The sequence below is a fragment of the Equus przewalskii genome, chromosome 11 (assembly GCF_037783145.1).
Source record: "Equus przewalskii isolate Varuska chromosome 11, EquPr2, whole genome shotgun sequence".
Classification (NCBI taxonomy): domain Eukaryota; kingdom Metazoa; phylum Chordata; class Mammalia; order Perissodactyla; family Equidae; genus Equus; species Equus przewalskii.
In genome coordinates, this window is record NC_091841.1 from 21,626,666 (window position 1) to 21,694,842 (window position 68,177).

A 68,177-nucleotide genomic window follows, 5' to 3' on the forward strand; every position below is an offset into this window, starting at 1 on the left:
AATTCTATAAGAAGTGGAATTAGCAGGAGCAATATTTCCCAGCTCTGTAACTAACCTAGGAGCAGAAGGGAACACAGGCCTAGATATTATGATGTGAATATTACTAAGGAGCTTGCCCCCTGGTTCAAATGCTTCACTTAATGAAATTACAAAATCACTGGATTTGCTGAGAAACTCTAGCTTCTAGGGTCTTATAACTCAAGAGTCCACTAATAAAGTCAATGTGATTTAGTCAATCTCTCTTCTGTGGGGAAGGGCTCTGGGGGTGGGGGATGTGGCGTAGCATGACAGCCCCAAAACAAAGTAAAAAGGAAGAAAATGGGGGGAAAGAGCACAAAAAAAATAATCTTATCGAACTACTGTTATTTTGTGATTTGGGTTTAGCCTTTGTTTGACCAGACCTTTGAGTAATGAAACTAATGAGCATCTCCTGGGCTTTAATATCTATTTTCTTACCCTGCAACCCTCAACTGTTGGAAGATATCCTTGTTCTATTCTTCCTAGTGCCTCTGGGTCTCTTGTGTCCTCTCACTTCCCAATCCCCTCCAGGTGTCATCCTTTCTGCTCAGCAGCCAGGAGGATCTGCAGGTCTCAGGGTGAGAGGATGGGCAGGTGTGCACACACTCACAGAGAAGAGTGAAACCCTGACTTTTTTCATCAGCCCATGGAAGACTGCAATCATAGGATAATAGAGTAACATCTGGCACTCCTTGAGGACCTCTCCATTGTGAAGCATACTCTGCTCTAGACTAAGCGAGGAGGCCCTTTGAGGGGTTAAGGATGAAGAAAAGTACTTTTCTTTATCCATTGTGATAGGCAGAATTCTAAGACAACACGTGGTCACACATGTGCATGTATGATTCCCTTGCCTGCAGTATGGCTGGGACCTTTGTTTATGATGGGATATCAAAACCGTGAATAGGTTGCTACTCAGTTGACCTTGAGTTTATCCAAATGGAAATTATTGTAGATGGACTTGATCCAATCATGTGAATCATTTAAAAGAGGCTTAAATTACCAAAAACGTTTTCTTTCCTGTAGGCCTCAATGTAGAAATAAGTTGTCATGAGTTCCACAGCTGAGAGGGAATGAATTCTGCCATGTGAGCATGGAAGAGGACCAGAGGCCTCAGCTGAGACCACAGCCCTAGCCAAGTCCTTAATTACAGCCTTATAAATCCTGAGCAGAGAACCCAGCCAAGCTGTGCCCAGACTCTTGACCCATGGAAGCTCAGAGATAATTAATGAGTGTTGTTTTATGCCTCTATGTTTGTGTAATCCATTACACAGCAATAGGAAATGAATTCAGATATCTTCAAGGTAAATCCAATACTCACCCTCTCACGATTACAGCAGGTGACATTGCTTCCAAAGACAGAGAGGGACACAGCAATGCAGAACTCCAGCACACTTAAAATGAGCACTATACCCTCCATACCCTAAGAGCAAATTCATAACAAAGGAACATGAGGAATAGAGATGACAAGTTCAAATCATTGACCACTGATTACAATACCGAAAGAGAAGAACAATTGGCCAGAGGTCAGAGAAACTGGCTCTTAATTGCAGCCATACTCTTATCAAGTTCATAGCCTGTTGAATGTCACTTATCCTGTCACTTTTATCAGTACTGAATTGGGCATTTTTCCCCACCCTCTACTTTCCAGTGCTATTGTAGGTACAGAATGTGAAATGCTGTAAAATGGGGGAAGAGATCATCAAGATGATAATCAACTTAGTTCTTTCAGACATTATGGATTCCTTATAGTTGACACAATAACGTGATCTCATATCTTAGTAATTGAAAGCAGAGTAATAATTGTAGGAAGGATAATAAGAGACCAAAGAGGTCCACATCCTAATCCACAGAAACTGTAAATATGTGAAGTTACATGGCAAAGGTGAATTAAGTTTGTAGATGGAATTAAGCTTAATAGCTGACCATGAGATGGAGGAGTTATCTTGGATTATCCAGTGAGCCCTAAACAATTACAGAATGCTTATAAGTGGAAACAGGACGCAGAAGAGTCAAAGTCCTAGAGAGATTTGAAGATGTTCTACTGCTTGCTTTGAAGATGGTGGATGGAATGACAAGCCCAGGAATGTAGGCAGCCTCTAAAAGCCAGAAAAGGCAGAGTTACTGATTCTCCCTTACAACCTCCAGAGAGAAATACAGCCTTGACAACAAGTTGATTTTAGCCCAGTGAGACTCATTCCAAACTTTTGGCCTTCAGAACTGTAAAATAATAATTTTACGTTGTCTTAAGTCACTAAGTTTGTAGTAGTTTGTTACAGCAACAATAAGAAACTAATGCAACAATGAACACCAAGTTAGTTGGTCTTTAATCCATCTTCTCAGAGAATTGACTTTAGGTCTAATCTTTAGCCAAAAATGGTCTGATTTGAGAAACATTGGGCAGTACTCTTCTTCCTAAAAACTTGAATTAGATGCCTGCATTGATTCCTGGGATTCTTTGGTCTAAATATTCTTCCTTTTTCTCCACAGATAGGAATGGTGCTTCTGCTGTGGAAGAGGCAATAGATCAAGAGCCCAGGACATGAGTGACACTGACTCAAGTGAACCTTGAGAATATTTGCATTCATCGTTTCTTTATCTATTTACTCATGTCTTCAACATATTCAGCAGCCGCTGTGTTTCAGAAATTGTAGGTACAGATAATAGAGCAGCAAATAAAACAGCTAATTTCCCCAACCTCAGGGATTTTTCCATCTAGTGAGGTAGAACAGGAGTTAACAAACTTTCTATCAGGGGCCTGCTGGCATATACTTCAGGTGTGGGAGGACATTTGGTCACTAACCATCAACTCTGCTGCAGCACAAAAGCAGCCGTGGACAAAACGTAACAAATGGATGTGGCTATGTTCCAATAAAACTTTATTTACAAAATCAAGTGTCAGGCTGGATTTCCAACAATAAGTAGAAAAATACATGTAATACATATAATTTGAGCCATGTGAAATCATTGTATCTTTAGATCAAGTACAGTTGATCATTGGCAGTTTCATCTGATTCTCCTAATGATTCCATGCAGTCTACGCTGTACCTTTCTTACAAAGAGCTCACCTTTTTCTAACCTCCCTTTATAATTATATTCAAAAGTAAGCCCTTGGGCCTTTGTCAATCTCTAACTGCTTTCCAACATTTCTACTTTTCTCCCAGGAGGAGTGGAGCTTCCTAAAGGTAAAGACTGCTCTCCTTCTTATGTCTCCCACTGTGCCCAACCCAGGACTGAACATAAAGTGTAGGCTCATAGACCTGTTTACTGACTGTGCAGGTGCCCAGGTAGGAACAAATTTGGTGCTTCAGATCTCAAGAAGCCATTATGGATGTGTCTGATATAAGTGCAGGCAGAAAAAAGGTTCACACAATAAGAATTGGTGACAGCCTCTGGGAGATGGTGATTGAGATAGAGGCAGGAAAGGCTACATCACCTACAGGACCTCTTGTTAAAACCGTATTAAGAATTTAAGGCAGCAACAGCAGAGCGGTAAACCAAGGATACAAAACTTCTATCTACAAAGCCCTGTGTGACCTCACAGGTCCCGTGTCCAGGAGCCAGCCCTATGAAGCTGGTCCATTGTGGATTTTGTCCCTATCATTGTGCCCTTAAAGTCTATGAGTGGAGAGAACGTCCGACACTGGAAGTAAGATTCTTTTTCAGCATAACTACATAAAAAACATTAAAGAATAGGAGGATTAGAGGCAGGAAGTTCCAGGATCCAATCTTGCTTTTGCCAATTTCTAATGGTGTCATCCTGGAAAATCTTTTAAGTTCTTTACAAACTTTGTTTTTATTTTGAAGGAGTGGTAAGAAATAAAATTGCTTACTGTATGAACAGTTAGAAATCTCAAGGGGAGTGAATCATATTAGGAAAGACACTGAAGTGACTATTTGGAATGAATATATAGCACTCGAGACTCACCTAGGATTAGCTAGGAATGAAGAAAAGTTAATGCAATTGATCTGCTTAAGAAATTAGGAAGAATGTTGAATTTCCAAATTTGGGTTTGCAAAAGAGACAATGGAAGAAAAAACTAAGCAGCACAGTGAAAGGCTGGAAGCTCAAAGGGAAGGGAGGTAACAGAAAACTCAGTGGTGTTGAGAATGGCTAATAGACTTTTTAGTAATAAAGATTCCATTGCATTTTAGTCTGCTACGGGTGCAGCAATAACTCTTCCTTTCCGCACTTATCCAAAACTTCTAGATGTTTCATCACCTACAAAATCTTGTGTAAGTGGTAATTTGGAGAATAAAGTGATTAAGATAATATTTTGGATGAAGGCAAGTGCTACAGAAAAGTAGTGAAATATGCAACAGAGATTGAGAGTTTTCCAAGAGCTGGATGTTGAGGCCAAAAGTGCTTAATCTTGTAAGAACATCCAGAGATGTTGGGAGGGATACTGGTTATTCACCATTTCTAAGCTAATGTTCAAGATAATTTTCCTTTATTGTTAGAGAACCAGGCAACTGCATCAGGCTCCAACAGAATGCCCTGGGGGATATAGAGACTGACATCTGGCTGCAGTTTTAGAGTAGGTAACAGTACAGACTTACAGGTATTTTGAAATTAAACAGGAAAAATTATGCAAAATGCTTAACACGCTATTACAGAGTGTATGTCCCATAGCTACAAGGGCTTTCTTCCTACTTCTCCTCATCACATTTAGAGAAGGAACAAAGAGAAAGATGAGATGAGATGTGGTCCTGACTCCTAAATAAAAGATTGCCCTATGTCTCAATCACTTCCAACTTTCGAAAGTGATTCATCAATAAGGGAATACTGATTGTTATCTTTGCCAGAACCCAGGCTCCTGTGGCTTGCTTCCACCGCAGTATCCCATGAAAAAAGGAAGCACTAACCATTGAAATATGTTTGAGCTTGTAATAATTCTCCAACCCCTCTCTATAGTTCCAGTTATAGGAACTGGATGCAAGAGCAATCATGCTGATCATAGTGATTATGATCCCTGATGCGGCAAAGACAGAGCTGGTGATGTTCACTCCTAGGCTACCTTGGACCTAGAAAGGAAGGAAAATCAATTAAACAATCCAACAACACCCTCAGATATGTCTCTATCAATCACTTTACACCCACCACTTCTTGTCCAACCCATTTCATCTTCTCTGTCTTGATTAGTGCAATAGTCTCCCAACTTGTCTCTTTCCTTATGGAAGCTTCAACTCTAATCTCCTGCCAAAACTCAAATATGATCTAGTTATTCCCATGCTTAAATCCTTCAGATGACTCCCATGGGACAATGAGATTAATTCCAATCTCCTTAGCAAGGCTTTCAATCCCTTTACACTTTAGTCGGATAGTTTTGTCTGTGTCCATCTCCTACCATATTCTCTGTCGGTGCCTAACTTCTCATTATTTTCTAAATGCCACTTGCCTCTCATGCCTCCATGCCTTTTGTGTAATATCTCCTTTTGCTGTGTATTCCTTTTCCTATATTCTCTTCTCTCAGTGAAGTTTTGAGGCTTTTTACAAGACTTAAAATTCCTGAAGAAAGTATGAGACGTTTAGAGTAGCTATAGCACAAGGTAGATTTTAATGGTTATAACTGGAGGACATCCTAGGGAGACAGATTGAGGTCAGATCTGGAGAAGCCGTATTGATCATCTCCATGGTTTGATATTTGTCCTTTGAGGGAAGAAAACTCAAATATCGCTTTAGGTAGAAAAACATTTATTGAGATCTGGGCTTTTGCCTCTTATTGTCTTTGGGAAAGACATATTGGCACGAAAGCTGTGTTTTAAATTTGCTTCTTCTTTTTTAACAGCCTTGCTGTGAATTTCTTTCCCTGCAAACTGAATCAAAATCCTTTCTGCATAGACTTGGAATAAATATTTTCATCAATAAGTCAATAAATATGATGTCACACCAATACTTGGTGCCACGGTCATGGGGACCTGGATCTCAAGTTGTAGGGTTTGTATGATGAATCCATTTGATGGTTTTTCTTAGGGATTCTCTGTATTTCCAAAACGATTCTCTCAGCGACTACTGTCCCAAACTCTTCATTCTCATGTCCGTAATTCTATTGTCAGACATCTTGTATTACAAGTTTCGAAAGACCCTTTCAACTAGGTAAAACTTACCATCTCTCCTAGTTATTAAGAATAAACAAAATTTGTTTTCTATTCTGTCAGAACATTTTCACAGTTAATCTTCCTTTTGGAACAAAAACGAGGAAATATTACTAACCAGACCTCTTGTAGTTCTAGTTCCTGCTGCAACTGACAAGGAACCTGAAATAAGAAACTAAAAACAAAAATGAAAATACAGGTAAAAAGCTTTAAATAAATATTTGAAGTCATAACTTATTCAAACGTATCCCAAAATCTGAGAACTATGTTAAACAAACTATATTGAAACAAACACAGAAGTTTGTAAATAAATGGCCCTTTTCCCAGAAACAACAAAGAAATTCTACCAGACGGATTCACAGGAGAATTTATCAAGCCTTTCAGAAGTGTGTAATTGTGATGATATTTAAACTGTTTGAGGGGATTGAAATATAAAGAAAGCTTCTCAATTCCCGATATGCCTAACCCTAATATGGTATCAAAATTTACTAAGGTTTTGCAAAAGAAAAAAACCTAATGATTATTTTTATTTAAAATGACTATTAAAAGTTGTACATAAAATTATAGCAAAGAAAATGTTTAAATTCTGTACAGATGATGATTAGTTTGTACTACTTCATTTGACTCCATCTTTTGGGTAATTATTTTACATTTAGAACAAATGACTAGAGTGAAGTCGATTGGACTCCCTGCCTTACAGTATTTAACAGTTTCAGTTTCTGGGTTTGCTTGTTGTATTCGACTGCAGAAGTTTCAAAACTTCTGTCTTAATACCAAAAACGCCTGATCTAATGAACCACCTTGATAAATTTCCTCAACGAATTTCTAATTACCAAGACACAGAGATGATTAACATAAACGAAGTCTCCTCAGGAAAAGAAACAGCAGGGAGAATCATCCATCATATTATGTGAAATAAATCATGAACATCTGGAGTATTTCTTCACATGTCTAGATTTTTTAATCTTGAAATATTCATATAATTTATGAAATTAATGGATTCAGGGAGAAAACTCATATGCTAACTGCTATTCATGTTTACAATCTTGATAAGACATTTAATAGACTTCCACGTTATTACTGACAAACATTATTTATAAAATGTAGAGTTGCATTTTACATTACATGGTAGAACATCAGTCACAGTCTAAAAGCCTTTATCATGTTGAATGGGGAAACAAAGGCCGTCTTGTTAAAGTGAAAATCCACATAAACTTATAAGACTATTGTGTGTTACTATTCCTAGTATGTTAACCAAAATGATTATATAAGAAAAATATATGAAGAAAATGGTTAAAATTACTGTTATTTAAATACGAGCATGTTATACTGCAAAAATCCAAGATTATCAACTAAAAACTTCTATACACTCTACGCAAATTCAGTAAGGCACAGGGGAACATCATTATACACAGAAACAATATGTACATATTATAAATAGGTGTGTGTTTGTGTTTGAAGATAAGATTTAATGAGAATTTCATTTACCGTAGCAAAAATTCATAAAGTTCTGATAGAAAAACACTTAACAAGGAATGAGAAAGATATATCAAAATAAAACTTTACAGTGTTGCAAAAGTACACAAAAGAAAACTTGAATAAATAGACTAATGTGGGGAGAATTTTATATAATTCCGATAAAGGACATTTAGCTCTGCTGGAGACTAAAGGGCCAAATAGAACAGAGATTTGCGACTGGTTCTTGGTATCGGTTCTTGTCTACATAAGGGAGAGAAGGAGGCACATCACAGATGAGGTTTCTGAAAGAAGGCTGAAAGAATACCTGAAGGTAGCAGCAAAAAATGTCCCCCTAGTTAACAAAGGTTCCTCTAGTGGGATACCTACAAGAGTCTGAGCCATGTCTCAATTGATAAACACAGCTCTTGCAGTTCCTGGTAATCTAGTGAACATGTGTAAAAGTGTAAATTATGAAAACTGGTTTCCAATGTGGTCTTGAAAAAGAAATGAAAGGGAAAGCAGAAAACTAGAGTGGTCAGATGTATGAAATCCTGGAATCGGACTGGCCCTATTTGAGCCCTGATTCACAGACCATAAAATTGTGTGATCTTGGGAAAGTCACTTGATCTAAGTTCCAATTTCTTCATCAGTAACATGAGGGCAATGATAAATCCTTTCTCAGAAGTTTGGGATGATTGTTCGAAATGGAATTACCCATATAAAGCACTCAGCAGAATGTCTAGATCCTAGTAAGAGTTTAATAAAGGCTACTACTGACATCAGTGTGATCAGATACCAGAAGCATTACACAACTGACCCGAAGGAGAATAGCATTTGCTGTTCTTTAAACATTTTTTCTACAAACAGACAAGAAGGCACAAAAAGCCAGCTCATTATAGACTTTAAACTCTAAACGATCTCATTCTGAATTTTGTAGATAAATGGAAACTCTGCAGACTTCAGTCGGTTCCCTGATTCTTACACAAACCCGATTACAAATGTATTTTCCTCTCGTCGGTAGGTAAAACTTGTTACTTTATACTCTATTTACGCTTTCAATGTACAGAGAAATTCTCTTGTATTTTGTTGTGGGGTGAAATTTTTACTCTTTCTTAAATTTTTATTCAACTTTAATAATAGTTATTGTTGCTAAACTTAGGAAGAAAATTTATGCAACAGCAGTTGCATTTGCTAAGCTAACAATATGCTAAGATTTGATAATTGACTATAAAATCCTGCATACCAGCCGTGTCTCCTCTTCTTCCTTGCTAACAAAATCCTCATTTTGTTCAGCCTCTCATGAGATTCAATCAACCCTTCCCAGCCATAGACAAGAATCTTGAGTAGTTCAAGCCAACACTGGCAAGTCCATGACCTTTGCCCATAGCTGGCTTGGGAACAGAAAACATGTATGCACTACATAACATTTACGAACAATGAGATATGCCAACAAGTCTGCCATGGTCTGCCTGCAGTCCTCATTGAGGTTGCCTCATTGAGGTAACTCCTGAATGAATGAACTCTGGAAATGACTAGCTCTTGGCTTCCTGTTGTGAAATAATCAATGCTTTCAATCTTTAATCCACTCTGGTTTGGCGTTGTTGCTACATGCTGCTGTAATATATCCTAACTGACATACATTAAATATTTGATCTTTTTAGCTGTCTATGAGTTTTATATGACCATTCCTCCTTTAAATATGAGAAAATTGAATCAAAAACAGGTCAGAGATCTTTCTCAAAGTTAGAGAACTACAAGACAGGGTTAAGATATGATTCCAAAGCTCAGGATATGATCAACTATGTTATAGTGTCTCCAACTGTATCAAACGGTATTCTGCTCACCATCACCGACCCCCAAATTGTGTACCCTGAGTACATGGAAATGGGAGTGCCCCTATAACTTGCACCAAATTTCTCCGTGACAGTAATCATTATTATTCCCAAGCTGAAGTTCATCAGGGAAATCAGGATCTGCATAACCTGGAAAGGATGAACAAAGTAAAAACTGAATATTTACCACAAAATTGAACCCATGCCACCCCCTTTCTAACCACTAAATTACCCTCATTCTCTATCTTTTGAAATAGTCAGATGATCTCGATGATATTGTCCTGTCACATTTCTTACATACAAAGTACTGTGGACCTACTAACTTACTAAAATTATCTCTTCATCTGTCTATCCCAATTGCCTCATTAATTTCAAGATAAAAACGAGTGTACCAGGACCTCCTCAGAGGTGTTTTATGGTACGTACTTATGACGCTACTCCTACCACAAGTGTTGCTCTTCTACGCACATGCTCAAATAGGAGTGATCCAGAAATCAGGAAACAAAGATTCTCACTTGGAGAATTAATCTAAGGAAGGAGAGGATGTACAAGGGAAGACAAAAAGAAGAGCAATATGCCATTTTCCTGGGGTTTGGTGCCTGAAGACATGAATGAGTACAGGGTTCTAAAATAGAGAAGTTGGAGTACGTTATGCCATGGCATTCAAAAAGATCCAAAGTGTCATCGTGACTTTGTCCCATTGGTTTAAAGCTTGGGCTAGAGATAAACCTCTGTATTCACGGTCCTTCCACTTGCACTCAACTATCTTTCTTTAAACCATCATTTCTTTTAGGCATATCAGCTTGAGACTCCAGACAGAAATGCACAGAAGATAGAAGAAGGCTAAGAAAATTACCCACAGGGAGATAGTAGCAATACGGGGCCATCAGCTATCAGGAAGTTCTGCAGATGCAACACTAGCTGGTGCACGTGTCCTTTTATTTTGTTGGTTTCCATGCTGAGGTTAAATATATTTATCTTGGATGACCCACAACCTTAGAGTAGACCGGAATTCACTATGTTTTAAATACAACTTAATCAGAAGCATGATGTAATAGAATATTGTGTCATTTTCAGGTGATAAGGCCTGAACACAAAACACTGATCTTCCTAGGTCTGGCTGATGTATTATGCAGTAGTGGGATAGAGTATCTGGTGTTATATCTCATCCATGTGATTCTACAACATGATTAGTCTTCTCCCAGGTCCACAGCTGACTTACCCCAAGGACTTTGGGTTCCCCCTTCAAGAACTTCTCTGGCATCCCTTTCCACAGATACGTATTTAGAGAAGCATGATCTCCCGGCTGGTATACACCAGGGTCAGCCCCTGGTGTGCTCTCTTCCCCTCCTTGCATAGTTGTCATGGCAGCAGAAAAGGTGCTACAATAAGAAATATAAATTAGGATGAGGTTCTGGAAATGGTAGAGCAACCTCTGGTCTACATGCCCTTCCTCTATTATAATGGCTATTAGAACCTCTTTGAAAATGTCATTATTTCCTAGTCCAGCCAGGAAAATAGAGCAAGGAGAGAGAGAGAAAGAGAGAGAAAGACAGAGACTGAGAAATGCCATGTGACATCGAGGTGCTAGAAAGTATTGGAAAGATAGAAATATGTATAGAATTGAGGTAAATATGCAGTGCCCCACAAATTAGGGAAATGTCTTCAAGTGTATATATCAAGAGTGCACTCAGATATTATCTCTATCCCTATTATTGTGTATTGCCTTGATTACAACCATTTCCCCTTTGAAAGAAAACTTGTTCTTCTTTTTAAGTCTTTTTTCTTTTGTTATTTGACAGGGAAAGATTTGCCCTGAGCTAACATCTGTTGCCAACCTTCCTCTTTTATCCTCGCTCTCCAAACCCCCAGTATATAGTTGTACATCCTAGTTGTAAGTAGTTCCAGTTCTGCTATGTGAGCAGCTGCCAAAACATGGCAACTGACAGATGGGTGATGTGGTTCCACAACTGGGAAGCGAACCTGGGCTGCTGAAGTGGTGAGAGTTAACTTTAACCACTCGGTCATCAGAGTTGGCTCAAAAGATAACTTTTATAATAGTAATAAATTGCACAGAATCATCTGCAATCCAATTACCTGCATCTTGTAGTCTTCCTTTTTAATCAGAGCACAGTGACAATCTCAGAGCTAGAAACTTTCCCCAGGTTCATCTTTACTAAATACAATATGTGTAATCTTGGATTTTACCCTATAAACTCTGGACTTTGGGGATGGAATTTATGATCTTGAGTCATATCCCTGACACTAAGAATTTAAATCTCTTGTCACATTAGAATGCTTTAAATCCTGACTTGCCAATGAATAGCAAGGACATATAAAATTATCTTTCTGAGACAGAAAGCACAAACATAATGCTCTTATGCCATTTTCTCTCCCCAATATAGTAACCCAATCAGGTTATCTGGGGATAGGTTTAAGTCATATGAACATTATTATCTACTCATTAGAATCCATATTCAGATATTGTATGGCTCACTTATGGACAGACAGAAAACTATAGAAAATAGTTTTCAAACAAATGTAGACCTAGAATTTGTTCTGCACCAAAACTGTACTTCAGGATCAAGGGTACAGGGGCTGGCCTTATGGCTGGGTAGTTAAGTTTGTGCACTCTACTTTGGTGGCCCAGGGTTCACTGGTTTGTAACCTGGGTGTGGACCTGCACACTGCACATCAAGCCATGCTGTGGCAGCATCTCACATAGAAGAACTGGAATGACTTGCAACTAGGATATACAACTATGTGATGGGGTATTGGGGAGAAAAAAAAGGAGGAAGATTGGCAACGGCTGACAGCTCAAGGCCAATCTTAAAAAAGATCAAGGGTAAAATAAAGACATTTTCAGATAAGTAAACACCTGATAGAGTATATTAACACAGATATTTACTAAATAGAACTTCTAAATGATGTGCTTCAAAAGTAAGGCATGGGGCTGGCCTGTGGCCTAGTGGTTAAGTTCAGCACACTCTGTTTGGTGGCCCAGGTTCAGTTCCTGTGTGCAGACCTACACCACTCATCGGTAGCCATACTGTGGCAGCAACTCACATACAAACTAGAGGAAGATTGGTAAAGATGTAAGCTCAGGGTGAATCTTCCTCAGGAAGAAAATAATAATAATAAGGCATATAAAACCCAGAAGGATGTTGCATGTTACAAGAAGGAATGGTGAGCAAAGCAACTGGTAAACATGCATGTGCATACAATGTTTGTACAAAATAATAACAACAGTATCTAACTTATTAGGTTAAACATGAGGACAAAATATAAAATACTAGATCCACAAAAAGCAAAATTTGACATTGGAATGATGAGAATTGGTCTTGTAATGTCCTTGTGCTCTTTGGGAGATGGGTGAAGAGAGTAACTTTAGATTTCAAGTAATAACAAGGAAAATCAAGAGTTACCAATAAAGATAAGAAGTGGATTGTGTAATTTTCAGGGAAGAGAGGAAAATACTATGAGAAAACAAATGAATTATAATTAAAAAAATTAATGTAGGGGCCAAGCTGGTGGCATAGTGGTTCAGATCCTGATCAGGGACCTACACACAACTCATCAAGCCATGCTGTGGCGGCACCCCACAAGCAAAATGGAGAAAGGTTGGCACAGATTATAGCTCAGGACCAATCTTCCTCACAAATAAATAAATAAATAAACTCTTTGAAAAAGGAGAAGAGAAAGGACACTTCCCAATTCGTTGTAAAAAAATGTAAAAGAACAAAGTTACACTCTTCTTCACACTAAAAAAAATAACTCAAAATGGATCAAAGACCTAAATACAAGCACTAAAAGCACTAAAAATATAGAACTCTTACAAGAAAAGATAGGAGCTAGTCTTTGTGAAATTGGGTTAGGCAATGGTTCCCTAGCTATAAAAACAAAAGCTCAAGCAACTATAAAAAGATAAATTAAATTTATTCAAAATTAGAAATTTTCCTACTGCAAAGGTCACCATGAAGAAAGTGGAAAGAAAACACACAGAATGGCAGTAGATATTTGTAAATCCTATATCTGATATGGGACTTGTATCCAGAATACATAAAGAACACTTAAAATTCAACTATTAAAAAAAACCTTAAAAATGGCCAAAGAATTTGAATAGGCATTTCTCAAAGGAAAATATGCAAATGACTGATGAGCACATGAAAAATGTCAACATCATTTGTCATTAAAGAAATATAAATCAAAACCACAATGAGATAGCACGTCACACCTACTAGGATGGAAAAAATAAAAATAGACCGTAACAAGTGGTGATGAGAATGTGGAGAAAGTGGAAGTATCAAACATTGATGTTGAGATTGAAAATTGGAGCAGCCACTTTGGAAAACAGTTCGGGAGTACCTCAAAATGTAAAGGGGAGACTTACCACATGACCCAACCATTCCACTCTCAGGTATATGCCCAAGAGAAATAAAAATGTATGTCCACACGAAAACTTGTATACACATTTTGTTAGCGGAATTAACCAGAATGGCCAAAAGATGGAAACATACCAAATGTCCGTTAACTGATGAGTGGACAAATGTACAAACAAAATAGTTCTTCCATTCACCAGACTAGAATAGTGGATCTTCTTAAGCAAAGAGGATCTGGAATTATACTACCTTGATTTAAATTCCAGCTCTGGTCCTCTTTACTCAAGTTACTTTATCTTGTGTCTCTATTCCTCTATATTATACTAATACTATACCAATACTATACTATACTAATAGTGCCAACCTACTGTGGAAATTTAATAATGAGATAGTGCATTCAAACCAGTGCATGTCACATAATGAATACTAAATACATATGAACTAGTAATATTGTTGTTACTGCTGTTATTTACACATTTTTTAGCTTTGCATATAATACACAAACTTCCTCTTACACTGCCTGCCATTCAAGGACATGCTAGAGAGGGACTCTATTCAGGTCAGCATCCTGCTCCAAAAGCTCCTGTCTTAAGGGATGTGGAGAGACAGAGGAGACGAGCTTATATGATTTATTAGAGCATGTTATTCATTGTACCATGTGGTCAGTGGTTGAGGTTTCCACTCCTTTGCAGTTTGTCTCAAAGATTGCTCAGAAAGGCCAGGGGTGTCATCTGTTTTCTGCTGTCATGGAATAAGCTATTGTCAAGACTACGTAGAGGCAGGCCAGGAGACTCTCCTCTTTATCTTGTAGTCTGTCTCAGTGATAACTGGGTTAGCAAGATAGGTTACCTATTACATGTTGTTGAGTAGGCATGTTCAGACTTTTCTGGATACTTGTGTATCCTCTGAGCAGAACCCAAGATCTTAATTTACAGAAAAGAACATAAAATAGGTAGCTTTCTTTTTGGCCTTCAATCTAACCCACATCCTTTAATCCAGCTTTTGCTGGAAGATCTGCCCCTCTGAGCTCAATTTAAAGTCATTACAATAAACTCCGTAGTTTGATTTTCATTTAGTAACTTTTCCTAGAGAGGGAGAGGGAGAATTTTCACTTCAAACCTCAGAAGAAATAGAGAGAAGATATCGAGTCTTCTTCAACTTTTTCCTTTCAAAAAATTAATGGTGCAATGAAAAGTATATGGAGGACATTATTTCAGGGTCATACAGTTGGTTCCTAATATAGAATAGTAAAAGCTAAAGGTAACAAGAACCATGAGAGGATTATGAGATTCTACGTGTTTTTGTTTTTTTGTGAGGAAGATTGGTCCCGAGCTAACCTCTGTTCCCCATCTTCCTTTTTTTTATTTGAGGGAGATTGTTCCTGAGCTAATAGCCATGCTAATTTTCCTCTATTTTGTATGTGGGATGCCACCACAGAATGGCTTGCTGAGCAATGTGTAGGTCCACGCCTGGGATCTGAAGCTGTGAACCCCAGGTCACCAAAGCAGAGTGTGTGAACCTAACCACTATGCCACAGGACTGGCCCCAGCAAGTGTTTTTTGTAATGGAAGGTCTAATGATTAGCTCAGCTGTCCATGTGAAACATTCTGGTAATTTGTCATTGATGCCTTCTCTTACTCATCCTTGACATCAAAAATCAATCATCTTCCGATCCTGGGCAACCATTTCAACTCTGGCCACTTCTCCCACATCCTCTGACCAAGCTATCATTCAATTTTTATCAGGAGTATCTTCATGGCATCTTAACGAAATCCTGTGTACACTTTTGACCATGTGTGTCCATTTCATTCCCCACTTTGAAGCCAGAATCATCATATTAAAGCGCAAAAACAACTCTGGCACTCTCCTCTCTAAAATTCCTTATTTGGCATCCCAGTACCCTCACCCTCAAGTTAAAATGGGTAATGCAGTTGATAGGAGCAGCTCCGCTCCTTCAGCCCATATCTATTACCCTAACCCTACCTTGAATCTCTCTCTTTTTATTTTTGAAGCCACTAATATACTTGACTTATTTTAATACTGCAGAGCAGCAATTTCATTCCTACATGGTGGCATTTTCACATGTTGAACCCATTGCCAAGAATGTTCTGTTATTCCCAAGGCCACCATGCAACAACAACATCCACACACACACACACACACACACACACACACACACCCTCCCCCCCAGGATTTGATCTCCTCACACACTGACAATACTGCAGTCTCTGCCTTCTCTCAGGTACAACTCTTCACCTCCTCCATTCCCTACACAGGGCTTACTCAATCGATGATACTAAGGAGGGGTTTAAGAAATCTTAGTTATTTCTTATGTCCTAGAGACCAAAAGTGATGTAAAGGTAAGGACTAATGATTCTTAATCAAACTGAACGTGTACTTGAGTTTACTTCTTGTTAAGGCCAAGGAACCTCTGCATTGATCTCTCAGACATGCCTTCAGACTGAGGATTCAGGAAATGTAGGTTCAGTCTTTTCAAACATCACTTGTGGTTCTCCCTCTAAATTTAATAAGGCTGTGAGTTTCCCCAGAGCAGACACCATATTAAAATAATGCTTTCAAATAACTCTTATGTTCTTGTAGTTCAGTGGTAACACACATCAGGTCTTGGTCACTCAGGTCTGGTGCTCTTTCTAAAAACCCTGACTGTAAGTTCATATAACTGCTTCTACTTTCATACCATAGAAATCCATGTGTTAATTACCTCCAGAATGTAAATTCCTCAAGGACAAAAATTTGTGTTTATTCTCCAGGACTTCAGTTTCCTATATTCATAGATCCTGGAGACCAAAACAACAGAGAATACTGTGTCGAGGTGAGGGACATTTCTTCCACATTCGGGAAGATGCTGAATCCTAGTCTTGTCCCATCATCTGTCACATACATTGGGACGTTGTCAACTGCGATGTCCTTTTTTTGTTGTTGTTCCTGTTACAGGCATGGAGAAACCTAGAAAACGTCCCTCTTCTTCTACTGGCTCCAATCTCCTTGTAGATCAGCACCAACATCAATCTGTTGTTTCATTATTTTTATGTCACCATCCCCCTCATGGGTCACAATTGCCAAGAATACCAAGGATGGTCTGAAGGGGATGCATCTCCTTCCTTGTCAAACTTATGAAATAGAATAGAGGCCCAAAATGAGGCTGAACTTGGATGGTTTAAAGAAGGCTAATGATGGTAATGTAGAGATGGTGAGTTGGGCAGGGAAAACATCTGTACTAGGAATCAAGAAGTCTGGGTTCTATTCCTAGCTCTTTTACTGACTAGTGTGACTCTGGATAAGTTAGTTCCCTTCTCCGGGTTTAATTTACCTCATCCAAGTAAAGAATTCATTGAGTACAATTGCCTTCAAGATTCTCTCAGATCCCAAGAATGCTAAAAATCTACAAAGTCTCTTTCATTAGCAAACTTCCTATAAGCAGCCTCACTTTATGCCTTGAGTTCTCATGAATGATGCCAAAGATAGTTGGGGAACCAGGTCAGGCCCCAGACTATCCCAGGGCCTGCATAAGACTGGGGACCGCACCTTTGCCCTACAACATCTCCAACAATTTCTGCATGTGGCGGATATTTTTCTTAAATGTTGAATATAAAAATAACATGTCAGAGACAGAGAATAAGACCATGGAAGAAGGAGCATGAAGACTACATGAAGTAATTAGTCAAAAGTGTAAAATATTGCTCTCCGTTTTCTCATAGCCTGGGGGGTTAGAGAAAAAAGTAACTAATACAAGATAATCCAGCATCATCTGTCAGGTGCCTGTCCTTATCTCCATCTTCTGCAGCAAAGATTGGCTCCTTGAACCTCCCAAACATGCATTTAAAGTTGCGCTCGACCCACCCCAACCTGGAATATCACCTTGTACCATGGGAGGTGACCTCCTCTTCTCTCCCTCTCCCAGGGATCTTAGAATCAATGGATGAGGAAGTCATCAACCCAAAAGCCTAGGAAAGCATGTCCCTGGACCTACCTTTCTTCAAGCTTGGAAGGTCTCAGTTGTGTCTTATGAGTGCCAGAGACTCTGGGCAAGTGCCTTCAGTCCAGATACAACCACTTGCCCATGCTCCACGCCTCACTCAGTTTTAATCTGCCCTCCTCCTCTCCTGGCACTTTTTCTAAACCCCAAAGGCAGTGCTATGAATTTCTCACATGCACAGTTACTTCCTTTTTCATGTTGGAAGTGCTGCCTGAGTGTGTGCTCCTAATATGTGTGCAGATGTCTACTGCAAAATATACTGAACAAGTAGTGACTGCCTCATACAATCTTTTTAGGAAAATAATGGTGGTTATTACCACTATTAGTGGTATATCAGGTACATAGTGTGAGATCAAGTACATACTGTAGAGATCAGTAGTTGAGGATTTCCTCTATTTCAGGCTCTGCTCAAAGGTGTTTATATACACAAACTAATGCAATGACATTTAAAATCATTTGAGAGGCTTTTAACAATTTTAAACGTTCCCCTTGTCTCCCTAGAGAACCGTGTGTGGCCATTCTATACACAATTTAAATGTATTTTTTAAAAGAAACTCCACCATTAGAGATGAATGTCTGCAAAATTTCAAAAAGTTGATTGCATACCTGTAATTACTACGGCACTTTCCATCTGAAAGAGGAAGATAGTATTACACAAAGAGTCTGGACTATGACTAAGACAAACCCAATACCAATCATTTATTGCATGACTTTGTTATTTCTCTGAAACTAAGATTCCCCATTCGTAAGATAAAATCAATATTTACTGTATATGTAGGAGGAAAGCAAAGTTGTGTTCAGTTCTTTTTCATTCAACATCTTCTTAAATAAAATTTGCTATGAGCCAAGCAGTGTGCTATGTGCTGCAGACAAAATGGGGGAAAATGATATAGATCCTGCCCTCAATGAGCTTATAGATTATGGGGCATACAGACCATCGTGATTCAGGATAATCAGTTCTCTGCAAGGTAAAGAAGAGTACTCTAAGAGAGATTATAGGAGGATGAATTAATTCAACAGTTTTGATGCAGAGGAGACTTCCTAGAGAAGGGGACATCTAATTGGAGACTTGTTGAATGAGTATGAGACAGACAAATAAAAGGGGATTTATACAAATGGGAATAAGGGGTTTCCAGACAGGGTCAACAGAATAAAGAAAAGTCATCTCTGCTTATAAGCATCCTTTTAAAGTTAAAGCACCATTCTCCCAGTCGTACTGGAACCAGATGTACTTTATTGGGAATATAAATTGGTAAGGCCATTATGGAAAAGAGTATGTAGCTTTCTCAAAAAATTAAAAATAGAACTACTATGTGATCCAGTATTCCCTCTTCTGAGTATATATTCAATGGAAATGTAATTACTAACTAAAAGAGATATCTGTATTTCCATATTCATTGTATCATTATTCGCAATAGCCAGGATATGGAAACAACCTAAGTGTTCATTAATGGATAAATGGATGAAGAAAATGTGATATATACACACAGAAATATTTTCAGCCTTAAAAAAGAAGGAAATCCTGCCATTCACAACTACATGGTTGAAACTGGGAGACATTATGCTCAGTAAAATAATCCAGACACTGAAAGACAAATACTGTATGATCTCACTAATGTGTGGAATCTAAATAAGTCAAACTCATAAAAGAGAGAGTAGAATGGCAGTTGCCAGGGGCTGGGGTGTGAGGGAAATGGGAAGATGTTGGTCAGAGGGTACGAAGTTTCAGCAAAGAGGGATAAATAAGTTCTGGAGATTTAATGTACATCATGGTGACTATAGTTAATAATACTGTATTGTATACTTTGCTAAAAGAGTTTAAGTGCTCTCACTAAAATAAATAAAGATAACTATGTGAGGTAATGGACATGTGGTAAACATTTCACAATGTATATCTACATCCAAACATCACATTGTACATCATAAATATATACAATTTTTATTGGTCTATTATACCTCAATAAAGCTGGAAAAATTGACACTTTAAGAAAGGACAAAATGTCTGTAAAACTGCAATGATTATTTTTCTCCTACTATAATGAAACTATCACATCCTCAGAAAGAACTTTCCTGGGTATTGTTTCTAATGTCCCACACTCCCCCACCACTACCAACAGCCATTCTTTAGCCCTTTAAATTGCACATAGCTTCCATATGGCCTCTAAGAACATATGAAAGGTTGACTGATTGTTAATATGTTCAGTTATGTCCTTCCCTATGAGTTCAACCTACATGAGAGGAAGGACGTCATCTCTCTTGTTCACCACTGTATTCTCATATCCCTAAACCAACACCTGCCCATCATGGGCACTTTATAGATATGTGTTGAATAAAATGATAATGAATTGGTATTATACATATACAAATGAATGCACATGCACATATACTCATGCACATGTGTAAATTAATAGTCTTAAGGCTCAGTATGCGCCAGTTGGAGTAGTGGTTGCTCTACCTGTGTTGTATCAAGTAATTATCATGGGTCTACCAGCCACGTGATATTATCACTATTTTACTGTACAGAAATATGAAGTACAGAGAAATTTTGTGGCATGTCCATGGTCATACAGGTAACAATTGAGAGAAATGGAAATTTGGAGATGAAAATTCAGGGTTGCCTGATTTAAAAACCCACATTCTTCTCTACTATACTATATTTTCTGATATCAACACTTAGTCTCTCCCCAGCATATCACCTCTTGATGAGAAGTAGGCAGTACATGAAATTATTGTTTCTAACTTCATTTCAACAGTGACTTTTTCCCTTCATCTGCCAAATCGTATTTACCACCTTCATGTCTTTTTATAAGAGTCCCGAGGCCGGACGAAAAACTTTCAAGAGCTATTGACTCATTAAAAGCATGATGCATTTATTTAACTTCTGCTATTGTTGATAAAGAGCCAGCAAAATGGGATTTTGACTTCTTAGGGGAAATGAGAACATAGCTCTGAATTTTGTATATATATACATATATAAATCAAAGTTGGATTTGGTACTTTCCCAAGTGGGATTCTTGCATAACTGTCAAGATAGATTTTCTGGAACATTTTCCTATTGATACATCGGTGGCATCAAATCTCCTGTAACTGTTACAGGAGCTGCTGTTTCTGTCATGTGAGGATTTGGCGGCACCAGGAACACAACCTGTGAAATCAATCAGAATGCCACAGATGAGTCAAGCAAATAACCTCAGGTTTACCTTTCCTGCCCACACAATGTCATCATTATCACAGTCTATCCTTTCTTCTATAAATTCAGTCTCAACATCAGTTTGATGAGGTTTCTCAGGCATTCTTTAGATCAGGCTGGATCTATGAAAAACACTCATTGATAGCTCTTGGCATGACATGCTGATAGCTGTTTGCTGTGGTGTTGCAAATGGATGGATCTTACGTGTGGATGATGGTGCCCAGCCATTTGGGTAAACCAAGGGGTCATGGAAAATATAGAGCTCTTCTTCCACACTTGCTTGTTCAGGCTGATGGCAACAGCCTATTGAAATCATAGATTTGCTGGACCTGAATGAAGCCTTGCAAAAACCACCCTGACCCAAAATAACAAGAATCATTAGGAAACTAAGGAAAATGCCTGTGCTTCTTCCACAAACTCAATGTGAAATGGAGTGTGTGGCAGGGTGGGGAAGGTGAGGAGATCCAGGAAGAGATAGAGACTTAAGCATTATATACCCCAAAGTCATTTCTTTTCTCGATTCACACTTCCCAGCTCTGTAACCAGTGGAATTAGGGGGAGCACGTTTCTCAGCTCTGCAGCTACTCTAGGAGCAGAAGGGAACACTGGCCTAGATATTACATGTGAACGTTACTATTGAGTTTGCTCCCTTGTTCGAATGCTTCACTTAATGAGAAAAGGCTCCACTTAATAAAATTACAAAGTCACTGGGAATTGCTGAGAAACTCTAACTTCTAGGGTCTTATAATGTAAGAGTCTACTAATAAAGTTAATGTAATTTAGTCAACCTCTCTTCTGTGCTCAAGGGTGGTGGGGTGGGGGATGTGGCGTAGCCTGGGAGCACCAAAAGAAAGTAAAGAGGCACAAAAGAGGGGAGAAGGGCAGCAGAAAAATAATCTTCTCCGACTATTATTATTTTACGATTTGGTTTTGGCCTTTGTCTGACCTGGGCCTTTGGGTAAAGAAACTAATGAGCATCTCTTGGGCTTTTAATGTTCATTTCTCACCCAAGAACCTTTAATTCTTGGAAGATATCCTTGTTTTATTCTTCCTAAAGCCTCTTGGTCTCTTGTGTCCTCCCATTTCCCAATCCTTTCCAGGTGACATTCTTTCTGCTCAGCAGCCAAGAAGATCTGCTGCAGGTCCCAGGGTGAGAGAATGGGTAGGTGTGCACAAACGAACAGAAAAGTGTGAAACCCTGACTTTCTTCATCAGCCCAGGGAAGACTGCAAAGAGGGCAATGGATTAGAATCTGGCACTGTCTAGGGACCTCTCCATTGTGAAGTATACTGATCTGGAATAAGAGTGGAGTCCCTTTGAGGGATAAAGATGAAGGAAAATAGCTTTTCTTTCTCCATTGTGGTAGGCAGAATTCTAAAATGACACCTGGTCACCCATGCCCCTGTATGATTCTCTCCCTTAGAGTGTGGGTGGGACCTATGTATATGATGGGATATCAATCCTGTGAATTAGGTTACTAATCAGTTGACCTTGGGTTCCCCAAAAAGGACATTATTCTGGAGAGACTTGACCTAATCATGTGAATCCTGTAAAAGAGGCTTCAAGCACCAAAGACTTTTACTCTCCTTTAGGCCTCAATGTAGAAGTAACTTGTCGTGAGTTCCACACCTAAGAAGAAATAAATTCTGCAATGTGAGCATAGAAGATGACCAGAGGCCTCAGCTGAGACCATAGCCCCAGCCAACTTCTTGATTCCAGCCTTATAAATCCTGAGTAGAGAATTCAGCTAAGCTGTGCCCAGATTCTTGATCCGTGGAAACTGAGAGATAATAAATGTGTGTTGTTTTATGCCTCTAGCTTTGCATAATCTATTACACAGCAATAGGAAATGAATGCATATCTTCCAAAGAAACCCAATACTCACCTGACCAGGATCACAACAGGTTACTTTGCATCCAAAGACAGAGAGGGAGATAGCAATGCAGAACTCCGGCATACTTAAAATGAGCACCACACCATCTATACTCTAAGAAAAAATTCATAAAAAGAAAATATGAGGAATAGAGATGACAAGTCCAATCATTGACCACTGACTACAATACCAAAAGAGATGAAGCATGAGCCAGAGGTCAGAAAAACTGGCTCCTAATTGCAGCCATACCCTTATCTAGTTATTAGCATGCTGAATGTCACTTCTCCAGCTAATTGTTTTCACTCATAAAATAACCATTTTTCCCAACCCTCTACTTTCCAATGCTTGTAGATATAGACTATGAAAATACTGTAAAAGGGGGGAAGAAATCATCAAGACAATACTCGACTAGCTTCTTTCAAACACTAGCAATTCCATATAGTTGACACAATAATATGATCTCGTATCTTAGTAATTGAAAGTAGAGTAATAATTTTAGACAGGGTGATAACAGGCCAAAAGTGTCCACATCCTAAACCCCAGAAACTGTGAATATGTCAAGTTACATGGCAAAGGAGAATTAAGTTTGCAGCTGGAATTAACGTTAATAGCTGACCACGAGATGGAAGGGTTATCTTGGATTATCCAGTGAGCCCACAAGAATTACAGAACCCTCACAGGTGGAAGCAGGAGGTAAAAGAGTCAAAGTCTAAGAGAGATTTGAAGATGTTGCACTGCTTGCTTTGAAGACGGAGGATGGCACAACAGAAGCAGGAATGTAGGCAGCCTTGCGAAGCCAGAGAAGGTAAAGAAACTGATTTTCCTTTACGGTCTCCAGAGAGGGATACAGCCCTAAAAACTCTTTATTTTAGCCCTATGGGACTCTTTCGAACTTTTGACCTTCAGAACTGTAAAATAATGAATGTATGCTATCGTAAGTCACTAGGTTTATAGTAACTTGTTAAAGCAACAATAATAAACTAATGCAACAAGGAACACCAAGTCACTTGGTCTTTAATCCATCTCTCCAGAGAACAGGCTTTAGGTCTAACCGTTAGCCAAAACACATGGTCAGATGTGAGAAATACTTGGCAGTGCTCTTATTCTTAAATATTTGAATTGATTGCCTGAATTGATGCCTAGGATTCTTTAGTCTAAATATTCTCTTTTTCTCTCCAAGGATAGGGATAGTACCTCTGCTATGGAAAAACCAGTACATCAATATCCCAGGACATGAGTGACAATGACTCAACTGAATCTTGAGAATATTTGCATTCATCATTTCTTCATCCATTTACTCATATCTTTAACATATTCAGCAGCCTCTATGTTTCAGGAATAGGAGGCATTGATGACAGGGCAGCTAACAAAACAGATAATTTCCCTGACCTCAAGGATTTTTCCATCTAGTAAGATAGACCAGGAGTTAACACACTTTCTATCAGGGCCAGCTACCATATATTTTTGGTTTTGCAGGCCATATGGGTCACAAATTCTCAACTCTACTGTTATAGCACAAAAGCAGCCATGGACAATATGTAGACAAATGAGTGTGGCTTTGTTTCAATAAAAATTTATTTATGAAAACAGGTATCAGGCTGGATTTCCAACAAAAAGTAGAAAAAAAATACATGTAATATATATACTTTGAGCCAGATGAAACCACTGTATTTCTAGATCAAACAGAGTTGATCTTTAGCAATTTCATCTGGTTTTGCCTAATGATTCCAGGTATTGTGCTCTCTTTCTTTCCTACAAAGAGCTCACCTCTTTCTAACCACTTTTTATAATTATACTCAAAAGTAAGTCCATGGCCTTTGTCAACCTCTAACTGCTTTCCTATATTTCTACCTTTTCCTCTCAGGAGGACTGGAGCTTCCTGAAGGTGGGGGCCAGGTCTCCTTATGTCTTCTAGAGTGTCAACCCTGGGACCGGGCATAAGGTGTGGGCTTAGAGACCTCTGGACTGACTGTGCAGGTGCCCAGGTAGAAATAGACCTGATGCTCCAGATCCCAGGAAGCCCTTATGGATGTGCCCTGCTATAAGGGCAGGCAGAAAAAATGTGCACAGAATAGGAATTTGTGACGGTCTCTGGGAGAAGGTGATTAAGATGAAGGTAAGACTTCAAATGGTACAAAATGGCTGCACCATTTACAGGACCTCTTGTGAAAAGGTATTAAGAACTTCAAGACAGCAACAGCAGAGCAGTAAACCAAGTGTAGGGCTCTTCTACCTAAAAACCCTGTGTGACCCCACAGGTCCTGCGCCCACCAGCCAGCCCTATGAAGCTGGTCTGTTGTAGATTGTGTCCCTATCATTGTGAACTTAAAGTCTATGAGTGGAGAGAACTTCTGACACTGGAAGTAAAATTCTTCTTCAGCATAACTACATGAAAACTATTAAAGAATAGGAGGATTAGAGGTGGGAATTTACAGGATCTAATCCTGCTTTTGCCAATCTCTAACTGTGTGAACCTGAAAAAAGTTTTAAGTTCTCTGAAGAAACTCTCCCACAATTTTCAGGGTGTGGTAAGAAATAAAATTACTTACTGTAAGACCTGTTGGAAATGTCAAGGGTAATAGATCATTAGCAAAGACACTAAAGGGGTTATTTTAGGGTGAATATATAGCACTCAAGACTCACCTGGATTAGCAGGAAAGAAGAAAAGTTAATGCAATTGATCTGCATAAGAAGTTAGGAACAATGCTGACTTTCTAAATTTAGGTGAAGAAAGGTGACAATGAGAGAAAGAACTAAGCAGCACAGTGAAAGGCTGGAAGCTCATATGGAGGAGAGGTAACAGGAAACTCAGTGGTATTGAGAATGGCTAATAGACTTTTTAATAATAAAGATTTCATTGCATTTTAGTCTGCTACGGGTACAGCAATGTGTCTTCCTTCCCACACTTACTCAAAACTTTAAGAAGTTTTACTACCTGCAAAGTCTTGAGTAAGTTGTAATTTGGAGAACAAAACAATATGTATAGCAGGTAGATGAGGGCAAGTGGTACAGAAAAGTAGTAAAAATACACATTAGAGATTAAGAATTTGCCAGGAGCTGGGTGTTGAGGCCAAAAGTGCTTAATCTTGCAAGAACACCCAGAGATGTGGTGAGGGATACTGGGTTATTCAACTTTTGTAGGATAATATTCGATACAATTTTAATTCATATTTGGAGAACTAGGTAATTGCATCAGGCTCCAACAGAATGCCCTGGGACCTATAGAGATTGACATCTGGGCTCCCGTTTTAGAGTGGATAACAGAAAATACTTATTGGTGATTTGAAATTAAACGGGAAAAATTATGCAAAATTCTTAGCACACTCATTATTACAGAGTGGTTTTTCCATAATCATGAGCTTTCTTCCCACTTTCCCTCATCACATTTAGAGAAGGAACAAAGAGAGAGATGAGACATGGGCCTGACTCCTAAATAAAAGATTGCCCTAATTCTCAATCACTTCTAACTTCCCAAGTAATCCATCAACTAGGGAATACTGATTGTTACTTTTGCCAGAGCCCGGGCTCCTGTGACTTGCTTCCAGCAAAGTATCCCACGAAAAGAGGAAGCACTAACCATTAAAACATTTACAATGATGGAACAATTCTCCGACCTCTGAAAAACGGTAACAGAGATGGGAATTGCCTGAAAGAATAATTATGTTGATCACAGTGATTATGATCCCTGATGCAGCAAAGACAGAGCTGGTGATGTTCACTCCTAGGCTACCTTGGACCTAGAAAGGAAGGAAAATCAATTAAACAATCCAACATCATCCTCATATATGTCCCTATCAATCACTTTACACCCACCACTTCTTGTCCAACCCATTTCATCTTCTCTGTCTTGATTACTGCAATAGTCTCCTAACTTGTCTCTTTCCTTATAGTAGTTTCAACTCTAATCACCTGCCAAAATACAAATATCATCCTGTTATTCCCACCCTTAAATCCTTCAGATGACTCCCATGGGCACATGAGATCAGCTCCAATTTCCTCGGCAGGGCTTTCAGTATCCTTTACGCTTTAGCTGGACAGTCCTTTCTGTGTCCATCTCCTACCATGTACTGTTTCAGGTGCCTGACTTCTCCTTATTTTCTAAATTCCAGTTGCCTCTCATGTCTCCATGCCTTTTGCATGTTATCTCCATTTGCAGTGTATTTCTTTTCCTATTTCTCTCCCTTAGAGAAGTTTTGAAGGCTTTTAATAAGAACTAAAATTCCTCAAGAAAGTATGAGAGGTTTAGTGTGGCTGTAGCACGAGGTAAATTTTAATGTTTATAGCTGGAGAAGATCCTAGGGAGGCAAATAGAGATCAGATTTAGAAAAGCCATAGTGATCATCTCCATAGTTTGATATTTATCCTTTGAGTGAAGAAAACTCAATACAGTTTTAGCTAGAAAAAACATTTGTTGAGATCTGGGCTTTTGCCATTTATTGGCTTTTATTGTTTTAAATTGCTTTTTCTGACTTAGTAGCCTTATTGTGAATTTCTTTCTTTGCAAACTGAATCAAAATCCTTTCTGCACAGAGGTGAAATACATATTTCCATGCAAGTCAGTAAATATGATGCCACACCAACAATTGGTGTCACTGTCATAGGGGGCTGGATCTCAAGTTGTAGGGTTTGTATGACCCATCCATTTGATGCCTCTTTCTGAAATTCTCTGTATTTCCATAAAGATTCTCTCAGCAGCTACTTTCCCAAACTATTATTTCTCATGTGAGTAATTCTATTATCAGACAATATTTTATTCCAACTGTTGAAAGACAAATCTAACTAGGTAAAACTTACAATCTCTCTAATTTTTAAAAAACTAATAAAATTTATTTTCTATTCTGGCAGAATACATAGGTAGTCAGTCTTTCTTCCTTTGGACCAAAAAAGAGGAAATATTACTCACCAGACATCTTGTAGTTCTAGTTCCTGCTACAATTGACAAGGACCCTGAAATAATAAACTAATAACAAGGAAAAAAATACAGGAAAAATCTTTAAACAATTATTTGAAGTCATAACTTACTAAAACTTGTCCCAAAATGTGATAAACATGCTAAACGGGCTAATTATATTGGAAGAGACACAAAAGTTTGTAAATTATGGTCCCCTTTGCCCCGAAACACCAGCGAAATTCTACCAGATGGAATCACAGGAGAGTTTGTCAAGGCTTTCAGAAAGTGTCCAACTGTGATCGTATTTAATCTGAGGTGGGGGCCGGCCCTGTGGCCGAGTGGTTAAGTTTGCGTGCTCCGCTTTGGCGGCCCAGGGTTTCACCGGTTCAGATCCTGAGTGCAGACGGGGCATCACTCATTAGGCCATTTTGAGGCGGCGTCCCACATGCCACAACCAGAGGGACCCACAACTGGAATATACAGCTGTGTGCTGGGGTAGTGGTGTGGGGATTTAGAGAGCAGAGACAGGAAAAAAAAAGATTGGTAACAGTTGTTAGCTCAGGTGCAAATCTTAGAAAAATAAAGCATAAAAATAAACAAACTGAGGTAATTGAAATATAAAGAAAGATTCTCACTTCTTGATATGAAGTAACTCTAATATGGTGCCAAAATTTAACAACGTATTACAAGAGAAAAAATCCCAGTGATTATTTTCGTTTTAAATTGACTATTCAAAGTTGGAAAGAAAATTGCAGCACAGAAAATTTTAAATTTTATTTTAGATGATGATTATAATATACAGTTTCATTTGACTCAAAATGACTGGAGTCAAGTCGATTGGTCTCCCTGCCTTAAACTTTTTTAACGGTTTGAGTTTCTGGGTTTGCTCTCCAAATTTAATTTCGGAAGTTTCAAAACTTCTATCTTAATACAAAAAAGGATTGATCTAATGAAACAGCTTGATAAATTTCTTCAATAGATTTCTAAATACCAAGACATAGAGATGATTAACGTAAACTGTCTCCCCTTGAAAAAAAAACAAAACAGGGAGAATAATCCATCATATTATATGAACTGAATCATGAACATATGGAGTATTCTTCAAATGACCAGATGTTTTCATATTGAAATATTATTATAATTTATGAAATTAATGGATTTAAGGAGAAAACTCACAGGCTAATTCCTATTTACGCTTATAATCTTTTTTTTTTTTTGAGGAAGACTGGCCCTGAGCTAACATCCATGCCCATCTTCCTCTACTTTATATGTGGAATGCCTCCCACAGCATGGCGTGCCAAGCAGTGCCATGTCTGAACCCGCAATCTGAACCTGCAAACCCTGGGCCACCGAGAAGCCGAATGTGCGAACTTAACCACTGCGCCACCAGGCGGGCCCCTATGTTTATAATCTTGATAAAACATTTAATAGTGTTCAACCTTGTTATTGACTTAAACATTATTTATGAAATCTGAAGAGTTGCATTTTACATAACATGATAGAACATCTGTCTCAGTCTAAAAGTCGTTACCATGTTTAATGGGAAACACTGGGGCCATCTCATAAAGTCAAATCAAGATAAAGATGGAGACTATTACGTATTACCGTTCTTAGTATATTAACCAAAACGATTATGTAACAAAAATATTTGAAGCCAATGGTTAAAATTACTGTTAGTTAAATATGAATATCTTACACTGCGAACATCCAAGATTATCAACTAAAAACTACCATAAATAGGAAAATTCAGAAAGGCATATGGGAACACAATTATATGCAGAAATGATGTATACACATTATAAATATATGTGTGTTTGTGTGTTTGAAGATAGGATTTCATAAGAGAACTTCATTTACTATAGCAAAAAATATATAAGGTTTCTGAGAGAAAAAACTTAACAAGGAATGTGAAAGATACATAGAAATAAAATTTTACAGTGTTCCAAAAGTACACAAAACAAAACTTGAATAAATAGACTAATGTGGGGGTAATTTTATAAGATTCCAATAAAGGACATTTAGCTCTACTGGAGACTAAAGGGCCAAATAGGAGAGAGATTTGTGACTGGTTCTTGCTGTCGGTTCTTGTCTATATAAGGGAGAGAAGGAGGCACACCACAGGTGAGGTTTCTGAAAGGAGGTTGAAAGAATATTTGAAGGTAGCAGCAAAACATGTTCCCCCAGTTAACAAAGGCTCCTCTAGTGGGATACCTACAAGAGTCTGAGCGATGTCTCAATTGACAAACACAGCTCCCGCAGCTCCTGGTAATCTACTGAACATGTGTAAATGTGTAAATTATGAAAACTGGTTTCCAAGGTGGTCTTGAAAAAGAAATGAAAGGGGAAGCAGAAAACTAGAGTGGTCAGATGTATGAAATCCTGGAATTGGACGGGCCCTATTTGAGCCCTGATTCCCAGACCATAAATTTGTGTGCTCTTGGGCAAGTCACTTGATCTAAGTTCCAATGTCTTCATCCTTAAAATGAGGACAATGGTAAATCCTTTCTCAGAAGTTTGGGATGATTGTTTGAAATGGAATTGCATGTATAAAGCACTTAGCAGAGTGCAGAGTGCCCAGATCATAGTAAGAGTTTAATAAAAAGCTATTAATGACATCAGTATGATTAGATAAATAAAGCATCTCACAACTGCCCAGAAGGAGAACAGTATTTACTGTTCTTCAAAGATTGCAGTTTTCCAAAAACAGGTGAGGAGGCCCCAAAGGCAGCTCATCATAGATTTTAAACTCTAAACGATCTCCTTCTCAACTTAGTGAATAAATGGAAACTCTGCGGACTTAAATTGGCTCCCTGATTCTAACACAAACCCAGTTTATAAATGTATTTTCCTCTTGTCAGTAGGTAAAACTTAATACTTTATACTCTATTTACACTCTCAATTTGCAGAGAAACTCTTTGCATTTTGTTCAAGGGGGAATTTTTAATATTTCTCAAATTTTAGTTCAATTTTAATTGTAGTTATTGATATTAAAGTTATGAGGAAAAAATTAGCTAATAGCACTTGCATTTGCTAAAGTAACAATTTGCCAAGGTCTGATAGTTGGCTACAAACCACCTGCACACCAGCCATGCCCCCTTTTCTTCCTTGCTAACAAAATCCTCATTTTGTTCAGTCTCCCAAGAGCTTCAATGAACCCTTCCCAGCCATAGAGGTGAATCTCAATTAATCCAAGCAAATAGTGGGAAATCGATGACCTTTGCCCATAGTTGGCTTGGGAATAGAAAACATTTAAGCATTACAAAACATTTATGAACAATGACATGTGCCAACATGTCTGATATGATATGCCAGCAGTCCTCAACAAGGTTACCTCAATGAGGTAACTCCTGAATTAACCAACCCTGGACATGACTAGCCACCATGCATCTTGTTGTGAAATAATCAATACTTTCAATGTTTACTCCATACAGTTTGGACTTTTTGGTACATGTTGCTGTAATATATCCTAACTGATACACATTAAATATTTAGTCTACCTAGCTTTCTATGAGTTTTATATTATTAATCCCACTTTAAACATGAGAATATTGAGTCAAAGGAGGTTAGAGATCTTTCTCAAAGTTTTAGAACTACAAGAGATGGTTAGGATATGACTCCAAATCAGAGGGTATTAACAACTATGTTATACTGTCTCCAACTATATCCAGTGGTATTCTGCTCACCATCACCGACCCCCAAATTGTGTACCCTGAGTACACTGATACGGGACCGATATAATAAACTTCAGGAAATGAGACTGCAACTCTAATCATTGTTATTCCCAAGCTGAGGTTCACCAGGGCAATCACGATCTGCACAACCTAGAAACAAAGAAGAAAGTAAAAACTGATTATCTACCACAAAAACAGAGGCCAAGCCATCCCTTTTCCAACCACTAAGTTACCCTTATTCTCTAACATTTGAAATAGTCAGATGGTCTTATTGATATTCTCTTGTCACTTTTTTCATATAGGGAATTGTGGATACATTAATTTACTAAAACTATCTCTTGGTATATTTATCCCAATTGCCTCAGGAATTTGAAAATTAAAAAAAAGAGTGTACCAGGACCTACTCAGAGGTGCTTTATGATACCTACCTATGATACTACTCCTACCAAAACTGTTGCTCTTCTTTGCACATGCTCAGACTGGAGAGATCCAAAAATTAGGAAGCACATATTCTAGCGAGGAGAAGTAAGGTAAGGAAGGAGAGTAAGTACAAGGGAAGCCAAAGAGAAGAGCAATATGCCATTTTCTTGGGGTCTGGGGCTGGAGGATATGCTTGATTCAGGGGTCTAAAATAAAGTTGTAATATAGTACCCTATGACATTCAAAAGGATCCAAAGTGTTATAATGACTTTCTCCCATTCGTTTAAAGCTTGGGCTAGAGATAAACCTCTATATTCACTGTCCTCCCACCTTCACTAACCTGTCTTTCTTTAAATGGTCTATTTCCTCTAGGCACATCCACCTGAGACTCCAGACAGAAATGCAAAGAGGATATAAGAAGACTAATAAAATTACACAGAGAGATACAGTAACAATATGGGGCCATCAGCTGTAAGGAATGTCTGTGGATGGGACACCAGCTAATGCACATGTGTCCTTTTCTTTCTCTACTCTTCCGTGCTGAAGTTAAGTATAGTTATCATGGATGACCCACTACCCTAGAGTAGATCTGAAGTCATTGTATTTTAAGCCAACTAAATCAGAAGCATGATGTAATAGAATATTGTATCATTTTTCAAATGACAGGGCCTGAACACCAAATACTGATGTTTTGAGGGCTGGCTGATGTATTTTGAGGCTAGTGGGACAGAGTATTTGTTTTGTGTATGACCTATTGTGTTTCTATAAAATGATTTGTCTTCTCCCAGATCCTCAACTGACTTACCCCAAGGACTTTGGGTTTCCCCTTCAAGAACTTCTCTGGCATCCCTTTTCACACATACGCATTTAGATCAGCATTCTGTCCCAGCTGGTACACACCAGGGCCAGCCCCTGGTGTGGTCTGTTCCATCCTTTGCATGAGTGTCATGGCAGCAGAAAAGGGGCTACAATAACAAATGCAACTTAGGGTGAGGTCATGGAAATGATAGAACAACCTCTGGTCTACATGCCCTTCCTCTATTATAACAGCTATTAGAACATCTTCGCAAAATTTCATCATTTGGTAGTTCAGCCGAGAAAGTAGAACAAGGAGAGAGAGAGAGAGAGAAAGACAGAGAGTGAGAAATGCCATGTGACATCAAGATGCTAGAAAGCATTGAAGAGATAGAAATATGGGTAGAATTGAGTGGATATACTGGGCCCCACAAATTTGGGAAATGTCTTCCAGTTCACACATTAAGTCTGCATTCAGATTTCATTTCTGTCCCTATTGCTGCATATTCCCTTGATTACAGACATTTCCCCTTTGAATGATAACTTTTATAATAGCAATGAACTGTACAGAATCATCTGCATTCCAATTTAATGTATTTTATAGTCCTCATTTTCTAATCAGAGCACTGTGACTCAGAGCACTCTCAGAGTTGGAAACTTTCTCCATGTTCATCTTGATTAAATACAATTTATATAATCTTGGATTATACCCTATAAACTCTGGACTTTGGGGATGGAAATTATGATTTTGAATCATATCTCTGGTATCAGGAATTTAAATCTCTTGTCACATTAAAATGCTTTAAATCTCAACTTGCCAATGTAAGGACATATAAAATTATCCTTTTGAGACTCAAAGCACAACCATGATACTCTCATGCCACTTTCTCTCCTCAATACAGTAATCTCAATCAGGGTAGAGGACAATACTTCAAGCTAATAGCAAGCAAAAGAAAGCAGGTGTTGCAATTCTTATATCACACAAAACGGATTTCAAAATAAGGCAGGTAAAGAGAGACACAGAGGGACAATATCTAAAGATCAAAGGGACAGATCATCAAGAAGAAATAACGCTTATAAATATCTATGCACCCAACATAGGAGCACCAAGATTCATAAAGCAACTATTATCAGACCTAAAGGAAGATGTTAAAAACAACACAGTAATAGTAGGGGACCTCAACACCCCACTCACATCAATGGACAGATCATCCACACAGAAAATCAACAAGGAAATAGTGGAGATAAACGAAAAACTAAAACAATTGGACTTAATAGACATATATAGATCACTTCACCCTAAAACAGCAGAATACGCATTCTTCTCAAGTGCACATGAAACACTCTCAAGGATAGACCATATGTTTGGAAACAAGTCAAGCCTCTACAAATTTAAAAAAATTGAAATAATAACAAGCATCTTCTCCGATCATAATGCTATAAGGCTAGAAATTAATTACAAGAAAAAAGCTGAGAAAGGCACAAAGATGTGGAGAATAAACAATACGCTACTGAACAAGCAATGGATCATTGAAGAAATTAAAGAAGAAATCAAAAATACCTGGAAACAAATGAAAATGATAACATGCCATACCAACTCATATGGGATACAGCAAAAGCTGTATTAAGAGGAAAATTCACCACAATACAGGCACATCTTAACAAACAAGAAAAATCCCAAATAAGCAATCTTAAAATACACCGAACTGAACTAGAGAAAGAAGAACAAATAAAGCCCAAAGTCAGCAGAAGGAGAGAAATAATAAAAATCAGAGCAAAAATAAATACTATTGAAATGAAAAGGCAGTAGAAAGGATCAACAAAACAAAGAGCTGGTTCTTTGAGAAGATAAATAAAATTGACAAACCCCTAGCCAGACTTACAAAGAAAAAAGGGAGAAAGCTCAAACAAACAAAATCAGAAATGAAAGAGGAGAAATAACAACAGACTCTGCAGAAATACAACGGATTATAAGAGAATACTATGAAAAACTATATGCCAACAAAATAGATAACCTAGAGGAAATGGATAAATTCTTGGACTCCTACAATCTCCCAAAGCTCACTCAAGAAGAAGAAGACAATTTGAACAAACCAATCACAAGGAAAGAGATTGAAACAGTAATCAAAAACATCCCAAAGAATAAAACCCCAGGACCAGATGGCTTTCCTGGGGAATTCTACCAAACTTTCAGAGAGGATTTAATACCCATCCTTTTCAAGCTATTCCAAAAAATTAAGGAGGATGGAACACTTCCTAACACATTCTATGAGGCCAAAATCATGCTGATACCAAAGCCTGACAAGGACACCACCAAAAAAGAGAACTACAGGCCAATATTACTGATGAAAATAGATGCAAAAATTCTAAACAAAATTTTGGCAACCAGAATTCAGCAATTCATCAAAAGGGTCATACGTCATGACCAGGTGGGATTCATACCAGGGACACAGGGATGGTTCAACATCTGCAAATCAATCAACGTGATACACCACATCAACAAACTGAGGAATAAAAACCACATGATCATCTCAATAGATGCAGAGAAAGCATTTGACAAGATCCAACAGCCATTTATGTTAAAACTCTGAACAAAATGGGCATAGAAGGAAACTACCTCAACATAATAAAGGCCATATATGACAAACCCACAGCCGACATCATACTCAATGGGCAAAAACTGAGCACCATCCCCCTGAAAACAGGAATGAGACAAGGATGCCCTCTATCACCACTCTTATTTAACATAGTACTGGAGGTCCTGGCCAGAGAAATCAGGCAAGTAAAAGGAATAAAAGGAATCCAAATAGGGGGGAAGAAGTGAAACTCTCACTGTTTGCAGATGACATGATCTTATACATAGAAAACCCCAAAGCATCCATTGGAAAACTTTTAGAAGTTATCAACAACTACAGCAAAGTTGCAGGGTATAAAATCAATTTGTGTAAATCAGCAGCATTTCTATATTCTAATAACGAACTAACAGAAAAAGAACTCAAGAACACAATACCATTCACAATCACAACAAAGAGAATAAAATACCTCAGGGTAAATTTAACTAAGGAAGTGAAGGACCTATATAATGAAAATTACAAGGCTTTTCTGAGAGAATTGGACAACAACATAAGGAGGTGGAAAGACATTCCATGTACATGGATTCAAGAATAAACATGGTTAAAATGCCCGTTCTACCTAAAGCAATCTACAGATCCAATGCTATCCCAATCAGAATCCCAATGACATTCTTTACAGAATTAGAACAAAGAATCCTAAAATTCCTATGGGGCAACAAAAGACCCCGAATTGCTAAAGCAATCCTGAGAAAAAAGAAGAAAATGGGAGGCATCACAATCCCTGACTTCAAAACAGACTACAAAGCTACAGTAATCAAAACAGCATGGTACTGGTACAAAAACAGGTGCACAGATCAATGGAACAGAATTGAAAGCCCAGAAATAAAACCATACATCTATAGACAGCTTATCTTCGACAAAGGAGCTGAGGGCATACAATGGAGAAAAGAAAGTCTTTTCAACAAATGGTGCTGGGAAAACTGGAAAGCCATATGTAAAAGAATGAAAATTGACCATTCTTTTTCACCATTCACCAAAATAAACTCAAAATGGATCAATGACCTAAAGTGAGACCTGAAACCATAAGGCTTCTAGAAGAAAATGTAGGCAGTACTCTCTTTGACATCAGTGTTAAAAGGATCTTTTCAGACACCATGTCTTCTCAGAGAAGGGAAACAATAGAAAGAATAAACAAATGGGACTTCATCAGACTAAAGAGCTTCTTCAAGGCAAATGTAAACAGGATTGAAACAAAAACACAACCCACTAACTGGGAAAAAATATTTGCAAGTCATATATATGACAAAGGCTAACTATCCATAATATATAAAGAACTCTCGCAACTCAACAACAAAAAATCAAACAACCCGATCAAAAAATGGGCTGGAGACATGAACAGACATTTCTCCAAAGAAGATATACGGATGGCCAATAGGCACATGAAAAGATGTTCATCATCGCTGATCATCAGGAAAATGCAAATCAAAACTACACTAAGATATCACCTTACACCCATTAGAATGACAAAAATATCTAAAACTAATAGTAACAAATGTTGGAGAGGTTGTGGAGAAAAAGGAACCTTCATACACTGCAGGTGGGAATGCAAACTGGTGCAGCCACTGTGGAAAACAGTATGGAGATTCCTCAAAAAATTAAAAATAGAACTACCATACGATCCAGCTATTCCACTACGGGGTATCTGTCCAAAGAGCTTGAAGTCAGAAATTCCAAAAATCCCATGCACCCCAATGTTCATTGCAGCATTATTTACAATAGCCAAGACATGGAAGCAACCTAAGTGCCCATCAACAGATGAATGGATAAAGAAGATGTGGTATATATATACAATGGAATACTACTCAGCTGTAAAACAGAAAAAAATCATTCCATTTGCAATAACATGGATGGACCTTGAGGGAATTATGTTAAGTGAAATAAGCCATGTAGAGAAGGATAATCTCTGTATGACTCCATTCATATTAGGAATTTAAAAATGTGGACAAAGAGAACAGATTAGCGGCTACCAGGGGAAAGGTGGGGTGGGGGGGTGGGCACAAAGGGTGAAGTGGTACACCTACAACATGAATGACAAACGTTAATGTACAACTGAAATTTCACAAGATTGTAACCTATAATTAACTCAATAATAAAAATAAATAAATAAAAGCAATGAGAACACTGGAAAAATTGTCAGCATCAAAATTTCCAGAACTGTGGATACTAACCAATACCTTGCAACAATCCCAGAGCTTTTATTTAAAGAAAAGGATGAGTCTCACTAAGTATATTGAGGTTGGTCACTTTTTTTGTGGTATAATATTCACAGTCTACAATTTACCATTTTAGCCATTTTTAAGGGTGTCAGTGTATAGCTTGAAGCACATTTACATTATTGAGCAAACACTAGCATTTCCATCTCCAAAAGTTTTTCAACTTCCTCTGCTGAAACTGTATTCATTAAATACTAACTCCATATTTCCACCTCCCCCCAGCCTTGCGGGCACCACCATTCTATTTTCTGTCTCTATGAATTAAACTATTCTATGAATCTCATATAAGTGGAATAACACAATATTTGTTGTTTTGTGACCGGATTACTTCACTTAGCAAAATGCCTTCAAAGTTCACCCATGTTGTAGCCATGTGTCAAAATTTCTTTACTTTTTAAGGCTGGATATTATTCCATTGTATATATAAACCACATTTTGTTTATCTAGGCATCAGCCAATGGGCACTTGGGTTGCATCCAACTTTTGACTCTTGTGAACGATATTGCCGTGTACATGGGTATACAATTATCTGTTCAAGTCCCTGCTTTCACTATTTTAGGGTATATATCCGGAAGTAGAATAGCTTGGTCAGATTACTGTATGGTAATTCTGAGACTAATTTCTTTTTCAATTATTTTATTTAAATCATAAACGTTGATAACATTGTATAAATTCACCTTCTACATTATTATTTATTTCAGTATAGACTGCATTGTGCTCACCACCAGTTGCCTAATTTTTATCCAACACCATACATATGTGCCATGTTACCCCTTTTGCCCACTCCCAGTCCCCTTCCCTTCTGGTAACCACTAATCTGTTCTCTTTCTCCATGTGTTTGTTTATCTTCCATATATGAGTGAAATCGAGCCGTATTTTTCTTTCTGGCTTATTTCACTTAACATCATACCCTCAAGATCCATTCATGTTGTTGCAAATGGGACGATTTTGTCTTTTTTATGGCTGAGTAGTATTCCGTATATATATACATACACACATAAATATATATATACCATCTTAGTTTGCCATTCTAGAGTTGATGGGCATTTGGGTTGCTTCCACATCTTGGCTATTGTGAACAATGCTACAATGAACATAGGGGCACATATGTCTCTCTGGATTGTTAATTTCAAGTTCTTTGGATAAATACCTAGTAGTGCGATAGCTGGATTGTATGATATTTCTATTTTTAAGTTTTTTGAGAAACCTCCATATTGTTTTCCATAGTAGCAACACCAGTTTGCATTCCCACCAGCAGTGTATGATTGTTCCCTTTTGTCCACATCCACTCCAACATCTGTTATTTTTTGTCTTCGTGATTATAGCCATTCTGACAGGTGTAAGGTGATATTTCAATGTAGTTTTGATTTGCATTTCCCTCATAAGTAGTGATGTTGAACATTGTTTCATGTGTCTGTTGGCCATTTGTATATCTGCTTTGGAGAAATGTCTGTTCATATCCTCTGCCCTTTTTTGCTTGGGTTGCTTTTTTTGTTGTTGAGTTGTATATATTTTGAAAATTGACCCATTGTCAGATATATGATTTGCAAATACTTCCTCCCAGTTGGTGGGTTTTCCTTTCATTTTATCAATGGTTTCCTTTGCCTTGCAGAAGATTTTCAATTTGATGAAGTCCCATTTTGTTAATTTTTTTTGTTTGTTTTACTTGCCTGAGTAGACATGGCATTTGAAAAGATGCTGCTCAGCCTGATATCAAAAAGTGTACTGCCTATGTTATCTTCTAGGAGTTATATGGCCTCAGGTCTTAGATTGCAGTCTTTAATCCATTTTGAGTTAATTTTTGTGTATGGTGCAAGATAATGGTCTATTTTCATTCTTCTGCATGTGGCTGTCTAGTTTTACCAACACAATTTGCTGAAGAGACTTTCATTTCTCCATAGTATGTTCTTGGCTGCTTTGCCAAAGATTAACTGATCATAGACGTGTGGTTTTATTTCTGGGCTTTCAGTTCTGTTCCATTGATCTGTGTGTCTTGTTTTGTACCAGCACCATGCTGTTTCGATTACTATAGCTTTGTAATATATTTTGAAGTGAGAGATTCTGATGCCTCCACCTTTGTTCTTTTTTCACCAGGATTGCTTTGGTGATTCAAAGTCTGTTGTTGTTCCATGTAAATTTTAGGATTCTTTGCCCTATTTCCATGAAAAATCTCATTAGGATTCTGATTTGGATTGCATTGAATCTGTAGACTGCTTTAGGTAATACAGACATTTTAAGTATGTTTATTCCTCCAATCCATGAGCATGGAATATCTTCTCATTTCTTTACATGTTCTTTGATTTTTTTCAGTAATGTCTTATATAGTTTGGGTGTATAGGTCTTTCACCTCTTTGGTTAAATTTATTCCTAGATATCTTATTCTTTTTGTTGCAATTGTAATGGGCTTGTCTTCTTGACTTCTCTTTCTGGTAGTTTGTTATTAGTGTATAGAAGCACAACTGATTTTTGCAAGTTGATTTTGTACCCTGCAACTTTGATATAGTTGTTGATTATTTCTAATAGTTTTCTGATGGATTCTTTAGGGTTTTCTATATATGGAATCATGTCATCTGCCAACAGCGAGAGTTTCACCATTTTGGATATCTTTTATTTCTTTTTCTTGCCTAATTGCTGTGGCAAAAATCTCCAGTACAATAATTTTTTAAAAAATCACCATACTGTTTTCCACAGTAGTGGAAAGTACTAAAGTAGTGCCACTACCTTACATTCCCACCAGCACTGCACAATGTTCCAGTTTCTCCACATTCTTTTCCTTTTTTGTTTGTTCATTTGTTTTGACAATAGCTTTCTGAATGGGTGTGAAGTGGTATCTCATTGTGGTTTTGATTTGCAGTTTCCTAATGACTAGTGACACTGAGCATCTTTTCACGTGATAATTGTCCATTTGTATATCTTATTGGGGAAATGTCTATTCAAGTATTTTGCACATTTTTGAATCAGAATTTTGGTTTCTTTGTTGTTGAGTTCTTTATATATTCTGGATATCAATCCTTTATCAGATATGTGATTTTCAGATATTTTCTCCATTCCATGGGCTGCTTTTTCACTCTGTTGATAGTCTCCTTTTATGAACAAAAGGTTTTAATTTTTATGAAGTCCAACTTATCTACTTTTTTTTATCATTGTTGCCCATGCTTTTGGTGTCATATCCAATAAATCATTGCCAAGTTTAATGTCATGAAAATTTCAATCTATGCTTTATTTCTAAGTGTTTTATAATTTAGCTCTTACAATTGGGTGTCTTTGATCTATTTTGAATTAAATTTTGTGTGTGTATGGTATAAGTCAAGGATCAACTTGAGGTGTTTTTCTTTTCTGTTGTTGTTGAGGATGATTCACCCTGAGCTAACATCTGTTGACAATCTTCCTGGTTTTGCTTGAGGAATATTTGCCCTAAGCTAACAAAACAAAAAATAGCAAACAGGCAAACAAAAACCAGACAACAGCCACAAGAATAATGAACAATTGGATTGGGATATTCTTTGAAAAGATCCACAAAATTGGAAAACCTTTAGCTAGACTGAACAAGAAAAAGTGTGACAAGAAATTACTAAAATCAGAAATGAAAACAGGAACATGATTACCAACCGGGCAAAAATAAAAGAACTGTAAGGGAATTCTGGGAAAAACTGTACACCAATAAATTAGATAACTTAGATGAAATAGTCAAATCCCTATAGAGACACTAACTGGTGAAACTGAATCAAAAATAAATACAAAACTATATAGATCTATAACAAGAAATTAAATTAGTAATTTTAAAAAATTTCCACAAAGAAAAGCCCATGCCCATGTGATTTCAGTGGTGAATTCTTTTAAGCATTTTAAAAAGAAATAACAAGCTTTCTTCAAAAACTCTTTGAAAGATGAGAAGAAGAAGGACACATCCCAATTCATTGTAAAAGAATGTAAAAGAAGAAAGACGCTTCTTCATGTCAAGTAAAAAATTAACTCAAAATGGGGGCTGGCCCAGTGGCCAAGTGGTTAAGCTCGCGCACTCCGCTGCAGGTGGCCCAGTGTTTCGTCAGTTCGAATCCTGGGCGCTGACATGGCACTGCTCATCAAACCACGCTGAGGCAGCGTCCCACATGCCACAACTAGAAGGACCCACAACTAAGAATATGCAACTATGTACCTGGGGGCTTTGGGGAGAAAAAGGAAAAAAAATAAAATCTTTAAAAAAAAAATTAACTCAAAATGTATCAAAGACCTAAATATAAGACCTAAAACTAGAAAACTATTAGAAGAAAACAAAGGAGTTAGTCTTTGTGAACCTGGTTTAGCCAATGGTTTCTCAGCCATAAAAATAAAAGCTCAAGCAACCAAAAAACCAACAGATAAATTTGACTTCTTCAGAATAGAAATTTCCCCACTTCAAGGGACACCATGAAGAAAGTGAGAAGACAACTCACAGAATGGGAGAAGATATTTGCAAATCTTATATCTGATAAGGGACTTGTACCCAGAATATATAAAGAATTTACACAATTCAATTATAAAAAAGAAAAATAACCCAACTTAAAATGAGCAAAGAATTTGAATAGGCATTTCTCCAAAGAAAATATGCAAATGGCTGGTAAACACATGAAAAAAACTCTCAACACCATTTGTCATTAAAGAAATGTAAATCAAAACCACAGAAAGATACGACTTCACATCTACTAGGATGGAAAAAATAAACAGGTAGTAACAAGTGATGATGAGAATGTGGAGAAATTGGAACCTTGATGCTGAGGTTGAAAATTGGTGCAACCACTTTGGAAAACAGTTTGGCAGTAACTCAAAATGTTAACATTAGACTTAGCATATGACCCAACAATTCCACTCCCAGGCATATAACAAAGAGAAAGGAAAACATATGTCCACACAAAAACCTGCATATGCATTTTCTTAGCGGTATTATGCAGAATGGCCGAAAGATGGAAACACACCAAATGTCCATGAACTGATGAGTGGACAAATGTGCAAACCAAATAGTTCTTCCATTTACCAGACTAGTAGACTGGATCTTCTTAAGCAAAGAGGCTCTGGAATTATACCACCTGGATTTAAATTCCAGCTTTGCCACTCTTTATTCAGGCTACTTAATCTTGTGTTTCTAAAAGTCTATACTGTAAATAATAGTGCCTATCTCTTGTGGGAATTTAATAATGAGATAATGCATTTAAACCAGTGCATGTCACATACCAAATACTAAATACATATTAACTATTATTATTGTTGTTACTACTGTTATTTAACCATTTTTTGGCTTTATATATAAAACACAAACTTCTTCTAATACTTCCTGCCATTCAAGGACATGCTAGAGCAAGATTTTATTCCTCATATTCTCTTGTTCCAACTTGCTCCTGTAATAGGGGAGGTGGAGAGGCAGAGGAAGGGGCTTATATGATTAGTTAGAGCATGTTATTCATTGTGCCAGGTGGTCAGTAGTTGAGGCTCCCTCTCTTTTGCAGTTTGTCTCAAAGATTGGATAGAATGGTCAGGGTTGTTCTGTTTTCTACTCTCATGGAATAAGCTGCATACAAGACTACGTAGAGGCAGGCCATTAAACTCTCCTCTTTATCTTTCAGTCTGTCCCAATGATAACTGAGTTTGTGAGATGGGTTCCATACTACACATCGTCGAGTGGGTGTGTTCACTTTTCTGTACACTAGAGCATCCCCTGAACAGAACCCAAGATCTCAATTTACACAAAAGAGCATAAAATAGGTAGTTTTCTTTTCGACTTTCAATCTAATCCGCGTCCTCTAACCCATTTTTTTCCTGGCAGCTCCGCCCCTCTGAACTTAATTTAAAGTCATTACAATAAAGTGCATAATTTTATCTTCATTTAGCAACTTCTTCCAAACGGGAATAGGGAGAATTTTCACTTTGGACATTAGAAGATCTAAACAGAAGATATCCAGGCTTCCTCAACAATTTTCCTTCAAAAATTAATGGTGCAAGGAAAAGTATGTAGAGGGCATTACTTTAGGGTTTCTAACATAGAATGGCAAAAGCTAAAAGTAACAGGAAGCATAAAAGGATTATGGGATTCTAAGCGTTTTCCTTAACAGAAGGACCAACAATTCACTCAGTTGTCCACGTTAAAAAAAAAAAAAAATGATAGTTTTCCATTGATGCCTTCTCTTATCCATCCTCCATGTCCAAATCAGTCATGTTCTTCTGACCCTACACAACCTTTTCTCACACATCCTCAGACTTAGCTATCATCCAATTTTCATCAGGAATGTTGTCAAACCCCATTAATGTTGTCTTGTGTCCACTTGTGCCCCTGTATGTCCAGTTCATTCTCCACTTTGTAGATAGAATGATCATGTTAAAGTGTGAAACCAATTCTGTTACCTCCCCCCTCTAAAATCCTTCCTTGACCTCCCAGTACCCTCATGATAAAGTTAAAATGGGTAATGTAATTGATAGGAGAAGCCCTGCTACTTCAGTCCACGTCCCATTATCCTAACCTTACCTTGAATCTCTTTTTATTTTTGAAACCACAAATATATTTGATTTATTTTAATACTTCCAGATCAGCAATTTCATTCCTACATGGTGGCATTTGCACATGTTAAACCCATTGCCGAGAATGTCAGTGCCAATGATTCTTCTTAATCCAGTTGAATGTGTACTTGAGTTTACTTCTCTTTAATGCATAGGAATTTCTGCATTGATCTCTCAGACATACCTTCAGACTGGGGATTTAGGAAATGTAGGTTCACTCTTAGCAAACATCTCTGGTGGTTCTCCCTGTCTATACTTAATAAGACTGAGTTTCCCCAGGCCAGCCACTATATTAAAACAATGCTTTCAAATGACTCTTGGTGTTCTTTCCATTGTTCTTTGGTAACACACGTCAGGTCTCGGTCACTTTGACTTGGCGCTCTGTCTTTTTAAAAACTCTCGCTATAAATTCATATAACTTCTCCTACCTTCATACTGTAGAAATCCATGTGTTACTTACTTAGGGAAGGTAAATTCCCCAAGGACAAAAATGTGTGTTTATTCTCCAGGGCTCAACTTTCCTATATTCAAATATCATGGAAACAAAACGACAGAGAATATTGGATAGAGATGAGGAACATTTCTTCCAGACTGGGGAAGACTCTGAATCCTAGTCTTGTCACATCGTCTGTGACATATATTGGGCCATTGACAAGTACAGTGTCTTTTTTTGTAGTTGTTGCTATTACAGATGTGGAGAAACCTAGAAAATTCCCCCTCTCTTCTTCTACTGGCTCCAATCTCAGTGTGGATCAGCACCAGCATCAATCTTTTGTTTCCTTATTTTTATGTCACCATCCCCCACATGGGTCACAATGCCAAGGAGGGAGCATGAGGAGGATGGTCTGAAAGGGCCACCTCTCTTTCCTCGTCAAACTTATAAAAAATAGAATAGAGGCCCAAAAGGAGGCCTGAACTTGGAGGATTTGGTGGAGGGTGATGATGGTAATGTAGAGATGGTGAGCAGAGCGGGGAAAGGCCTAGAGTAGTAATCAAGAAGTCTGGGTTCTATTCCTAGCTCTTTTACTACATAGTATGACTCTGGGTAAGGTATTTCCTTTCTCTGGCTTTCATTTACCTCATCCAGAAAGAATGCATTGGGCACAATTGCCTTTCATCTGCTTTCTGATCCCAAGAATGCCAAGAATCTGCAATGTCTCTTTCATTAGTAGACTTCCTATGAGCAGTCTCAGTTTATGCCTTGCATTCTCACGAATGGTACCAAAGATAGTTGGAGAACCAGGTCAGGCCACAGTCTATCTCAGGGCCTGCATAATACTGGGGACTCCACCTTTGCCCTACAGCATCTCTACCAAACTCTGCATGTGGCAGATATTTTCTTAAATGTTTACTTATAAAAACCACATGTCAGAGACAGAGAATAAACACCATGAAAGAAGATAAATCAAGAGTATATGAAATAATTAGCCAAAAGCAGAAAATATTGATTTCAGTTTCCTGATAGCCTGGGGATTTAGAGAACAAAAGCAACTAAAACAACCTCATCCAGCATCAGCCGTCAGGAGCCTGTCCTTACCCCCATCCTCTGCAGCAAAGATTGTTCCCCAAAGTACCTAAACGTATATTTATAGATGCAGTTGACCCACCCCAAACTAGAATACCACCTTGTGCCATGGGAGGTGACCTCATTCTCTCTCATTCCATTTCCAGGGACCTTAGAACAAGTGGATGAGAAAATCATCAGCCCAAAAGCCTTGGAAGGGATGTCCCTCGACCTACCTTTCTTCAAGCCGGCAATGTCTGTAGGTGTCCTATAAGTGCCAGAGACTCTGGGCAAGCGCCTTCAGTCCAGGTACAATAACTTGCCTCAACTCCACACCTCTCTCAGTTTAAATCTGCCTTCCTCTCCTAGAAGTTTTTCTAAATGCCAAAGGTGGTGCACAGCTAGTTCCTTTTTTTATGTCGGAAGCGCTAACTGAGTCTGTGTCCCTAATCTGGGTGTGGATGTGTATTGTGAAATAGGCTGAACAAGTAGCGACTGCCTCATACAGTCTTTTATAGGAAAACAATAGTGGTGTTTACCACTATTCGTGGTATATCAGTGTATATAGTGCATATCAGTGGTTGAGGACTTACAGTATGTTAGACTCTGCCCCAAGGTCTTTATATGCACAAATTAATTTAATGGCATTTAAACATCATATGAAAAGCCCCTTTTCACAATTTCATGCATTTTCACATGTTCCCACTTGTCCCTCTAGAGAACTGTGTGTTGCCATTCTATACACAATTTAAATGTATTATTTACATGAAATTCCACCATTAGACATAAATGTCTGTAAAACGGCAACAAGTTGGTTTCATGGCAATAATAAACACAACACTTTTATAAATCAAAGAGGCAGCTGGTATCATAGAAAAAACTCTTGCCTTTGACTAAGACAAACCCAATTCCAAGCATTCCTTGGATGACCTTCTTATTTCTCTGAACCTAAGATTCTTGATTTATAATATGAAATCAATACTTACTTTATATGGAGGAGGAAAACAAAGTCATGTTCAGTTCTCATTCATTCAACATTTTCTTAGAGAAAAATTGCCATGAACCAAGTAGTGTGCTATGTGCTGCAGACAAAATGGTAAAAAATGATAGACAGAATCCCTACTTCCAAGGAGCATATAGACTATAGGACATACAGACCAGTAAAAACACACCATCATAATCCAGGATAAGCAGTTTCCTGCAAGGTGCCAAAGAGAATTCTAAAGAGAGCTCACAGGAGGATCAATTAATCTGACTTTGGTGATGCAGAAGATATTTCCTGGAGAAGGAGACGTCTAACTGGAGACTTGTTGAATGAGTAAGAGACAGACAAATGAAAGAAGAGTTACAAGAAAAAGAGTAAGGGGTTTCCAGACCAAGTCAACAGAATGAAGAAAAGCCAAAGGGCTAGAAGCATCATGGTGCACTCAAGAAACTGAAAGAGCTTCATAAAGATTGAAGAATAGAATCACTGAAGAATAGAACAGGAGCAGAGAATAAGAACAGTCAGATAATTGAGGGACTTATATCACCTTCTGGTCTTTGGGATTTATTCTGAGAAATAAGAATTTATAAAAAGTCTTCAAGTTAGTGATTATGATTATATCTATATTTAAAACTGATTGGATGTTTCCTGTGTGTCAGGCCATATGCTTTAGACATATGTCTACTCAGGTTTTCACAGAAGATGAAACTGAAGCTCAGAGATGTTCACATAATTGGTGTAGGTGAGATCGAAATCCAGTTTTCCCTAATTCAAAAGACTATGTTATCTAGACTTCTCTGGAATTACCATTCTCAAAATGAAAAAAAAAAAAGTGTATTTTAGAAATATCATCCCGGATACCATGTATTGAAACAATAGGAAGAATCAACACTGACGTCATGGAGTTAGACTCCTGGAAGCAGCAGTAATTCAGGGAATAGATGATGGTTACCTGAACTACCCTTGGCACTAATGAAAGTGGAAAGAAGTGAATGGGTTTGAAAGATGTCTGGGAAGTAGAAATGGCAGCACTTGGTGGGAGAATGGATATGTAGGATAAGGAGAAAACTGGAAAGGATGAGTCTCAGATTCTGGTTTGGGGAACTAAATGAGTGATAGGACCATTCACTAAGGCAATGGACATGGACAGGGCAGCATTATGGGTACAAATAGTAAAATTTTGAACATGTTTAGTTTGAATTGTGTCAAGACCTTCAAACAAGGTTGACAGTCAGGAGTTGGATAAGAGTTAGGGAGTGAAAGTATGGCGTTGGAGGTAAATCCAGGCAATTACCACATGTAGAGGGATGAGACCACCCAGGTTGTAGGTGGAGGCAGAGAAGATCAAACCCACTGAGAGGAGATAAAATCAGCATTAGCAGAAGTAGGCGTTCCCAGAGGAATATAAAAAGAGAGCTACGGAAGGTAGTGGGAAAACTAAGAAAATGTAGCTTCACAGAAGCCAAGGCAACAGAGTTTCATGACTTCACAAGAGAGGTTGAGATGCTGGACTAAGGACAAGTGTCAGTCTCTCCTCCCTCTCCATACTGCATGAAATGATGAAAAGGTTAGAGACATCATTAGCTAGACAAGTGATTTGAGGAATTAAGGAAACATAGAGAAAGTGGAAATGAAACTTGAGAGACAGAGAAGCATGAATAGAACCACTCTACTCCAAAGTAAGCACAGAAGAAAACCACTACAAAAATAAGAACAAATATGGGAAAAGCCCAAATTCAATGTCAAAAACTATAAATTCTAGGCAAGTGGGACAGAGCCCAGGGTAGTTGTTTAGGCAATTGATTTTTAAAATTATGTTGGCAACGGCTGGGTCATTGTCTCTTTCTCCCTCACCCATGCATCACACACCGATGTAGGTTATCCCCAAACCAAGGTCTGAGAACTATTTTCCAAGCCAAATTACAGTTCTGCTCCAGGCAAATACACAAGATGGGCGTCCTAGATCTGAGTAAGAAGCAGGACAGAGATAAGAATAACTTCAAACCTTCAAAATAACAGGGACAAAGGAAAAAGTAGAGAGAAAGGTATTATGGAATTAGTCCCCAAATGAAAGTTCTGAGTTCACCCTCCAGCGCTAGGATTCTGAGCATGGAGACACAGAGGGCGCCTTGGTCTGGAGAAGCAGGATGCTCTCTCCCACCTAGATCACGATCAACCAGCACATGTGATCCGGCTTAGTGCCTACTCCTCCCTCGCGATCACCAGATGTAGTCTGTGGTAAGCAGAGTATATATTCACTGACGTGGAACAAGCAATCAAACAAAAGTGTGAATAGACACAAAACATTTAAGGAAATCAATACCATAAAATAGAGAATTCAAATTAAATAAGTAAATGAACAAAGAAAAAAGTTTTCCATTTTTTGGCAATGCTCTATACTCTCTTATCTCCCTTTTCTTGTATTATTTTCAAGTGATTACGTATTTATTATTATTACGTTTCTCTCTTCGATTAGTCTGGTAATTATACAATCTGGTAATTATAAAGCCTTTTACTGTGTGTTTACTTATAACCCTAAAAATCACAGCATTTATATCTGATTTATCAAATTCTAATAAGAATTAGAACTTTTGTTTCTCCCAGGAAAGCCAATAGTAACATGATAGATTGCATTCCAAATGCATAAGTAAATATATTTTGTGCAATAAATGACAAAAATTTCAGACTAGATAAAAAAAGTCAAAACCCAGCTACTTTCTATTTAAAAGAGGCAAATCTTGATAGACACAAAAAATTTTAAAGCGAAAAATGAGAAAGATATGTCAGGCAAAACCTAAACTAAAGTCTTATTAATATCAGACAAGGTTGACCTTAGAACAGAAAGCATTACTGAAGCAAAAGAGGAATATTACATACTTACAAAAATGGCCAAATCCCGAGGACAATGTAATAATTTTAAATGTGTAGATACCTAATAACAAAATGTCTAAATATGTAAAGCAAAAATTGACAACCCACAGAGTGTTAGATGGCATTTTTAATACATATAATCAAGAAAGGGTATATATCCAGGACGTATAAAGAACTCTTACAAGTACTAAGCAAAAAAGAGACAATGCAGCACAAAATTGTTCAAGAAACTTGTCTTGGCACTTTACACAAAGAGAATATCCAAATGAGCACGAAAGATGTGAAAACATGTTTAATCTCATTAGTAATCAAGAAAATGAAAATTAAAACCACAATTAGATTCCACTGGACACCCACCAGAATCAGTAAATGCTCCTACATAAAAAGCATCCCAAATGCCAGGCTCACCTCTCTGAATTTCCTTATGATTTTAAATCATTAAAGGAAAATCCCAAGAGATAGTGAATCACCCTCGGCTATATAAATTCTCTGACCTCTCTCTTCCCACCATGTCCTGCCATTGGCCAAGCCAACCAGCTGGCAGAGGTGACCTCTGCGACTGTCAATCAGTTCCAAACTGGGTTATTCAAGTATTTCTCAATGTGTCTGTGTAAGCCCTGATAGTTTTTTCCTTTTTGTAATGCAAGTGCCTGACTTAAGCTTTGATTGCTGTGGCATCCACTTCAAGGATGGCTATCTCGAATAAACACATTGCCAGCCGCAGGACTAGAAAAAGAGCCAGGGTGCCTCCCCAGACTGAGGCTCCTTTGTTTTAGATATCTTGGCTGATTTTGATTACTGACCATTTGGGCCACTTGTTTTTTCCTTTCTTGAGCTTTACATTCCCCTTCATATGTTTTAAATTCACCAATAGTGAGCCTGAGAAACCCTAGGCCGCCAACTTCAACTCCATTGAAAGCAGAACCAGAGGCCTATGTGCTCTCTCTCTCTCTCTGTCTCTCTCTACCCGCAACCTTGGACCTCACTATGTGGCCCCAGGTGTGTTATGTAATTTCCAGGTCCTGTAAGTAATAAACTTATTTTTTAAAAATTTCCTGATGGTTATTGCTGAAGAGTGTCTTGCAATCATAGTAACAACCACAAGGGTTGGTCCAACCTCAACACTGGTTATTGATAGGCTGAGACCAGCAGATAATAGTGTTTCAATTGAAAATTAGTCCCCTGAGATATTTGGAGGGCAAAACAGTCGTGACTAGATTCCACAGACCATTAAGTTCTGAAAGTACCAGAAACTACACTACCTTCTGGAAGGTCACGATGAACATTAGTATACTGAAGACTCTCAGAAGTCCTACAAAAAAATTAACACTCAAAAGTAAGGACAAAAAAAGTATTAGTTAAGAAATGGCTAGACACAGAAGGACACCTCAGAGCTTCTTTGAATGATTAAAAGATATAATGCAGCAAAACAAAAAATTAATACGAAATAATGAGAAAGACATTAAATAGCATTGGACAAATAAAGCAATAAGACATTTAAGCCTACATGATTTTTCATGTAAAATATAAAATATAATAACTTGATCTCGAAAACTACATGACTACAACATGAGAAAGAGTAGGAACAAGTATAAGTATTCCAATGTCCCACCTGCAATAGCGAAGAGGTGCTTCTCAAAGGAAAAAGTCTGAATACATTTCTGGAAAAATTAGAAAAGATGCTGGTCAAGCAAAAGCCAGATGTCTACTCTATTCCATTCCTTGGATTTCTAGCTTACGGATCTAAAATTATCAATCAAAATTTCTATCTCTCATTTACCTATCTATTTTTTATTTTGTGCATCTGACATAATGTAACTATCCCACACACAAACAGCAATGCACTTGTTCCATCTCCACTGGAAGATAAAGCACAAATAGACTCAGTCATTGCATCCAATTTCTTCATTCTTACCTAATGGTAAGTTTCACTATCTTAGTTCATTCTATGTACCATAGGAAGGGAAAGAAAGAGAAAAATGAAGACAATTCAAAAATAATAAGATATAAAATGTGATAGTTCCTTTTGGCTCTGGATTTCATTTGAAGCACAAGTCACAAAACAATAGCTAACAAGTACCCGCAAATTAAAGACAGCTTTTGGATCCATCTCCCTAGAACTTAAGTTAAAAAAAGTTAGGAAAACTGCTCAGTGACCATCACACCCAATAGCCCATTTAAGAAAAGCATAGAGATTCATCATCAAAAAGGAGGATTTTTTTTGAAGGGAATTCTTAGGAGTAGAGAGATTTGTAGCATTTGTCACACCAGTCCTCACAAAAGACAAGTGCATGGGCACTAAAGGAACTCACTGGAAGTTTGGGGGGAACGACTTGTCAGAAGGGGAGTTTGCAATTTTACTGCCAAGGTTTAGAAAACCATAGCCAGCCCCAAGCTTCCACCAGAGCAGAGCAGAAGCAAGTGCCTGCTGTTAACTGGCACTTAACCCTTTGAGTTTGCGACGGCTTGGAGATTCTTGCCTAGCTCTGCAATGAAGAAGTCTGAAGGTAGGAGATTGACTAAAACTGCTGCTCATGGCAGAGGAAGCTGAAGAGCGGAGCAAGCTACATCCGGGTGCATGGAATTCATGTGGACCAATTGATGCTGTAGAAGGTAGCTGGGTTAGTGCTATTAAAAAAATAATAATTGGAATAAATGCATACAGCAATTTTGAAGATCAAATTATTTTTAAAGGAAGAGAAAGGGCCACAGCACTAGTAATCGTGAATGTAGACTCCAGAATCAGACAGAGCCAGATTTGAATCCTATTCCCTACGTGAGCTGGAGCCAATTGCTTAAACTCCTTGTGCTTCAGTTTATTTGTCTATAAAATGTAGATATTATGCCATAGGATTGTTGAGAGGATTGTATTCGGTAATATGCATGAATTGTTTAACATTATTATTAACGTAGAAATGTTTCAACAAGAAGAAATAGTTCAATTACTGTTAAATAGTTTAGAGAAGCAAGATGACAACAACAAAATGTTCATTGGATTTAGCCTGAATAAGGTCGTTAGTGTCCCCTTCCCAGCGTCTCAATCAATTTCCTTTCTCTGGAATTATTTAAATTTTTAGTTGTTTCTTTTTGTGCTACTTCCATATTTCTAAGTGAATGAATGTAATACTATTTTCAATTTTTTGGTTTTATAACTAACTTCCTACTGTTGAAGACAATGAACTAATCCCAACATCCTCCTCCCTTACCCTGGGCACACACCTCCACCATAATACTTCCTTTTCCTTCATTCTCCAAATTGAGTTTTACCATAATTTTTAGTTGGATCAATATATAGTGTTTAAATTATCAATGGCTAGATCATTGTTCATGTTATGATTGTATTTTCTTTTGACCATTTCTTTTCCCAGGAGTTGATAACTGCCTCATATTTCACACGCTTAGTTTTCTATATACCTAAAACTAATTCCAAATACTCCACCATAAATGTAAACTTCTCAGTGTCTACAGACTCAGGATAATTGGTCAGTTTCATTTATTTTTTTTTCTGGAGACATGCATTCTTTGAGCCTTGTATTCTCTTGTTCTACTTAGAACCAGTTACGTTCTAGGCCTGCTGAGATCTTAATTCACTATTCTTGGTGAATTCACTTAATTTACTATTCACTAACTTCTTAGACAGTTAGAACCAGCTCATCACCATGTACAGCAACACATCGACCTGGAGGCACTTCCAGTTCTTGAGACTTATTGGAATTCTACAAAGAGCATCAGCCTTTTTCCAGGCTTCCAGCTCCATCAGTCAGATTTATACTTTTCTGTTGGCTACTAAGTCACTTACAACTTATCCAGCTGCTTCTTAACATGAAAAGAAAAGGATAATGTGATGCTATTTTTTCTTATATTCTTTTTGGATTTGTGGATTGACGACTTTCTTCCTACCCCTTATATTCATTTTAGTTGGGTTTCATGAGGAAACAGAAATACATGTGTTTAATACACCAAGATTAGCCTTCAGTTCAAAATTATATTCTCATATATCTGTTTTTCTTTCCGTTTTGTTATATCTTTGAAAACGGGACTGTATCATTTATTTTTCTGATTTCAGCACTTTGCAGTATCTGATGACATGCAGGGACATTTCTGTCAAATGCTCCTGGGCGAGTAAAATAGAGTCACTGGAGGGAGTGGGTGTACGTGATGCACTTGGAGGGAGTTGAGATATATTATCAGAGAAAATTATATTCCAATGTCAGCAAAAGAGAAGGGAAAAGCCCCAGACAACTGACATAAAAGATTAGAGCAGAGGAAAAGTGTAAAAACAAATATATTAGGAACTGGGGGGTCATGTAAAGTTGAGGTGACATATCTAAGCACTACTCTTCATTATTTTGAATCTCGGAAGGATATTACTTTGCTTTCTCTTAATAAAAGATTTGTTTTGGGGTCGGCCTGGTGATGCACTGGTTAAGTTCACATGTTGTGCTTCAGCAGCCTGGGGTTCACCGGTTTGGATCCCAGGTGCGGACCTACATACCGCTTATCAAGCCATGCTGTGGCAGGCATCCCACACATAAAGTAGAGGAAGATGGACATTCATGTTAGGTTAGGGCCAATCTTCCTCAGCAAAAAGAGGAGGATTGGCAGCATATGTCAGCTCAGGGCTAATCTTCCTCAAAAAAAGAAAAAGGATTTTTTTTTCCAGTGCCTGTATAATTCCAAATTAAAAGCATAAACATATTTTTCTCTATGGGCTTCCTCTATCATTAAGAACAAAATGGTTCTGAAAATAGCAGATATGTAGCAAAGAAAGGTATTATTCTTAAGAAATCACTATTAAAATGCTTCACATCTAGCCCCAGACACTTGTGCGTACGTATACTAACACATAAAATAAATGTTAGAGACCCCTAAGGACAGGGTCTGTTTAGTGACAATAGCCAACTAATCCATGCTGGCATCAAAGCAATGTACACACATCGCATTCTTCTCTCCTTTATCATAATCAGCTCACTCAATTCTACCCACCTAACTGCTCTTCAATCATTTTGCCAAGTAAGCAAATTAGGTTTTTATCTGAACTTCTTAGAAATGTCTTTCAGACCAATCAAATCACTAAAATTGAGCAAATATGTGTTTCAAAAGGATATAAAAGCATTGTTTCTTGTTTGTTTATAAGAATATTTTGTAAATTCTGAAGGTCTGCAACTTCAGGGAAATCTAATCTCACTTCTTTTGAACATTGAGTTTCACAGAAAATGATAACCCCCACTGTCTCTGGCAGGTGATTCCCCCAACACTTCCATTATATCAAAAGTCATAAAGGCATGTTTTTGGTACATTGGATTTTATCTCGTGGCTTTGGAGCAGGAAAAATTAAATTCCACAAAAAGATAAGTAAAATACCTTAGCATTTCTCCATATCCAACTTCAGTGGCTTGATACAATATTTCTCACAGTGTCATTTCCTCTGAATTCTGAACCCAGAATAATTAGCTATCCCAAGATTCCTATAGTATATTCAGCAATCTAAACAAAGACTATTCTCCAGAGCCATTCATTACAGTTGTTTTAATAAAATTGTGTATGACCTAAACCTATATACAAACTTTTATTATTTTTTTGGCCATGGGCTCTGCCTCTGAATGTGCCAGTGCAGTCATAGAGAAACTGACTCTGGGGGTGTCCGAATCTGGGAGTAGCTGCTGTTTATTGAGGGCTTATCCTGAGCAGGGCACTGGAAAAGACGCTTTACCTACATATCTCCCTTACTCCTCACAAAAAATTCTACAAGGAAGGTGTTATTAGCTCCAAATTACGGCTGAGGCTCAGAGAAGTTGGGGGCGCAAAGCTAGGATCACACAATAAAGAAGTGCTGAGTCTAGATTTGAAAATAGAGAGATGAGCCTTTGAAGAGCCCCATTCTTCACCACAAGGCCCTCTGCCTCTATACCAAGCTCCCACAAGGATGAGAATGGTTCTATGCAACTCATCCCGGACACCCGGGAGCAAATGGTTACGGAGGCTTCCTGAATTCAGAGTGTGAGCCCTAAGAGATGCTCACAGCCTCAGCACACTGGAGTCTACCTGCCCTCCTTGTTGGGCTCTGGTGAGGGAAGATTGGTGTTTGTAAATAAAGTGATACAAAGGATGTGAAAGTGTTTTGTAAATTGCCAATTGCTATGCAAATGCAAAATAATTGCAATTTATTTTCCTTCATGAGCACAATGGCTCTACCAATGAAATATGAGGTTGTATTTCTATGTGTAATGCTTCTTTTTTTGAGATATAATCAACATATAACATTATATTAATTTCAGATGTACAACATAATGATTTAAAATTTGGATATATTGCAAAATGATCACCACAGCAAGTCTAGTTGACATCTGTCACCACACTTAGAAAAATTTCTCTCCTGTGATGAGAATTTTTAAGATCTAGTCAATATACAAACATTTTGTTAGGCCAATGGAGCATGATTGAATAAGATGATAGCTCTTACTATGGCTTTTAGGAGAAGGGCATTAAAAACACAAGAGTAAGGACTGAGAGGAAGCAGAGATGGGCAATGGTGGTAAGGGAAAACCAAAACAAAGAGAATCTACTGCATTCTCATCACATGTGCAAGACTTTTGCTATGAAGACTCTCTAAAGAGCAAGGTGGCTGAAGATGATAAGGCACATAACTAGGAGTGAGATGACCCAAGTTTTCACCTTAGCTCAGCCACTAAACTCAATGTGATGAGAGTAAGGTTTGGTTTTTCATCCTCCAAGTGAGGAACTGCGATAGATAAGTTCTAATAACCAACCAACCTGATCCCTAGTGACTCCACATCTAGTTAGCTGTCACATAGCTTCTCATTCTTCCCATCGAACTATCTCCTCATCAATATGAACCAGCTCATTTGAGCACCTCCTCCTTTGCCATCAATACCACTTTCTATGTGTATCACATGACCACCACATCTAATGACTGTTATTTCTGAAAACCTGAGGATCTTGATCCATAAAACCCAGACCTTGACGTGTACTGGGCTCAACTGAACATGCTGGCACTCTTAAACTGGCAGAATTTGAGTTGAGCTGTCTGCAACACAGCGGCATACGTAGGCAGAAAAGCAGGGCTGAAAGATCTACATCTTAAGCAGTCAGTGTCTCCTGCAACAACAAGTAGACAGTGCCTAGGATAAGCCAGAAGCACAAAGGGAGTTTTCTCTGATCTTCACTCTGAGAACCTGGTGGGACTTTTGGAGGTAAAACTCATGAAAGTGTGCCCACCTGCAACTCTCAAGTTAGTCGCAGCCTTTATCCTTCATTAGAAGTGACTCCAGCAATGAAGGCTACATAAAACATCAGACAGAGCAATGGGAACACCATCAGACTGCTCAATCCAAGGTTGGGATTTAGATCAATTGTCACCTCTTCTTTCTCCTTGGAGGAGAAGAGAGGGAATGAGCAGATACTTTGTCTTGTCACCCATTTATACTTTTAACTTTCGATGTTCATCATCCCTGTGAGCCAAAGTCAAGTTTCACGTCATTGTTTCTCCCAGAAAAGGGGTTATATGGTGATGGAAAAACCCTAGGACTAAGAAGCAGCAGACATGAGCTTTAGACTTAATTTGGTCATTTGCCAACAGTATGCCTCTGGGAAAATCTTCAAATCTGCCATAAATTTGGAATAATAAAGCAAACCATGTAGGTTGTTTGGAGGATTAAAGGCTAAAAGGAGGGAAAGGGCAAAGCATTTCTTCCCCAACCTCTCTCAGCAGTGGCGTAGCCTCTGGAAGTAGCTGCTTCCTTCACAATTATACTACAAAGAAGCTCGTCTTCCAAGGTGCCTGCTCTTAGTGGACTCCAGTAACACTGTCTTCTCATACCTTTAGCCCTAGAGGTGGTACACCTTCCTGCTATTTCTCATCTTTGGTGCTCTCTCATCTCTTGTTAGTTTCCTTAACTGGGCCCAGCCTGTAAGGTCTTCATTAAAGTCCCTTATGATGGATCACACAGGATGAATTCTGTTTCCTGGGGGACCCTGACTGATAACTGAGGATTCAAAATGAGTGACTGCGGGGGAGTGAAAGAAAGAGAAGTGCTTAACTAGCCTCCCAGGTTTTATTTTGAGTAAGCAGTGATGCTGTGTCCCAATGGTCTGAGCCACCATCCTCTCTCTCCTGGACTACTGCAGTAGCTTCCTCACTGTTTTTCCCATTTCTGACCTTGACCACTGTTGGTCTATTTTCAACATGGTATCGCAGCCGGAGTGATCCTGATAAAACTCAAGTCAGATCTCGTCTTTCCTTTGCTCAAACTCCCCCAGTGCCTTCCATCTACCTTGGAATAAAAACTTCAGCTTTATGAGTTTTTAATGAACTCAAGCCCCCAGACACCTCAGACAACACTACCTTCTCTCCCCATCTCAGTCTCTCTGCTTCGGGCACACTACCTCCTCAGAAACACGAGTCACCCACTCACCTCTGGACCTTTGCACTTTCCATTTCCTCTGCCCAAAGAATTGCTGGTGAGTTCTAAGGATTTGTATTACTAGGTTCAAGAAAATTACTTGGTTCCACTCATTGTATTCAACATTAAGTTAGAAGAATCATAGTACATGTATATTCAGTTAGGTTAAATTTTATTCAACTAATTGCCTTTTGAAAAAATTATTTTAGTAGTCGTTTTGAATAGAGAGTGCGAATGCTAGGGGGTACACAAGCAACCTAAGATGATTACTAAATTGCTGGCATAAGAAATGTTGTAGGTAGAGCCAGCCCCAGTGGTCTAGTGGTTAAGTTCAGCACACTCCACTTCAGCAGCCTGGGTTCAGTTCCCAGGCAAGGACCTACACCACTCATCTGTCAGTGGCCATGCTGTGGCTGAAGCTCACGCACAATAAGAGGCAGATTGGAAACAGATGCTAGCTCAGGGAAAATCTTCCTTGACAAAAAAAAAAAAAAAGAGGAGGAGGTACATAATTTAAAATTCCTCTTGGGGAGACAGGGCTGGAGAAAACTTAGTCTAAATTGGTAAAGCTCTACATTGTGTAAAATAGAGAGAGAAGCAAAATAAAGTAAAACAAAAAATTCCAGTAGTGGTAATGGCCCTGTCATGTTGGGACTGGATATTACAGAAATATTTAAAAGTCCTGATGTTATTTCACTTTTTAATTTTCGTCCCAGCTCTTTCACTGATCCACTCTATAGCATCAGGCAAGTCCAATCTCATCTGTCAGCTTCATTGAAAATGACTAGTTTGGCTCAATCACCTCCAAAGACACTTCTAGATCCAGAAATCATATGAGTCATTCTAATATCTCTCATTGACATGTTTCCATATAGATGGTCTAGATGCAACACCTGGCATGCAGGAACCTCACAGGGTCTGGTTCAGGTTGTTTCCTGCATCAGAGGCAAGTGGCTATTCCACCAAGATGGAAGGGAGCCAGGGATAGGTGGTGCCACCTGGCCACTCACCTGGAGCCTTCCCCAACCCTCATCTTCTGTACTAGGGTCTACTTTCCGAAAAGACGGAAGAGGACACAACCATGTCTCTGGTGTCCTATTCATAACCCAAATCATTCAGAGTATGCGATCAGGTGATATTTTAGTCTTAGTCTCTTTTTCTAGTTTTATCCATGCCCTCCTCCATCCTGCATGTGCTCAGATCTTCCAGAATGTGAAGATGGAGAAGGGAGAGGAAACTAGAGTAGATAACAATTGGACAAAGTCCAAATGATTGCTTTTTATCTTACCCAGAGTGTAGTGAGTGAGACAGGAGTGGAAGGCACAAAAAGTACTCTTTGAAATTAAAGCATTATCACAATATCTGTCACGGTCATTAATACCTATTATCTCAAGAATCCACTTTGTGCTAAGCTTTTTATATGCAATATCAACAATCCTTACAAGATGTGGTGTATATCTATATATACATACACACAATGGAATGCTACTCAGCCATAAAAAAGATGAAACCTTGCCATTTGCAACAACATGAGTGGACCTTGAGTGTATTATGCTAAGTGAAATAAGATGGAGAAAGACAAATACTGTATGATTTCACTCATATGTGGAAGATAAACAAACAAACACATAGATACAGAGAACACATTGGTGGTTAACAGAAGGGGCTAGGAGAGGGTGAAAGGGGTAAAAGAACACATGTGCATGGTAACTGATGGCTACTAGAATTTGGTGGAGAACACGATGCAGTCTATACAGAAGTCTAAATATAAGGATGTACACCTGAAATGTATATAATGCTATAATCCAGTGTGACCTCAATTATTAAAAAAAGGGAGGGGGGAATCCAACCTATATCTAGTACACGAAACCAGAGCTTTAGGTCAGCCTTGCATCAAAACCTCCCAGGAGGTAGCTGAGATTAGGTGAGAATTCAGAGCACATTTTCTTGCCCACCGACTCCCTCTTGTGGTTCAGTTAAATATATCACTCAACGTTGAGGAAATGAGACAGAATATTTAGAAAAAAGTGAGTTGGGGAACCTGAGTTATAGATCCATTACCTTCATGACTCCCACAAGTCACTTTATTTCTCTGGACCACACTTTTATCATATTTCAGTGTAGGAAATTATGTAGGAAGATCTCCAGGTCCCTTCTAGCTCTGATGTTCTGTGAGATGTATATTGGGTCTCTCAGGAAGAGCCAAGTCCTGACACATTTACCTTATAAGGACTCTGTGTGTGTGTGTGTGTGTGTGTGTGTGTGTGTGTGTGTGTGTATTAAGAGACTCCTCAGTGATGGGCTCATGATTTTAGGACTTCTCTAGCACAAAAAAGGAATTGGGGTGTATAGGGCTAGGAATTCATCTAGTTTATCACTATTTCACAAGAGGGCCATTCAGGGCTCTGTCTAATCTCAGGAAACTTGATCAAAAAGGCTGGTAAGTGTAAGATCCAGGATTTGAACCTAGGTTTTCTGGCTCCAAGCTCAAGTTTATTCTTCCACACATATTTATACCAGATCGAATAAACTTAGTTATGAAAATGCCAAAGACAGGAAGAGAGCATAAAAGGAACTAGGATGGTTTGGTGAAACACCTTGCCAGCAGTGTGAATGTAGGTTAATTACAATTTAAACCATTAGCACTTACTTGAGTCCCCTCTTTGTGGCATACAATGTGTTAAACGCTTCATGGATGTGAACCACGTTCACTGTTCTGTCTCATATGGAGAACTGACTTAACAATAAGTAAATTATAGAATTGTTACAAGGATTAATGCATGTCATGAGCAGGTGATGGTAAGTGGCAATAAAGATGATTGTCCCTTCTAACCTTATAGAAAAGCAACCCAAAAGAAACTGATTAGGAAATTCTGCAAATAAGAAGAAAAAAAATAGAACAGAATTCACAAAGCATCCTGAAGGAGAGAGAACTGAGTGGAATCACTATAAAGGTATGGGAATGAGTTAAGCCAAGATTAGAAGTTTTGTGAGGGAACATTCAGGTAGGGAGGGTAATGAGGGGAGGGAGCAAGATGGCAACAATTAGGATTACAGAGCAAATATTAGGAGAACTGTGTACCTTTTGTATTTCTGGACACTTCAAGGTTGTATGCTATTTTCCACATGTGTTTGAGGTCAACAGCTGACAGGCCATGTCATGGATGCTAGGAGAAGTCTCCTGATGCCAGGGCTTGAGGTTTCTACTGCTCCTGCATCCTAATTCATCCCCCAAAACATGTCACCCTTTTCCCTTTGATGGAGCAAGAGTGAAAAGCACAACCTGGCTTGTGTTCCAGGAACAGCTAGTCCCTGGGAGGTCTATCAGATATGTTCCTCTATCAGATGAACTCGGGCTTCTTCACATGGCGGCTGGGCAGGTTTCTGAGAAGTGGACCAGACTTGTTGAGGCCTGGACTCAGATTTGGTGCACCATAATTTTCACTGTATTCTATTATCTAAAATAAGTGACAGGGTTACCCAAATTCAAGGGGAGAGGAAATAGATGCCCACCTATTGATGGAAAATGCTGAAAACTCACATTGCAAAGGACAAGGATGCAGGAGAGAATAAAAAATTATGGCCATTTTTGCAACCTACCACCCTTTTTTGTCACCCTCAACGTACAGGCACCTGAATAAAACATCAGCGGCTTTCAGCATCTCCTGAGACAGCCTGTAGCATAGCCTTGGGGTCAAGCAACCTCAGCGGCCTTTCTGCTTGAAGACAGTCTTTTGTCTAGAACTTTCTAGAAAAAATTTTCAAGTTTCCATTTGGCTTGTCTGTCCTTAGCTCTCTCCTTAACTAGTCTCTTGAGCCCAACAGCTTCTCTATAATGTATGTCCCCCTAGTCCTTTCCCTTATGCAGGCCAAAATTCTCTCCTTGGAGTCCTGCTACCTTCTCATTTCTGATTTATTCTTCCCTTTTGTGTGAAGTGACTGCCTTTAACCATCAGAAAGAATGACTCCCCTAAATCCATTCCCCCTCCTTTGAAAGTCACTTTCAAATATCATAGCAAATAAAAGAAATAGCTCATTTTGAAAGTTTTAGCCATTAGCACTGAGCCTGCTACTTATCAGTACTCAATATTTATTGACTAAACAAATACAAAGGAATGGCCCACAGTCCATGCTAGATAGGCGACCAGCACACAGGAGATAAACCACCAGTATTAACTGTTAACAAAAGGAGAAAATACTCCAAAAAATGATCTTAAAAGAGGGGTTATGGATGAGGGGGAGAGTATGTGAGTTTAGGGAATAACGGACCAAAAAATCTAAATCAGGATAAATACTCTTGAAGACAATTCTCCAGGGGCTGGGGCTCGATTTAAGGCAATGAAACTGGCCCTGAGCCATTGTCCACTTCGTAGATCCTTCCAAAAATACCTGACTCCTATTGAAGAGGAAGAAATGGCTCGTCATTCCCTTCCCACCATAATCAAGCTGGTACATGTGCCCGGAATCTGGATTTCAGACTCATAAAAAGTCTAAGTGTTGACAGTGCATCCCATATGCCCATAAAACATTATTTTAGAAAGAAACAGATGTTCAGGTGAGCAGATGCTCCTAATGTGACAAGAGGAACCTACAAGAAACACAGTTCAGGGGACACCTAGAGACACTCAGCTACTCTGGAGGTGGAGAGGCAGGTAGGTGACGTTGATACACTTTTCATTCCAGAGGTCTTGGATAATCTTTGACTTGAAGACAGGTGTCAGAATCTGATGAGAAGGAGATTAGGGGCATTGGGGTATTCAGTGGTTTGAGCCGTTACAAATACTAGCTCAGCTCTCGCCAGCAGATGCAAGGAAGGCTGACTCTGGTATTCCACAGTAAGAAGGCTTGGGCCACATCTGGATGCAGGCGGCTAAAGCACCTTTTCTGCCTCCTAGAATGTGCTACATCCAGGCTAAGTATCTCCAACCCTTGGGTTTTCTTCTTAAAAGAAAGTCCCAGGTGACAGCCCATGGGCAGAACATTCCATGCTTTCCTGAGAATCCATCAAGGACAGAGACAAGAGCGTCTTCTGACAGTGGGCACTGTTACTCCCCAAGGCTTTCAGAAGTTGACTCAGTTTTATTATTTCTCAGGCTACCAAGCAGACAAACAAAAACATGTATCTCTTCTAACAAGTAACTAGCTGAAGATTGTTGATTTGGGCAAAGGAAAATAATCAGGGCACGGTAACGGGCTGTTCTCTGATTCTCTGGTTTTCTATGTTTAGGTTCAGTCCTAGGACATTGGCTGAGACCAGCTTGTCCTGAGTGTTCACTGGTCACCTTTGTGTCCACTGGACACAGGATCAGTCCCACGCCTGAGCACGGAGGCCTCTCCAGTACTTCCTCTGAACCAGTTAAAAAGGATTCTGTATGCCAGGTACAGAAGAATTCTAGAGCTGGAGTTTTTGAGTCCTGGGGTTTCAGGACAAGGGTGAGGACAAAAGATGTTGGGATGTATAACTCTGATGTTGAATGCTCTCATTCAGCCTTCCTCATTTGACCATCTCTGTAGCCCTGAAAGAAATATTCGAATGTCATGCTGTGAAATTGCATGTGGACATAATTGTTCTGCATTCTAACTAGATGCAAACAACAGGCCGCGGGACCTGGGTTGCACTGCCAGCCCCTAACTGCTTTTGTGACAGCCATCACAAAGTTTTACTGCAAGAATCTCCCTGGGAACTTGGACTCTGACGCTCTTCGTGCTGATTTTGCAAAAGGCCCAATGTTGCATATCCTGTCTCAGCTTCCTCTTTCCCAGAAACTTCCACATCTTGAATATTCCCCCTTGGGGTACGCTTAAAGCCTTTCTCTCTCACCCTCTCTTATTTGCATTTTAGGACACTTCATTTTTTATTTATTTGATCACACAAATCATTTACTTTCAAATCCAATTTTTTTTTCATGAATAAACACATGGCTATTTCTATTTCTTTTAGCTGAACTGCCTGATTCTGTCCTTCTTCCATTTATTTTTTTCCTGCCTATTTTTCTTTCTCTTATTGCTTGTTGTAGCTGTTACAAATATTTATCCCTTGTTATAATTTGGCTTTGCCTTTTGAATTGTTCATCAGGTTTTTATGTTAGTTAAAAAGTGCTTAAATTTCTGGGTGATTAAGCACATTTTTGTATGCCTAGAGATTGCTTCCAAACTCTAAAATGACAAGAAAATAGATATTTTCTTCTTTCTTCTTTAATTTTTTTAACATTTGATTATTCATTCCGTCTGTTATCTGTTGTTTATTGTGAGAGATAGCATAAGTAATATAAGGCTGGATCTGGCCTATTAGCATATATTGAGTTAGCTGTATTTTTTCTTCCACGGTTTAAAAATAATTTATTTAGAATATGTTTAACAGACATTAACATTTTTCTTATATTATATTCACATATAGATATAGTTACTGTCTGGAATTTTTTTTTAAAGGTAAGATTGTTGGGTTTTTATTTCCTATGAGAGGAAGATTGGCCCTGAGCTAACATCTGTTGCCAATCTTCTCCCTTTTTTTTTCTCCCCAAAGCCCCAGTACATAGTTGTATATCCTAGTTGTAGGTCATTCTAGTCCCTCTGTGTGGGAAGCTGCCACGGCATGGCATGATGAGCAGTGTGTAGGTCCGCGCCTAGGATCCAAACCAGCGAACCCCAGGCAGCCAAAGCAGAGTGCACGAACTTAACCACCTGGCCACGGGGCCGGCCCCTAGGATTTCTATTCTCATGATTTTATCTTCAGTCTATTTCAGTGCCAGTAACAAACAATTTGTATTATTTAAAGTATTTCAATTTTCATTACTGATAGTACAGTCTTCACTCCAGCTTTTATCTTTTATGAAAGGCTTTTGGCTAACTATGCCCATTCCATATGAACTTTAAATTATTGTCACGTTCCACAAGGGACTATTTTTGGAAGTGAATTACATTTAAAATAAAATTTGGAATAATTGACATCCAGAAATATGTCGCTGTAGTCAAGTCTCTTTTTATGTTCTGTAATAAAAAATGTGTATCTTTCCTCATATAAGTCCTTTACACTTCAGGTTAAGAGAATTCCTGATTATTTAACATTTTTGTTGCAATGTGAACAAAACATATTCACTTCAGATTTTTAATCTGGTTATTGACAGTATAAAAATTTATAAATTTTCATTGGGCTTGAATTTTTTTAATTGTGAAAACAAATATTTACATTATCTTTTTCCACTTTACCACAATGTGATTAGTGAATGTGACCTGATTTTTATAAATTTAATGAGGTTTTTTTGGGATGAAAATGCGGTCAACTGTTGTCAATGTGCCAGGTGAGCTTAAAAAATATGTTTCCTTTATACTGGTTCATTCAAGCATTTGATTATTCACAACATATTTTTTTTGTACATTTCTCAAACCTTACAAGATATGTTAAAAAGTTTCATGGCTATCGTATTTTTGTTAGTTTCTCCTATTCCTAGGCCAATTTTTCATTACTTGTATATCATGTAATTTGGTCATAAAGATTCTCCACAATGTAACATCATTACAAACGAGACCCGTTGTCATATTTAAGAATTTTCTTTAGACTTTTCATTGTCTGATATTAATATTGCATCCTTTGTCCTTTTATTTTGCATTTTCTGACCTGTCTTTGCCTCTCCTTACCCTCACACACCCTGCTATATAGGGACTTTAGGAAATACAATTGAGATTTTGTCACCACACTGCTAAAATTCCCCCATGGCTGCTTATTGCCTCCCTGACAAATCTCAATGCCTCAGGGGGCATTCAGAGCCCTGGGCATCCAGGATCTTGCCTTTCTCCCACTTGGGTCTCTCACTTCTCACTCTGTGATAGAATCATAACAAAATGCTCTAAGTCCTCCAACAGAACCCGAGCCTTTGCCCACACTGATCCTCCTGCCTACAATGCATATGGCCACAGCATCTGCTCTTCTTTAAAAGCACCATCTAAGTGTCCTTGAAAAGCCTGCTTTTTCCGTTGTTTAACCGACTTCTCCCACCTTCGCTCTCTCAGGATGCTCTCTACACACCGCATTCAAGGGCAACGACAATATCTTGTTCATAAGGTTTTGCTAGTCTCTAGCATAGCACTGGCACATGGTGGGCACCTCATAAATACTGGCTGAGTAAGAGAATTAATTGTGTATGGTAGCTCATGTGGAATAGTAACTTAGGATGGCTTGGTAGGACAAAAATGTATGATTCTGCTCATGTATACTGTAACTGGCATTTAGTGATGAGGATTTTTAGGCTGGTTAATTTTAAAACAGTTTATGATGAGGATTTTTAGGCTGGTTAATTTTAAAACTGCAGATGAGAATCAGGCTCCGAGGAGTGGAATTTGCTTGCCCTTTGATCAGAGACAATTGCATTTGTGAAGGAAATCTCCACGCCTCCCTCTCTGCGCCAGGAGGAAGGGGGGATGGCCTTATCTCTGGAAACTCTTAATGGGGAAGGCAAGAACTTAAGTCGTTTACTGTCTGGCAACCTCATGTAACTGACCCCCCACCCCAAAATCCTCCTTTGTCTTTAGTTGAAGATAATATTTGAGCGGTGACTTCTGCCATTTACTCAATCCGGTTTGATTCTTATCTAAAAGTTGTGGGACCGCCCAATGGCCGGACCCTACCGGCACTGGTACCATTTTAACTTTTTTTCCTTTGTCTTGTAAAGAGATGACTCACATATCCATGCCTTAAATTTAGCCCTAACCCTCAACTCGGGGCAGCAGCAGGAGCTCTGACTGCCCGTGGGTCCTGTCCCCACGCACCAGCTCTGCCTGCCCATGGGTCCTGTCCCCATGCCAGCGGGGGCAGCAGAAGCAGCGGCAGCAGAAGCTCTGACTGCCCATGGGTCCTCTCCCCATGCTATTCTATACTATTCTCTAAATAAAAGAGCACTACTGCCAGATCTTGAGAGTCTAAAAAATCTTTCTTTCGACTCCTCGGCTCACCGACCCTGCATCATTTCTGATTTTCTGAATTCATATTTGTTGGATGAAAGTTGACTGGATGAACAGTGGTATGACCATCTGCCAAAGGCCAAATTTCCAGCCTGTGTGGAGTAGAGAGGACGAGCGGTGGCCTGTTTTCAGGCACACCTTCACCCATAGAACAAACTGTCATCTCCTTAAGCGATGAATGAAGTGATGGATAAAATCATTTGAATTTGGAACAAGAGCAAAATAAGACAAAGCAGCAATTGTAGGCAGTGTACTTACTTGGTATCAGTCCTAGAAGTCATATTAACACACTTCTTTTGCACAATCAAGTGAAAAATAATAACATTAAGTGTTACAGCCTGTGATGTGATTCCTCAGCTGAGTATCAGTTTTCCACAGCCTGGAAAAATCTGCCAGTCTCAGGATCCATAAGTGGGAGCCAGAATTCCTGGTGGGAGGGGAGCCCAATTTTTTCACTTGTTTGTCCTGGAGAAGAAACAATTTTATCGCCTCCTTATAACTCCTTTTCCCATTTCTTTCCTCAAGAACGGCTTGGTTTCTTTTCCTCTCCTCATTTTCTATCCTTCATTTCTAGGGCCCAGAGTACAGAATTTAGACAATTTACCTATCTGAATTGGAGAAACAAAGGTCTCTGTGACAGTAAACAAGTCATTTTTGTGTTTCTCAATGCAAAGGGGGGAGCACATTATTTATCACATAAAGAAAGTTTGATACAAATGCACAAAAATGAAGACTATCTAATTAGATTAAGATATTCTAGACCCAAAGAAATATTGCACTGATATTAAAGTTAGAGACAGTATTGATGAAGAGTTGATACAGCCATGGTAAAATCTTTATGCCATCACTTTAAGGGAAAAACTAGCATACAAAATTGTACTTACACATTGGTTAACAACTATGAGAGGAAACCTATGGCTCTGTGGCAGACAGGTGATCTTAGAGTGTGTGCATTCGTAAACATTTCCTCTGCTGGAGTCCCTCCCTCTATCTCCCGTCCCACGTGCACACATTTCTACTATGAGCTAATCCTTTTGGGAGGACCACCAACTAGGCCAGAGTCTTAGGGGTAGGCTTACGAAGAAAAGAAATTGAGAGAGAGAGTTAAATTTCTGCTCTACACCATTCACTTCTCTCTGATCCATCTTCTTCACAGAGGCTCTGTGGCTCTTACTCTTGTGAGGTTTTCTGTCTGGTACAGAAAGAGCTCTCAGGCCCTATTTTCCTTGCACCTCACACTCATGACTGACGGAAGCAGAGTCATATTATGTGTTCCCGACCATTCACATCCTAGACATTTAGATTTTATACCCAGGGCCCTTTTCCTTCTTATATTTTATAAATAGGAAAATTTATTTCTCTTTCTATTAAAAAAAAAAGTGGAGCTGGGCTGGTGGTATAGTGGTTAAGTTTGGCATACTCTGCTTTGGCAGCCTGGATTCATGGGTTCG

General features: G+C 38.5%; 2 protein-coding genes across 4 annotated transcripts in view; both read right to left on the reverse strand.

Annotated features, from left to right (window-relative positions):
- LOC103553476 (membrane-spanning 4-domains subfamily A member 4A-like) overlaps positions 1 to 17,924 on the reverse strand; it is an 18,790-nt gene extending 866 nt beyond the window's left edge. Inside the window, exons 1-6 of one of the 2 annotated variants that reach the window (XM_008524068.2) lie at positions 17,772 to 17,924; positions 10,624 to 10,783; positions 9,414 to 9,551; positions 6,230 to 6,286; positions 4,882 to 5,040; positions 1,337 to 1,438 (exon numbers count right to left, since the gene is read on the reverse strand). In XM_008524068.2, coding sequence (XP_008522290.1) covers positions 1,337 to 1,438; positions 4,882 to 5,040; positions 6,230 to 6,286; positions 9,414 to 9,551; positions 10,624 to 10,767 — 600 coding nt within the window. In that variant the 5' untranslated portion in view covers positions 10,768 to 10,783; positions 17,772 to 17,924. The remainder of the gene's footprint in view (positions 1 to 1,336; positions 1,439 to 4,881; positions 5,041 to 6,229; positions 6,287 to 9,413; positions 9,552 to 10,623; positions 10,784 to 17,771) is intronic. The other variant, XM_008524071.2, reaches the window with a different exon arrangement.
- A 2,706-nt stretch (positions 17,925 to 20,630) lies between these two features.
- LOC139074365 (membrane-spanning 4-domains subfamily A member 4A-like) lies at positions 20,631 to 45,878 on the reverse strand. 2 transcript variants are annotated; one of them, XM_070564026.1, is made up of 8 exons: positions 45,729 to 45,878; positions 32,628 to 32,787; positions 31,831 to 31,914; positions 31,415 to 31,552; positions 27,744 to 27,800; positions 26,418 to 26,577; positions 22,853 to 22,954; positions 20,631 to 20,922 (listed from the first exon to the last, which is right to left on the reverse strand). In XM_070564026.1, the coding sequence occupies exons 4-7, from the start codon at positions 31,502 to 31,504 to the stop codon at positions 22,863 to 22,865; spliced, it is 399 nt and encodes a 132-aa protein (XP_070420127.1). In that variant the 5' UTR covers positions 31,505 to 31,552; positions 31,831 to 31,914; positions 32,628 to 32,787; positions 45,729 to 45,878; the 3' UTR covers positions 20,631 to 20,922; positions 22,853 to 22,862. The 2 variants fall into 2 exon arrangements, with proteins under 2 accessions (XP_070420127.1, XP_070420126.1); XM_070564025.1 differs by lacking the exon at positions 31,831 to 31,914 and having other exon boundaries at positions 45,729 to 45,864.
- Positions 45,879 to 68,177: the final 22,299 nt, after the last annotated feature.

What these genes read in the sequence shown, in the direction of transcription:
- LOC139074365 (XM_070564025.1), bottom strand. Translation starts at nt 32,669, where the DNA reads ATGCCAGAGAAGTTCTTGAAGGGGAAACCCAAAGTCCTTGGG. An exon ending in CTAGAACTACAAGATGTCTG is followed by an intron (nt 26,578 to 27,743) that starts GTGAGTAATATT and finishes CTTCCTTTCTAG; the next exon opens with GTCCAAGGTAGCCTAGGAGT. An exon ending in TCATTGTAAATGTTTTAATG is followed by an intron (nt 22,955 to 26,417) that starts GTTAGTGCTTCC and finishes ATTTTTTCTTAG; the next exon opens with AGTATAGATGGTGTGGTGCT.